This window comes from Corvus hawaiiensis, chromosome 9 (assembly GCF_020740725.1).
Source record: "Corvus hawaiiensis isolate bCorHaw1 chromosome 9, bCorHaw1.pri.cur, whole genome shotgun sequence".
Taxonomy (NCBI): Eukaryota; Metazoa; Chordata; class Aves; order Passeriformes; family Corvidae; genus Corvus; species Corvus hawaiiensis.
In genome coordinates this window covers 15,813,382-15,885,470 of record NC_063221.1, presented here as the reverse complement: position 1 = coordinate 15,885,470, position 72,089 = coordinate 15,813,382, and the positions used below count along the sequence as shown (strand labels likewise).

The 72,089-nt window shown below is 38.2% G+C and overlaps 2 protein-coding genes across 2 annotated transcripts; one reads left to right on the top strand and one right to left on the bottom strand.

Moving 5' to 3' along the window:
- Nucleotides 1–19,177: 19,177 nt before the first annotated feature.
- On the top strand, nt 19,178–47,748 carry ABCD3 (ATP binding cassette subfamily D member 3). Its single transcript, XM_048312748.1, has 23 exons — nt 19,178–19,348; nt 29,276–29,312; nt 31,322–31,423; nt 32,876–32,964; nt 33,836–33,905; nt 34,648–34,745; nt 35,367–35,490; nt 36,436–36,492; nt 37,614–37,756; nt 38,080–38,149; nt 38,577–38,646; nt 38,767–38,864; nt 38,943–39,034; nt 39,498–39,586; nt 39,659–39,731; nt 40,751–40,814; nt 41,175–41,252; nt 41,343–41,408; nt 41,511–41,600; nt 41,818–41,937; nt 42,376–42,480; nt 43,824–43,880; nt 44,657–47,748. The coding sequence occupies exons 1-23, from the start codon at nt 19,236–19,238 to the stop codon at nt 44,732–44,734; spliced, it is 1,983 nt and encodes a 660-aa protein (XP_048168705.1). The 5' UTR covers nt 19,178–19,235; the 3' UTR covers nt 44,735–47,748.
- Nucleotides 47,749–56,318: 8,570 nt separating this feature from the next.
- On the bottom strand, nt 56,319–62,709 carry F3 (coagulation factor III, tissue factor). Its single transcript, XM_048313215.1, has 6 exons — nt 62,151–62,709; nt 61,062–61,176; nt 58,855–59,039; nt 58,285–58,466; nt 58,016–58,175; nt 56,319–56,763 (listed from the first exon to the last, which is right to left on the bottom strand). The coding sequence occupies exons 1-6, from the start codon at nt 62,692–62,694 to the stop codon at nt 56,615–56,617; spliced, it is 1,335 nt and encodes a 444-aa protein (XP_048169172.1). The 5' UTR covers nt 62,695–62,709; the 3' UTR covers nt 56,319–56,614.
- Nucleotides 62,710–72,089: the final 9,380 nt, after the last annotated feature.

The window sequence follows — 72,089 nt, the reverse complement described above, 5'->3', positions numbered from 1 at the left end:
ACTGGATCTCAAGCTTTACTGAATTTCATATGCTGGTCACATTACCTGAGGAAGTATTTTTTTGTACAAGGAGCTCATTCAGTAGTTTTCATCCTGGACTTTGTAACCTGAATATCTCGGTCAAGTTCTTTCTAACATCTTCTTACCAAATTAAGTATTACAGTCAGCTTTGTGATACAGTAGTTTCAATCACCTGTATTAATGGAGGTCTTTAAAATGATATTACACTTTATTGAACACTGGTGCATGTATAGATGCTAGAGGGTATAATATTGTTCAATGAGGTTGCTAAAGTGATTATGATGTGTGCATAGGCTTTCAAAGTACAGCGCTATTGCCGGTGTCTTCTGTGCCAGTGCATGCAGATCCTGTGGCAATACTGTCATGAGAATTCTGTGGCATGTCTCTAGACCAGCATCAGGAGAGGGCTCTACTCCTAGTCCTGCATAACAATTTGCTTCATTTGTGGGTGGTATTTCTCATGTACAAACACCTGGTCACCTCTGTCAATGGCAATTATGAATGCTTCTCGATCATGAATATGAGTTTCAGACAGGGCTTCTGGGAGAAGATTTTCGACTCTAACTGAGCTTTTCCACCCATCAGTATTTCCTTTCTTTCAAAATATTGGATCTTCACCCAAGTGATATAATTACAGAGGAAAGAAACATCTGCTATGCAGTTGTGAGACTTGTCCATATGAACAGATCTCATATAAATAAATGCAAGTCGAAAAGGCACGGGCCCTTTAAAGACAAGTTACTAAGTGTCTCTGACTTATCTTTGAGTTTGCTGATCCCTGAATTACTGTACAAAAGCTTCAGTAAAAATAGTGAACTCTATCCAGTTTCTGATGGAACAATTGTAGATGCCTGGTCCCAAGGGACAATTCCTGAGTGGCTCCCAGCCTTGGTGCAGCATCTGAAATCCTGAGGGGGATTTCCTACTGAAATTAACCGCTCTTTGCTCAGGGCACAGGTTGTTTAGCCTATAATGAGGCTCCTAAATCTTCCCATTCACAATGCAGGGAATGTAGGTGCCTAATGCAGAATTCCCTGCAGGCCATAGGCTGAGATAGACACCAAGTGCCATCAGTCTCTCACTGGACTTGTCTCAAAAATTCCTAATCCAACACCAACAGTGGTCTGTCTGTTTTGTTTTGTTTCCTGTTTTCACTTTAAATAGTAATGATGAATCTGATTAGCTGCAAGACAGCAGATGCTATGGCAATATAATATTAGAATAACAGATGTGAGAACAGACTCTGGCCTTGTTTTATATGACATGTTATTTAATGTTATTTAACATTTTCTTGTGCAATGGAAGCCATGCTTTCTGTTCTTTCAGAAACTCTCTACTGAATAATATGAATCAGGACCATTATTATTTTAAGTATATATGTGTGTATATATATATATATGTATGTATATACACCTGAGAAAATAACATAGTATCTAAAAAAGCAGCATATATTTTGAAATATGATACTAATCACAGAAGGTTTAGAGTAATAGAACTGATCTATTTCTGTCATCTTGCCTAGGTAAAATAATCCAATGCGATACTTACGGATATAGGTTAACAAATTGTACAAAGATCTGTTACTTTTGATTATGTATATGGCATAAAAATATAGAATACAATTCACTGCATTGAAAATCACAGTATTTTAACATTTTATTCTGAGAAAAGCCATAAATGGCTTGCACTTACTGATAGATATTCAAAAGTTTATTTTTAGCAAATATTATTTACAAGTCTGTAGTTCTAATGAGAAATCTGAATTATATATAACTAGAAGACTGCAGTATTAAATATAAATTAACCCAAGCCATACCAATCCATGTCCAAGTTATGACTGGTTCATTGGCATGGTAGCAGCATGATACTGTGTTTGATAACAGCAAGAATGAGAAATCAAAGTTGGTAAGTTTGCAAATCTAGTGAATGGAAAGGCCACTGATACTGCCTGAGTTATGGCAGAATGCACTCTGACTAGAGACCCTCCTCAGCTTTCTCCTGAATAAATTGTCTTGGTAGGAATGCTTGGGGATGCCCTGTGAGTTCCCCAGCTTGCCCCATGATTCACAAAGATGGGGGACCCACTTAAGATGGGATGCCTCTGTGAGGAGACTTAGCCTCGTGCCAGGTCAGGATGACTGCAGATGGAGTCCTTTTGCTTTGGCAGACACCGCTGGTAGCTGCTCTGGGAAGAGCAGTCCCAGTAGGTATAAGTCTACAGAGATGAAAATTCTGTTCATCTAAAACCTGAAGACTTTACCAAAGGCAGGCCACAAACCTGGGCTGGTTCCTTCCTTGTCACCCTGACCCTATTCTGTGAAACAGCTTTGGAGACTATCCTCTTCAGACAGAGAGCCTCCAGTGCCAGATGCAGCCATGAAGCAGCATATAATCAACAAAGCCACACTGGCAATCTTCTTTAGCGTAGGAATGTGACTCCAGTGTTGCTGGAACATTTGCCATCTAATTTCAGTAAGTTCTCCCAACCAATAGAAAAATTCCCGAGACAGGCTTGGCTGCCAAACATTACAGGCTTTGAAGTCTGATGGCAGGTAAAAGCTGTATGTCAGTGACCTACTAAAACTTCAAAAGGTATGTCAGAGAATGGTCTTGCAGGGCTCAAGCAGGAAAGCTAAAAGAAAATCCTCAGAGATAATATTAAGGGAGTTCAAAGGTAGGAGATACGCAGAAGGTCAACAAGAATGGTCAAAATCAGACAAAGAAACAAAAATTTTCTCTGATGAATTGAAGTTGGAAAGGAAATAAAAGGGAGAAATATGTATTGCTTTTTACGGTCACATGGTACATGTACTGTACAAGCAACAGTTATCTTGTCTTCACAGTTTATGTATCACTATGCTCAGAATATAGACATATACAGTTACTGCCTCAAAAGGAGACTAGTAACAGATACCTCTATTTTTCTTTTATACTCCCATATCTAAAGGTACTGTGTAATAGGATTTTTTTTTTTATAACATAGTTTATCACAGTGTAGTGAGTATGTAACAGCGAAAAGACACAAACATTCAAGATCAGGTTCTAATCTGACAGACTCCATGTGTGGTACCTAACATACTCAAAACTAAAGGCATCAATGTAAGAAAATATTAAGTTATGGATTAATCTCAATACTACAAGGGATTTGCTATAATCTCTGGTACTTTACCTCTCAAGCAAGGATTTTTCAGCAATAAAAACTTGAGAACATAGAATTTAGGTAGAAGGACCTCTGGAACTAGAAATAGGTAAGGCTTCAAAATAAGATTGACCAGGCTGGGTAAGACCAAGAGTCTAGTAGAACCAGTATCTTGCTTCTCATAATATCCATGAATGGATGCTTAAGAAAGATACAAAACACTGGACAAGAATATTTTCCTGAGCTTCCAGCCATTTGCAGCCGAGAAACTTCCTGAGCCAAGCATGACTTCTGTATCTAGTAGTTCTCAGTGAATTCCTCTCCCATGAACTTCTGTAATCCTCTCCTGAGACTTAATTTTTAGCAAACACATTCTGTAGCGGGGGGGTTCCCAGCTTTACAAACAGATGCTGGAAAGAATGACTTTTTTTTTTTTTTTTTTTTGCTAGTTTTGATATCTGAGAGTCAAATCTACTGTACTGAGATTCAGTCTGGGTTTCTGAATCTGGCTCCTGCTACAAAACCTGTTCTGTGAAGACAGGCTCTATCAAAACAAGCTGCAGGAACAGATCTTCCATCAATGCCACTGTGCAACAACAGAAATGAATTGGAGAAGAGAAGGAAAGAGCAGCACTATAACATCTTGAACATCAAAATGACCACAGGAAGACATACTCAAAATGCATTAGAGCACACTTGTGTGTACTTTTTGTGGTTTACCACGGTGCCAGAGTGCACAGGGCTGTAGTTAAAATTCCACTGATATTTTTTTTCCCTCTTTGTGAAGTTCTGTTTTCAATTTTCAGTGTGCAGCAGTGGTGTTACCAAATATGGGAGAATCTGTGACCATTCTGGACCTATATCTCTGCACTGGGAATGCATGACATAAATGCATTTCTTTTAAAATTACTTTTTCTTTGTTATTCCAATGGTAAAGCGCTGATTTCCTGTAGCCTCCAACATGGACAGAGAAACTTATAGGCAAATGATAAGGTAGATCAGATTGTTCCTGCTTTGCATCCATACAACTAAAAAAAGAGAAAGAAGCTGTGAAAAGGAATGTTTTTGAATGTATACTATACAGTAAGTGGGTTAATCTGTTCAGATCACCTGCTTCACCTGCAACATAAAACTTTTTTTTTTTTTTCCCACCCCTTCAGGAGGAAAATAAACAGTCCCCTTATCCCTAGGGTGGTAGCAAGTCCCAACAAGGAAAAGCAGGACACATTCTTTTCTTCCTTCCTTTATAACCAATCACTGAATTCCTCCCAACACATTCCAGATCTGGTAGGATAGCTTAATTGCCTTCACCTGGAGGCCATTGCCTGAATTCCTGTCAGTTAATATAGCACCTATGGAGTGAGGCACTGCGATTTCTTTCTGATGAAAGTGGGTTAAGCACCCAGCCCCATGGTTATGAGCAGTTTCATAGGTTCATTTGCATATGAAAATGTATGAGTTTCTTGGGTGTAACTGTTCCAATAAAAGTTTGAGTTTGTAAGTGTCATCAAACATAATTCCTCCCTGAAGACTTAGAACAGATATGAGAAAGAAGAGGAACTGTTTATTGTAATAAGTTGTGGTTATGAGTGAAATCTTTAATTGCTTCCTTACAATGAAAGATCTGCATGGGGAAGGGAATGTTGCTGGTTTGCTTTCATTGGTGGTGAAATAGGGAAATTTTCGTAACGATTCATGATCAGGTGGGCAGTGTTATTCCACAAGGCAGCCTAAATTTTGCAAAGCTATTCAGACAATAATTCTTGTCATGAAATGTTGTCAACCATTACTCTGGGTCATAATTTCTCATTTCCGTAGTTACTATTCACACAGAATGTCAAGAGGGGTCTCAAGATTCAAATCCTAAATCAGTAGTAAAACAGCAAGTTTATACCTTTTTCCAAATGAGTAGCTAGGCAATTAGACTAGAAAAATAAAAATACTTAAATGTATGGACTCAAACCACAGTTTGCCATTGTTATGCACTTGTTATATTTCTACCATATTTTATCAAGTATTTTGTAATAAGCTTTAAAACCTCACTTGTGTTGCCTGATTCTGTTCCAAGTGAAATGAAACCTTAACATTCTGGAATAGAATTGAAACCAGTTTTTTACTGACAACATTTTGACAGTTTGATGAAATACCAGGGAGTTTGACAAGAGCATCTTTATCACAATATTGCCTAGATAGAATAAATTTCAACAGACTATAATCAAAGTCAGAATAAACCATTGATAGCTCATTATTCATATGTCCACTGCAGAAAGGAAAACAGCTTAAGCAAGACCAGGCCTCTAAGGCTTGAAAATCATGATAAACAAAGTAAGTAAAAATTTGCAACACCACAACCAGGATGATAAGCAACAGTTATTAACAATTCTATCTTCACCTGAGAGACAGAGGGGTCTTAATAATATACAGGGCTCCTACTAGAGTGAAGTTAATGATATAATTTTATTCTTAAGCTCAAAAGATAAATTTCTGTGATAAACAACAAAAAGTACCTGACAATGTTAGCTCACTTTGATTTTATTCCATACATCACTCTCCAGATACATCAGCTACTTAGTTACATAGGCATTCTTGGGAACTTCTTTTTTCTTCATGTAAAGAACCTTATCATACCACAGGAAAGGAATGGAATATCTGTTTCTCAGGTGTCTTGTACAAATACACTTTTCCGTTGCTCCCATAACTACTGAAACATTACCCAAAGTAGACCAACAGTGACTTAGACTGGTTTAACTACTATGACAGCAGAAGGAATATGCTCATTTAATACACATTTAGTAAATTAAATGAAAAGAGACTGTAAATTATTTGCTCAATAGTTGGGCTACTAAAGTTATTTCTGCACAATGTGTTTTACAGATATTCCACAAAATCGAAGTTATGAAGGCAAAGAGTGCTCTGCTGTTTTACCAGCAAAAAGCCTGTCCTTAGTGCACAGTCTCCCCTAACACATACATGAGATTTGGGAATGAAGGTCAGATGTGTACAGATAAAGAGAATACCCCACGTGTAGAATTTAAATTATCTGTCCAGAGCACAGCAAATGCAGACACTGCTGTCCATTAAGTGTATATCACAATTTCCTTTAGCATTTGGGTTTTTATAGCACTGTAGCCGGCAGCTGAGTCCCGGACAAAGCTAACCCTGTGGCACCATCCTGTGGCACACCTGGCACTTGCATGACTCCGGCTGCTCTTCCAGCGGCTGTCACCTGCCTGTGACTGTTCCACTGAGTGCTGGAGCAGAGCACGCTTTGGAGCTTTCGTTTCACGTCACCTTCTGGGACTAGGTATCACATTGGCTACTCTAGCAAAGCTTCACCTTGTTCTTGGGAAAACGGTTTGAAGGGAAGGGAGTTTTCCCTACTATTCTAAAACCAATCCCAAAATACTCCTCAACCTACGGCTAGTATGATATAAACAAATACAATATAGAATTGGGAGATGGGTATTTGAAGAAGGAATACTGAGATAGGCTGAAAATATTAATTCCAAAATTCGGAAACAAACTAGAATAAGACTGTAGGATTAGTTTGGTGGGAAATGTTTCCAACAAAGTCAGGGTGGTATATAACTAGGGAACAGGCAATACAGTATCTCACTGTAAAAGGGAGGGAGAGAACAGAAATTATTCATGTCTGAAAAGTCCCTGAATTTGAATTGACTGCAATAATTTAAACCAAATAGTGAAGTGTTCAATAATGAGAGTAGACAAGATTATATTTGATTAGCTGGGCTTTCCTCAAAAATAACTTGATTTTCTAGGAAGACACAATGTATCACACAATGTGACTGAACTGAACATTAATAAAGCACGTTATATGGTGCTACTCAGAAATTTATTAATTAAGCTGGGAAAGTTGGTATTTTTAAAAAGAATTATAGTACAGGCAAAGAACTGGGTAAAAGTGGTAGGGTACTGAATGATTTTTAATGGTGAATCCAATGTAGTCATTAATGGCCTGACACAAATGTTACCACTGCTCTATTGACAAAAAAAAATTAGAAGATATCATTAATATAATGCAGAAAAAATGGTTGATTCCAAGAAATTGAGGCATGAAATGGAATGAAATTCTACAAGACAAACTATAACATCATACTTCTGAAGAATAAAAACTACATAGCTTTAAAGCAAACTTAGAGCACTTTAGTCCTTATTCTAACATTTGCTCCACTCTTCTAATAGCTCACTTGCAACTTGTTATTTTACTGAAATGCAGCAAATTCAAAGAGCACAAGTGAAAATATCCTCAAAATATTCGCACTATGTTCACTGTGACATTGCATTTTGTGTTCAAAAGGCTGATGATGAATCTAGAATTTTTGGAGAACCTTAAGGTTAGTTTGGATTATTATGCAAAAGTTTGGAAGATGAGTTAATTTTTTTTGAATCAGTGAGGTACTGCTTATGTGACCACAACTGAATCAAATAAACTGCAGTCTAAGACTTGCTGCTGTGAGTGAGAGGTTCCAATACTCACTTCTAGAACTTCCAAAGAAAAACTATTATTAATTTAAATTACATTTGTAGACCTCCCCCCTTTTCTCTTTCCTCCTTCTCCAGACTTTTGTTGCTCATTTTAACCTTCTTTTCTGAGATTTCTGTTACTACTTTGCTTGCCTCCTTCACCCAGTGTAGGAGTCAGTGCTCTGCTTTCCCTAAGGTCCTACATAATTCAGGCATGTGATCTTTTCCTCACAGATATTCTCTTCCCAGAGAAGAGAGAGCAAAGGCTATGGTTGTGCTACATTTCTACACAAGTCTTATTTCCATTATGAACAAAAGCTTCAGTTTTTCTTACCAAGAAGATCTTGGAAAAAGTAGAAACACATGTTTCCTAAAATGTGAAGGTCGGTCCCCCTGTAACTGGAACAATTCCTTTAAGCTGTGAGATGGCACAGAAGATGAGCCTGTTGAGCACCCATTTGAGAAACAGCAATTTCAGTGATGCCTGAAGTAAACTTTGCAAAATGTGCCTGTGAGAGCTACTCAGTACTTGCATGTCTTGATCTCTTGCCTGCTATTAGCAATTTTATTTACCCTCCTTTCCTGCCTGACTGCAGGGGTTCTTGGGCTGGAAGGTATTTGAACAATACAGTCCAGACAACACAACTGCTCTGCTTCTCATTTACCCTGGTAGTCATGTGAGTCAAGCCCTATGATTTACAATTCCAGATTACAAAAGGAAATATATAACAAGCTTAAAAATTAGGGCACAGGTGTTTCTGAAGGTCAAATGTTTGGCATGACTAAGTTTAGGAAAATAATTAGGAGGATTAAGTTTATATTTATATTTGCTTAGTTACACACAGCTATTACAGGTTTGGTCCATAGAGTATTTGGTTACTTCTGCTACCTGTTTATGCTATTCCCACCAAGTTAGTGTGAAATAAACTAGTGTGTGAACATTCAGTACATTAACTAAGCTTTGATAATAACAAGGAAACATGTCTTTACTTGTGGCAAAAACTCACTCTCATTTCAGATAACAGGGCAATTGGCAGCTGCATTTTGACTTGGAATGATGTAATTTGGATGATTATTTACTTAATATTTAAACGTGTATCTTCTATTTATATGTTCTGCATTAAGATGGATTGTGTGGGTTCATTCTTGCTGAGCTGGAGTGAAGAATCCTGCTCTACCTTATAAACTGTGCCTTAGCTGGCAGGCAGAGAGGATGAGCTTTCAGCTGTGGCTTAGGGTGTAGCTCTATGTAGGAAGGAACAGAGAATTTTCTCACGTTGTTTAGAGACATGCAACTTAATCCCTTAAGGCTGAAGAGTAATATATTTCTTTCTTCTGCTAGAATGAGATAAAACTTCACTATTTATGTTTTCCTATAAAAGTAAAAAATAATATTTTTTCTGTACAAAAAAAGAAAAAAGTTTTTCTGTGAATCTCTGTATTTATAGATATATATCTACACATGCACACATATGTATATTTATATACCTACAGAAACTTTCACCATTTTTTTCTAAAACTTGTAAAACTCTGGCCTGTACAGCATTAAGGCAGCTATCCTGATGGGTATCACATTTTTACAGTTATATCCATCAGATCTCCCAATAAATTCAGTTTAAAATTTTAAATTCCAGTGGACATGAGTTAGACTAAAAAGTCCTGTAAGCAGTAAGACATAATATTAGTACATTAGTAGCAAAAATTATTATTAGCATATCTTAGTAGCAGTTATGTAATATTTGTAAGTAGCAGTGTTAGTAATAACATGTAGTAGTAACATCCTTCCTTTAAAAAAAAAAAGTACAACACCAGCAACTGCTTTCTACATATATTCATGAAGAGGAGCTTCATATTTCTTTAAAACTTTACTATATTCTTAAGATTCTTCAGGGGTCTGTTCTTTTCCTCTACTATTATTGATCCTATTCTTATCTAACAAAAGCCCACTTCTTCACATTTCTGAATTTTACTCCTTAAATTACACATTTTGTTACCTATTTTACAATATAATAGGAACTTATCTCTTCCTGCTTGTTCCATGCAACCAAGAGGTTCACTGTGTTAATAACCTTGTTTCCCTGGCCTTTGTTGTTCCTCTCATTCTATACCATCTTTGCTAAAGACCATCTGGATGATCCCAAAGGTATCCTCCAGTCTTTTTTTTTCTATGATTCTATAACCTTTAATCAACACTGAGAACTAAAGTATCTCTTGATTTCCTCAATGAAATCTAAAGGTCCACCATTTCTGTACCTTCTGTTCATTTCCGCTGCATTCTCTATTTCTTATCACTATACAAGCATCAGCTTTTCACAACTCACATATTTCTTTGTTGCTTCCTACTCTCCTTCCAGCACGTTTTCTTTCTGTGATGCTTTGAGAGAGGAAGAAGGCAACTAGATCCAATCTCTTGGAAGATTTTCTGCATTCAAAGATTATGGATCTAAACCAACATCTCAATTACAACAGCTATTGGTGATGCCTTGAGAGGCCTCCTAGAAACAGAGACTAGACAGGAGTAAAGGATTAAAAGAGGTATTTATTTGAAAGGCCTTCAAAGGTACACCCTGGGGAGCCTGAAGCTATTCTCAAAATGGACCCCAAGATGGACCAAAGGTCACGAGTTCTTCACCCTTTTATAGGTTTGGTTCATTTGCATAGCAGGATTAATTCTCCAATTAAAGCTTCAGTTTTGCCCTCAGCTTACCCCCCCTTTAGAGGCTCTTTGGTTTATACTTTTGGCCTAGGACAGTCTTGGTGTCCTTGGAAAGCAGGGCTGGAGAGGCTTTGTTACATCTACCTAGCATGAGAGAGTAGAAATTAACAGTCTACAAGAAACTTTCAGAGTTACACACTAAGCAGTACAGAATTTGAAAAATATAAAAGTTAAAACCTAAGGCATCACTGGAAGCCAGTGCTTGCACTAGTAAAACACCCTTTCACAGAAAATGTTGCTAGGTAAAGCAGATGGATTCTGCACGTGTCTTCTGGAACAGTCCAGAATAAGTTTGCCCCAAAAGTGGTCTAAAATTGCCCAAGGAACTTGAATTGAGGCTGAATCAGGATGCAACCTTTATTTATATGGCTTCATATGGTTTTTATCACAGTATTGCTGCCTCATTCAGTGAGTAGACAGCTATTTAATATTCATTTGTAATACTGAATTCACTTGTAATCAGTGTCTAGCAACAGACCTAATGAATACCATCAAAATATGAGGCAAAATCTAAAAATATATTACAATGCTAGTTATTTTTAAAAACACTATGTTTAAAAAAATCTCCACCAAGCTGCAACCACTTAGCAGCATAGCACTTCTGTAAATACTTCTGCTTCTCAGTAGCACACACTTCTGCAAATACCTTTCTGGTACACTTCATGATAAACATTCCAGAAACAGGGAAAAATGCAATTATAGGCCAACTTTGAATGTGTTAGATAACTTGCACTGGGGCAGCATCAGACAATGATTCTGTGACAGAAATAAAGTAGTAGTTCAGATCATCTTATTAGTGTTTATCTGCCTTAGCCATTGAACTGTCATTCTTTCCATCATCTCCTGCCTCATATGCTCTGTCTCAAAATTTTTGTAATATGTGACAGAGCAAGCCTGTAGGCAACAGCCAACTTACCTATTCCATCAGAATCCAGCACAGGTTCATGCCAGGAGGGAACTGGGGTTGTTTAGTCTGGAGAAAAGAAGGCTGAGAAGAGACCTTACTACTCCCTACTACTGCCTGAAAGGAGGTTGTAGCAAGGTGCATGTTGGTCTCTCCTCCCAAATAACAAGTGATAGGATGAGAGGAAATGGCCTCAAATTTCATCAGGTGACGTTTAGATTGGATATTATAAAAAACTTCTTGACTGAAAGGGTTGTCAAGCATCAGAACAGGCTGCCCAGATAAGTGGTTAAGTTACCATTTCTGCAGGTATATAAAAGATTATAAAATACGTATGTGTATATATATATATATATATATACTATGTATAAAATATTACAAAATGTGGAACTTAGGGACACAGTTTGGTGGTGGACTTTGCAGTGCTGGGTTAATGATTGGACTTGATCTTAAAGGTCTTTTCCAATCTAAATGGTTCTATGATTCTAAGAACTGAACTTGAACTCCCTGCCAAATCATTCTCCTACCACGTTTCTCCCATTTCCTCTACCAAAAATTGGTAGCTCAGGTACCACAGGCTTCTGGTCCAGCCCATTCATCTCACACCTCATGAGATTTAAGTTGCCTTCTTTCAGCCCTTTTCTTCTCCAGTCAATTAGCTCTAAATCCCTCCTTTCAGTTTTGCTCAGTAGCTCTAAATGTCACCCTCTTGTTTTGCAACACATATCCACTCTGCTTTTCTTGGCTAATCATTTAATTCCTTCCCAATACCAGAATCATTGTCCAACCCATGTAATCTCCTTGTTCAACTGGTCTCTAGGTCCTCTTTCCACTGCCTTCCTAACCCAACATGGCTCAGATTCCTTTCCTAAATATCCTCTTGCTAAGCCACTCCAGTTTCTGTACCCCTTCTTCACTGATTTCTTGTCAAGCCATTTCTCTTCTACTCTCAGTCTTGCCTCCTCCTAATGCATTCCTTTCATTCCTAATGTGATTTTACCTCCTTGCATTCAGATCAGGAGAATAATTCTGAAAGTCAAAAATGGCTACCTATGCTCAGTCACCATTTCCAGCTGCATTTTGGCATAAAACACCCATTGCAGGAAAAGCCTTGGAGCCTGCACAGAGCTTGATCAACAACAGACTGCACAGTCTGTATGGAAAAAGGTTGCAGAGACTTGGATAACACGACCTGTAAGGTTGGGCAATATGATCTGGGAGGAAACAGATGCTGCATGGTTGCTTTAGAGTGTGGTGCAGTTTGATTAGCTGCAGGAGCTGTGAGGGGCATGAACAAAACAAATGATGCCATCTCCAGCCCTGTTGGTAGCCTAAAGCCAAGAATTGTTACAGAAGGCATACAAATCTATTTCTGAAAAGCCATTAATTGTCAGCGTGAAGGAACAAATGAAAAACTCAATAATGCTACACGAATATCATATGTGACCTGTTATTAGCGTGTAAGAGCAGATCATTAGGCTCCTACAGTGTTCAGTGTCTCTGACATGGTTAATCAAAAGGGCTGCTATAATAATCACCGACTTCTGAAACAATGGGTGGAGACAAGACTTCTGTTGTAGAAATCAATTTCAAGTTATGACATTGCTCCTTCATCATCTACCTTTCTTCAGCTGGTGAGTGTGCAGCAAAATAGTAATTGAGTCTGAGTGTTACTAAATGCAAAGTATTACATACAGAGGAAAAATTCTAATTCTACTTTAATTCTCAAAAAAAAATCTGAACTATATTGATACAAAACAATGATTAAGAAATACTGTGTTTGCCAAGGACAGAACTTTAATGTGTAACATGCACTTAATACTAAATAGTTTGAAAGGTCCTGTAATGAGATGAAGTAGGAGACAAGTTTCCAGGAATATGCCCAAAGGGAGAAGAGTTCTGTGGAGTGTAAAACTGGACCCTCACTACTGATACTAAGCAAATAGATCTGCACATAGAATGTATTAAAATGGTTGTTCTGTTATATTGGCATCCTTTCTACATTACTAATGTTAAAACCAAATTATATTTGTTCAAAGAACAAATACATCAATACATCATGATATGTATTGGTCATAACTCCTGGAAAACAGAAAGATGGGTCTGATGAAGTTATTATGGTTTAAACCTAATGTCTGATACCTTATGACCAAATACAAGGGAGGGATATGATTCCCTTTTTGAACAATTTTAACAATTTAAGCTCCATCACCTGAAATAAGAAGGAACCACAACATAAACAGTGATGATTACAGAGCTTTCCAAAAGATATGTCTTTCATATAAGTTACTGCCAAATTCAATTCTGTTGCAAACCATGGTGATAGAATACAATGATCTAAAAGCTTGTTAAATTCTCTTAATATATTGAAAAAAAATTTATTTTCCCATTGCTTCCTTCTGGGAAATAATTGGACCACATTGGCATATCATCTTGTATTAAATAAATTGATATTTAAGCTGAGACAGAAAATTAATGCCAACTTTCAGTTTGCATCATTATAAATCAGCAAATACATTAATCAACAAAGATATAACCAGCTGAGAAGCACAATTTATAAGGGAATTATGAGGCAATCTCAATAAAAGAATTAGAACTCTACCTAGGAAACAGATACTAGTTGTAAACATATTTTAAATACCTTTCTTTAAATTACTGAATTCAGATACCAAACTTGACAGGTTGACTTTGCAAAGATCCATGATACTGTTCATGAACGCCTTTTCCATAAAATGTTCCTTTATTTGAGATAAGCTAGAAATAAATATTTAGCAGTGAAATACCTTGGCTTGCAGATCACTAAAATCTATCAAGATCAAACTGAGCTCTGATCCACTTCAGAACAAGCTAAACAGGAACATCTAGTTTCAATTACCATTTTTCTACCCAGTCACCTAGTCCTAACAAGGTAGGCAAGTGAAGCTCAAAATCATAACTGAAACTGACTGTTCATAAATGCAGAGTACTGTATTTCAGAGGAAAATCTAATTCTGTATTTTACACAGACTGTCCAATTAAACCGACTAACAAAAGGAATATCAGCATTCTAAGCATCAATGCGAACATCTCACTAGAGACATCTTTCTGTAAATGTCAAACTCAGAAGCCAATTAACAACAAAAGCAAATAAAAACAGTAAGGAAAATAAAACTGAGTTCTTAGTACAAATCAGGTGTTTTCTCTCACCTTAAATACCAGCGTGTTTTCTGGACCAGCAGAATATAAGTGATTATGCCTACTGACATGAAAAATTAGAATGGATGTCAAACACCTTACTTTAGAAGGAAATCAGTGTGTATTTGAAATAAGAGTAAAATCCACTAAGAAAGCAGATATGTGGAGTCTATACTGTCTCTAAGAGTATCTGATACTATCCACATACAGAGAGAAGACCATACAATTTCTGAGTCTGGTATAATAACAGTAATTCCAGTGTATTTTCACATTTTCATCCAGACGTATAAATTTATGAGCTCTGCTTATAAAAAGCAATCTGTTGTCTTGTATATTGGAAAGGCAGGAGGTATTAGGTAGAGGCAAGAGTTGCTTGTACAGAGGCTAGATCACAGTCACATAAAAAACCCCATGTATATAAAGCAAAAATACAGACAGAAATCAAGAAATTGCACAAAGTAGACTTGTGTGTAGCAATTAAGCACTTGTGGGTTATGGTGTCAGTTAACAAAGATTAGGAAAAGTACCTCTGTCAGTGGGAAAGTGAAGCAGTAATGGCACAGAAAGTCTGCAAGCATCAATACATTTAAAAGCCAATGCTTTGTACATCTAAGCATTTTTTTTCTATACACCCCTTATCTTCTTCTGCCCATGCTACTCCCAAATTTGCTTACTGCTCAGAAAGACTAACTTCTCACTTCTAAAGTTCCTGTAACACCCCAATCATCTGATGGGCATGTAGGAAGTGGGTAAAAAAAGGCCAAGAACTAGAAGAGAAAACAGGAGGAACAAAGAAATGGAAGCTTGTTCGGTAGATCAAAGAAAGGTTTATGTCCATTTCAATTTCATCCTGTGGGCCCCACTCTGAAGATCAAATCTACATTATAATCAGCATATGGAGGTGGAGGCTTATGGGTTTTGAGTGGTTGATACCAGATCTACACTGCTTCACCTGCACTGGAGTTGGAACTTCTGTGAAGTGACTAAACATATAATGATACCGTTTGGCAGACATAAGTTGTATTCATAAGGTTTAATAAGATAATTGAGAATAATCTGTATCATTATTCATATACACACATTTGCACATATGTGAACTGATACATGATATAATGTAGCTCAACTTCATATGTAGAACTTCCTTCTGTGAAAAATAAAGCAACAAAATTAATACTCTAATGTAGCACTCCAGCAGAAGGAATCACTTAATGCTGATGACTGCATTAGCAGAACAGTTCATTAATTTCCCTGCAAACCATGCCAGATTCTACAACTAAGAGATATATCTAGGAGATAACACAGACTTCACAAAAGACACCACATCAATACTTGGAACTTTCCTTCTTGCTTCACTAGTTATTAAGTTTTCAATACCATATTACTTTACTTAAAATTAAACAAATGAACAATCTACTGAATTTATATAGAAAATTAAGCAAAGGTAAGTTTGCAGAATGGAGTCCAGCACTACACAAATCACCTTCAAACTTAACTAACATACATGATACAGTTTGCATCTTACAGCTTACCTCAACTTACATAAATTAAACATAAAATAAATTCTTCTGCCACCTTTCACAACATTTGTAAATTGCACTCCATGATATTTATATAAGTTACACTGGACCTACAATAAACAACATGATTTTTCATTTAATTATTTGATGACATGTTGTTCTCAGAATATACCTGGGTGTTGTATGCCAAGTGCCAACAGCAAATAATACAGGTTCTTCCTGTTCTGGGAGACACCAAATAGGAGGATCTTCTTACTTGTTAACCTAGACTCCATTAAAAAAATGTATTCACACAACTATTAGTGGGACAAATACTCACTCTGTAACAATTTCTTTTATTTCTGACTTTGACTCCTTAAAACTCAAGTGTCTAAAATCAAGAGTGGCTGAGGACACGAACTGAAAGTCTGAACAGTCTAGCAATTTTATTACTGCTTATTATTTATTAAGCTTTGTTTTTTAAATTGGGAAATGGAAGAACTGCTTAGGCAGACACCATTGCCAAACACCTCAGACACAGGAGCCCAGCCTCACATTTGCTGTTATGAGGTCTCCTGATGTCCATCATAGGGATTTAAGGCTTTAATAGTAAATGCGCATTTTTCTTCCCACAGGCTTCAGTCTTCCAGAGTGCACTTTCTCATTTAAATTGGTTGCTTGCTATAGATGTTCCTACTTACCTAGTAAGAAGTTTGAACCATACCATGGACTGTATTAAAAGGATGGTCGTTAATTCAACCTTGCTTTATCAGAGAACCTACACACAGTACTACTAATACAGGTAACAGAACTGCTACTCTTTGCTTCTTCCAAGCTACCTTTCCCCCTCTAGCTTTTACATTTGAGATACATTTGAATTAATGTTGCTCTTATTTGTTACCTTGGAAAACCCTCACAGTTGACTTGTACCAAGAATACCAAGAAAGCAATATGGCCACAATGTATAAAATATTGAAATGCAGCAAATCTCAAACTGAAGAGAAAAAAAAGAGCTTTTGTCACAAAAGCATTTAATCAGTGGGGGTGATTTTATCAGGGATATGCTTAGACATGAGTGGTGCTGGAAACTGATGAAATAATGGATCGATAAAAATCTCATGTTTTGGACTAAATGCCCATTTATCAATCATACTCACAAAGTTATTCTGAAAAAACAGCAACTTTCAGGAGTTGAGGCAGTAGAAGACAAAGTGGAGGACTGGATGCATGAGATAAGTTTCTCAGAAGATGACAGGCTTGTGTGAAATTATTTAAGGAAAATATAGAAGAGAAATAAGATATGTACTAGGTCATGGTACTGGCTAGAGTCAGAAAGTGGGGTAAGGACACTGAGCAGACAAACAGCAGAACACAAGTCATGCAGACATGCAAACAACAAAGGTCAGCACGGCCCAAACTGATGGACAGTTCATGGAAACAAAGTTAGGCTATACTAGATAGCAACTTCTGTGGAAGGGTGTACCCAACCTAAGCTTAAAGAGGGAAGAGGACTTGTAAAGAAAAGTGTGCAGTATCATAACACTCTTGATCTCTGTGCTGATATTGAGATTAAAAATATCAGCAAAACTGCACTACAAAGATTCATAAACTTGAAAATTTGCAAAAATTTTCCTTTTTGCAATGATTTTAATATAAGAATTTTACTTTGATAACAAAAGTACTTCTTTTTTAGGCTCTCTTACTCACCTACTCTCAAAGCATCTTCGATTTTAAAAACCAAGATATTATCACAAACATTCATCTTATAAAACAAAATGAATTTATTAATGCTGTGTGATTCTGCTATGTATTTTTCTGACGATCTGAAACACTTCAAATAGTTTACAATTCCTCCCACCCACATCAAAACCACCAATGTACAGCAGATATTTTAAAGTGGGGAGATTATTGATTTGTCTAAGGTCACAGAACTAGTTTCAACAGTCCTGACTCTAATGCTCTAGAAAATGCAAACAGTTTGATAGTTTGAGACCCCAGCTTTTACACCAAAACATAAACTTGCTTTAAAATGCCTGATAATACCAAGGATAGGGAAAGAGAGCAAGAAAGAAGAGTATATGTGGTGATTCAGAATGAATAAACAGGGATTACCTCTCAAACTGCAGCTTCAGACCTGCTATTCCAGGCAGACATACTTGGAAGAAACAGGAACACCTGATAAATGGACTGAACTATGCACACACTCTTGTGCTACAGTAAGAAAAGCACAACATTCACAGAAATTCAAATGTTTTAAAAAGCCTGTATGAAAACACTTTTCAAGACTAAAAATATATACATTGATTCCACCTGCATTTTGATTTAAGTTTGATCAGAGAAATTGTTTTGTCATTTCAGTGTTAACCATGGCACCAATATAGGCTTTCAGTCTATGACCGACCAGTTCCTACAGAAAGTACAGACACTTTATATACATTATCAGGTGTCTTTCTGAGGGATATGACCTCAGGGGAAGATCCAATATAAATACAGTTATGCTGGCATGGGTGTTTTCGCTGGTATAGCTCAACATGCCAATCTGTTATTAACTCTGCTGGAAAAAGCATCTGTGCGAGTATAACTGGTTTTTATGGGACAAGGCTGGCTGGTATCGCCTGCTGTACCTGGTGTGGCACTACCCTTTAAAGGGATTCTTTTCTTGTACTTACACGGGTGACAGCTCGTTCCACCCTCTATCTGACAGCCAGTCTTGGCAGCTCCTCTCATGGCACTAAACGAAAAAAATAAAAAAAGAGACAGCCTAGCAAAACCTACATAAAAGTTTCTCTGAAATTTTAAAATGTTTTAAAACTCATTAATTTTTTTAAATTTTATTTTTACTTCGTCTTGTTACCACATTTACAAGCCATTCCTAGCACACACTCAGGAATCACACCCTCATACAAAGAGCCCCGGGAGAGTGGATGACCGGAGCCCGCTGGGCAGGAGGCGCCAAGCCGAGGCTGCCTGGGAAAATTAACCCGTGGGCCGCCGGGGCGGCCCGGCCTCAGCTGCTCAGCCCGACCTCCGGGCGAGGGCAGCCGGTGACAGGCCTGGCCCCGCCGGCGCGGGAGGAAACGCCCCTTGCCTCCCCTCTCCTTCGGGGCGGCGGGTCTGCCCTATGGCAGGGACTGGCAGGGAGCGGTAATTACCGGCCCGGCGTTGCGCAACCCGCTCCCGGCGCGGCGCGGCCCGTCCTGCCGGCGGCGCGGGGCCGGGCGGTACCGCCCCCTCCCGGCATCCCTCGCTCGGCTGCTCGGCTCGGCTGCGCTCGGTCGGCGGCTCCGCGCTGCTCTCGCCATGGCCGCCTACAGCAAGTTCCTCACCGCGCGGCACTCCGCCATCGCCGGGGCCGCCGCCGCCTGCGCGCTGCTCTGCCTGCTCGGCAAGCGGCGGGCGGCAGCGCAGCACGGGTGAGCGGGGAGCCGGGCCGGGCCGCGGGGCGCGAGGGGCCGGGCGGGCCGCGGGGTCGGTGCCGGGGGGCTGGATCAGCGGGAGCTGTGCTCGCCCTCACGGCTCTGGGCCCGGCGGAGGGGCAGCCGCGTCCCTGTGCCACACACAGGGCGCTGCCACCGCCGCCCTCTGCCCGGGACGCGGCTCCTGGGCGCAGGGGTCAGGCTGCTTCCCCCTCCGCCTTTCCCGGCGTGAGGTCGGTGCCTCTCTTGCGGGAATCCAACCACCGCCGCCTTGTTACCCAAATTATATTAGCTTTTTAAATTTTCCTGACTGCGAACAAGTATTAACAGCTGACTTCTAGGGATGACCGTGTCTGCATAGGCAGTTAATAGACTCAGCTGTTGTTTGAATGCTGCCGTGTGACAATAAGATACATGGACAACAATTTCAAAGTGGCCAGATCCGATGATGTTCCCTGTGAGGTTGCCTTACAGGTATAAGGTGCTCGGGTGTGGATTCGTTAATACCTTGCAAAACACTGGTACCACAAAGTGTGGCCGATGAAAAATATATCGCAGACTCAGTCCTTTCACAGTTTTATTGTATTTGTGATTGTCGGTTGTTGACCATATGCTGAAGACCTGGTATGTTGAGATATTACATCTTGTAATATCTTGTAGGCCCTACAAAATTATACTGAAATGGACTTACTCAACAGACTTAAGTAATAACATACCTGAGATTAAGCAACGATCCAATTTTATTTTACCTAATTCCTTTCATACATGATATCTGTAAGAGTTTCATGAAGTTAGGTAACTGTCACACAACATGGCAGACATTGATATGCTGCTGAAAAGTCATGAATTTGCTACCTTACATTGTTTATTGCATGAGAGGTAAAACAAGATCCTGAGCTATGGCTGAGGGTTACTCTTCTATCAAACTCAGAGGGAGGGGTGATTTTTTTCAAGTATCTCTGCCTAGTTTAGTGAAACATCACTTTTGAAAAGCAGAAAAGCTGTATGGAAGGGCACAAAAATGATGAGCTCAGATTTTCACACCTAATATAGTGGTATTTGTAAGAAATACTGGGCCATGCAGATGTTCTAGGAGCACCTATGTGTTAAGTCAGACCAAGACTATTCTCTTAAAGTGGATCTCAATTGTCCGCACTTACCTTGCTCTGCCTTCATTGAGGAATGATCTTGGTGCACACAAAGCAGGTTACTTTCAGAGCGGAGCACATCTTCAAACACAGATACAGGCCCAATGTAGTTTTGAAGTGCATTTAATATATTCCCACTGTTGGTAGCATTCATTTGATAGAAGCAGGCTAGAACTTGTCCAGAGTAATCTCCCTATACCTGAAATAGTTATTATGTGGGTCCTGGGTTGTCCCCATTAAACTATTTTGCTTTCATGGCTTCTGATGTTGATCTGCAGGACTTGACAATGGCAAGGCATGCATTAGCTTGAGAGTCAGTGTATGGAAAGTAAGTGTTAGCCTTAATGCTGAAGACTGTTTGGAAAATGTCTTTTCTGTGTGGATCTTCAATTTTGCTAGGTACAGTGTTAAAAATCTGAGGCATTTATATGTATTAGATGGACCAAACATTATTACAAGATTAGTGAGAATTGGAAAGGGGAGATAACTTACAAATTACATTCTAGCTCATTCAGCAGATGAATGGGCTTGTGAGAGCCTGACCTGTTCTGTCCCTTTTCCTCTCTCTGTACTAGAATCTTTCCGATACCTTGTCCTTTACTTCTGTAATCTTCTCTCTAGTCAGTTTTCATTCTTGAATTTGTTAGAAATGCAGTTGCTAAAGTAAGTACCATGCTTGCAAACTTTATTTTTCTCTTGTGTGTACGTGTTGCTTTACACTTTTGAGTTCTTCCACAACTTAGGTCTTATTTACTACTGGTACTGTATTGTGGCCATGGATTCCAAACTCTAACATCCAACATTCGGTTGTTTCAATAATAGCTGTGCTGCTGCTTGAATGCTATTTTGAGGATGATTTTTGCCCACTGGTCTTCGTTCTTTTCTCCATGTTTCCCTGTGAGGCAAACCTTGCCAGGAGCCTTACAGAATGCTACCTATCAAGACTAGGCAGTAGGTAAGCTACATTGCCTATATCACCAGCCTAGACAAAAGCATCTGGTTATTACCATTGCCTCATCCTCCTTTAGTCTCATTAGTTCATGTATCATTCATTTTTTCATGCTTTGTTGCTAATGTAAATTATAGCATACTTTGAAAAGGATTGTCATCGTGCCAAATCTTTAAATTTTCAGCATTCTTGTGCTCGTATATGATGCTGACATATAGTAACAAGTGCACAACCTTTGAAATCTGCAGGGACAGTGTATCCTTTACCTTCTGTGTTGTATATCTCTGTCTCTTTGGGAAGAGGAAGAAGTTGGGAGGGCATGGCTGTCCTAAATTTTTGTACTTATTCCTAGGGAGAAGAATTTCACTTGGCAATCTAGATAGTCTGGAAGAGGACTGGTAGCATATCTGCTGCTTGAGGTTAACTGACTAAAATACGTGAGGTGATTTAGTTTTGTATGTGTGAATTCCTTTGTTAACCTTGGTGTATAATGCCTGAAAAGGTTGTGTCATGTTAGTGTGAAGTGAATTTCAGCTTCTTGAATTCTGGAGGGTGAAGTTCTAGTTTTGAGCTTTGTAAGGGCAACGGTAAATGTTGCAGACCTGAATATAAACAGCAAAACACTGGGCTTAACATTCAAGTGAATCATTGAAGTGTTCTAGCGCAGCTGTAAACTTTACCTGCAGAACTTCTTCCTTCCTCGCATAGTTTCAGAATACACACTTACTTATATATACTTTATATTCAAAATAACATTTCATGTTTTCCTACTCTTTCTTGTGTTTCTGGAGTAACTGTCATTTTTCTGTTTGATTTTGTGTGCTTTTTGCTGGAATGTCAGCAATAGGTCTGCTGCTGGTTGAACTTGAAAAGTAAAATAACATACAAATTGAACAAAAGAAGGAAAATCTTTTAGCAAATCAAATGTGTTTGAATGTGTGACAAGAAAGCTATGTGATGGGCTGTTCATGTTGTATGTGTTTGTTTTATATAGAATAACCAGTTGTAGGAATGATACCAGGAAGGAGAGGTAGCAACTTTTACCTACCTTTCTGCTGTCAAACAATAGGGGCAAGGTCCAGTGCAACTCATATCAAGTAGTGATGTATGAATAATTAAGATGTACGTGTTATGCCAACCTGCCTTTGTAGGTCAAAGATCAGTTAATTAGTACTGCCTGGATTAGTCATGGATGTTGTTCTCTAAGAGGTATTACACTGCTCATTGATTTTACAGAACTGATAGGTGGTGTCACTTGCAATTTACAATGCATTTTTACCACAATTTTCTGAAATCTTCCAAAGTAGAGTGATACAGAACTGTTTGCCTATAGTAACTTGCTAGTTTTCCGTCTTACTTCCTTGGTGTAGAGCACAGAGAAAAATATATTGGTTCTTTCTCCAAGTTGCTCTCAAGAAGTCTGTTTCCTTACAAAAGCTTCATGTCTTCTTGGGAGGGGGGAAGTTGTTATATTTAAATGCAAATATGACTTCGGTTGTAGTATTTGGGTTTTTTAGTGTCATAAAAAGTTCTTTGAGAAACTATGTTATCCTAGGTATATAATGCAGAAAAAAAGCCTGTTTATTCTCTTTCCCTAAGACTGCCTCAAGCAAGAAGCAACAGAATATTTGCTTAAGATTTGATTGCTTCAGAATTAAAACCTTAAGGGGTGTTACATAAAGGAGCTGGATATTTTTCATTATCCCTCTAATAAGAATTTTTCCTGAGTATCCATGTAGTTTATAATAAAGTACTTACACAAGTAGAGAATGAGCTTGGCTTACTTTCAAAAAGAAGGTGTTTAACTCATACAACTTTCTGCTGGAAGGAGGGACTGAAAGAAGTAATAGAAGGTAATTAGGGTTAGAGTTCGGAACTACAAGATTAGGGAAAGGGAATAAACAGTTTGGAGTAATAGGAAGGCATTTGTAATGTATGGGAAGGTGACAAAATAAAATTTTTTGGAATATGCTCCTAGACGCACTGGCCTTTCCTATCACCTAGCTGTGTTCATTAGAATCCAAGAAGATGCTAGGATGTGGACACAATTTAGTATAAATTGAACTTCTAAAACCTATGTGGTGGCATCCCTCCTGTGAGCAAAAAGAAGAATAAAGCAAGAATAGTGCATGCTTGGGGCCTTAGAGGTTAGGCAAGCCTAAAGCGAGGGGGAAGGCTCATTGAGGGGAGAGAGGTTGTGTTGTAGACGGTGTGTATCAAATAGGGCTTTGCACGGTTGATCTTGGGTGATGCATAACCTGTGCTCCTGCCTGTCACTGGGCTTCTCAGCCATTGTCTGCTGGCACAGTGGCAGCGCATGTCACTCACTCCGTAGATGTCACTGCTTATGGCCCCACAGCCTGTGAATGTGCAGTTTGACAGTGATTGACGTAAGTGCAATCAGAGGTGACAGACACATGTCCAAATGTTTGGAGGCACTCTCAAACATAACACAGGAGTTTAAATATAGCAAGTGGTAGTTATAACTTGAAACAGATGGTGCATTTTTATTCTGTTTGTGTATATTTAGGATGTTCTTCTGTCATGTTAGTTTGCATAATTTCTTTAGATTCTGAAGATATTTGGATGGGCTTTGCCAGTGTACTTCACATGGAGGGACCTGTTCTAGTTGAGTCATGGCTGTTTGACAGGAAGGGTGAAATTATATTGCTGCAGATGAATAGACTGCTTTCATATATGTAAAAGCCTTAAAGGGAACCTGTGTTACTTGGAGAAAAGGTGGCAGATGTCAAAACCAACTTCATGCTAACTACATTAAAGTAAGTTTATCCAGGATGTGGATGTGACTGTCCAGTCTGCTGCTTGCAGTAAGTGCTCTAGCAGTGAGGGGGAAAAAAAAAAGGACAAAATATACAGATACAATTACTAGAATACATCGAAAATCCAATCTTGTGCAAAAACCTGCCTGGGGCTTAGAAAACCTGTCTTCAGCTGGAGGGTATGGAGGCAGGAGAAACCAGATGACTCAGCCCTAATCCTAGCATTTAGACTGCCTTTGTTTGGGGCCTGGCTAGCTAATTAGTGGTTTCTCTCTTAATTAAGTTGCGTAAAATGCCTGCAGTCTAAGACAAGATCCTGTAAGTGTGTGCAACAGTGTAAAACTATTTTTTTTTCTCATTTTTTAGGAAACTAGCTAGAAATCTTTTTCCACTGCTATCCGTGAGGAAGATCTGCAGCCACAGCTCAGCCCGAGCACAGCTTATGAAAAAATTAATAGCACTAAGGTTTTTCTTATATGTAAGCTATGTTATTGAGATGCATTCTTCTACTGAAACTTAGAATTTCCTCTCCAACAGTTCTGCTTTGTTATCTTCTTCTCAAAGGTTTGTAGAAACTTTTGAGCTTTAGCAATGCAGAGCTCCTGCTTGCAGTGACGTAGCTCACTGTGACCTTCTCAGAGTCCCCTTCTTGCTTGCCTGAATACATTCCACTCACATTATTTTTGGTTATGCTGCAACTAGCCACCAATCTAGAGCCAAGAAAGTTGTGTTCTTGGTTTCTGTATGTGCTTGGAGTGTACTGTGTAAATGGGCATGCTTTTGGACTCTGCCCAGGCTTCTGAGTAAGGTTGCTGCCCTTGACCTGAAATAACTGTGCTGTTGCTCTCTGCCCCTCTGTGTGGGGTATGCACTATGAAACTCTGCCTGCCAGTGAGCTACAACAGACTTTTCTCACTACAGCTGTTATTTCTTCACACTGTTGCATTGCATCTTTAGTCATTTGAATTTTATTGTCTTTACAATGTCTCAGTAGTATCTCCAAAACTAACCTGAAAACTGCACAAATAATCGTGAACTATTGCAAAATTGTTTATCTTGTGTGATTTTTTTTTAAGCTGTAGTTGAAAACTGCACAGTGCCATTCCAGCTTGTAAGGTCTGCAGGATACAAAGGTTGCCTAGAGGTAACAACTCTTTGAAATACTACACTTAATCCTAAACCAGATATTCTTTCTTTGCGCTGTGTTAAGCAGAAGCAAGTCATCCTAGCTCTGCAGAAGGAAGGTAGCATGACCTGAAATTTGTAGGGGTTTTTTTTTTTTCAGTTAAGGACAATGTAACATTTTAAAGCCCTTATCTCCTCATCACGTCATTAAACAGCAAGTCTTGCTTATCACTCTTTTCATCTGCAATTCCCTGTTATGATTAGCTCAGTGTAGATTGCTTCCTCTGAACTTTGTTCTGGATGGAGACTGGTATTTATAAAGACAGTAATCCTTTAACTTTTTCCTACCTGCTAGTAAATACCACAGAACTAATACTAATACCACTCAGTAAGCCTGAGTTGACTCAGGCCTCTTGAAGGCTTTTCACAGTTTCTCAAATCACTTTCCTCTTCAGTAGAGTTGAGAATGATTCTGATTGAGTAACCAGTTTGTTGCATGTTTCTTTAGAGAGAACAGCCTCACTAGTATGTAAATAGAGTCAAAAGACCGAGTGGTCTGACCACTACTTATTTGGAGACCGGAATTTTATGTTTTCTCCCTCTCCACGGCGCTACATTTCAAGTTGGATCAGCTGTCAAATGCCTGTACGGAGTCCTGAAACTCTTTATTAGTTTCTTTAAAACATCTTGCTGGTTTGGGCTAATCGTGTTTCTCATGTTTCTCCTTTCAGTGCAGGAGAAAGGTGTTTTGTTGTATTGCCTGCTGTCTACTGGGTAATTACTTGCCTATTTACTTCTCTTCAGAGAGTTGCTATTCTGTTACCATGCATGTATGAAGGGCAAGTTTGGTATAGTTGTGTCATTCCAGGTACTGCTGATATCTTTCTCTGCTTTTTATATCTATGTTTGCTGTAAAAGCCCTGTGCAGTTAAATAATGGGTAGCAGGCTACATCTGAGATGCTGCTTTTCCTGAAACTTCCTTAGGTGATGTATCTTGTTATACCTCTAGACTCTATATGTTCTTAAAAAATTTTTACACCTTGAACTCAGACTGGTTTGTTGAGGGCTTTGTGCAGTTAGATCTTGAAAATATATGGTGACAAATTCCACAGTTTTTGATTCACTATTAGGAATGTTTTACAACTGTATTTTTTCTTATATTATTTCTGTATATTGTCTGGATAACCCTTTTCAAAAACCTTTTCATAGCCACCCCTCCTTGTCTGTGAGAGCACAAAGGAACAATGGCCTCTATACCAGGGGCGTTATTTTCAGTAGAGAATTTGGCCAGCATGTAGCACTTACCTCCCTCCACCACTAAGGCCTGTGATGCTCCAGCATTAAGTAAATGAGAGGTCTGGAATAATGGAGAGCTTGAATCTATTCCAAGTGTTAGAGCTCTCTGCTGTAACCAGATAGTCTTGCTGTATTCTTGCTGACTAATTGAGGATATTATTTAGTCTTTAAATTCATTGACGATGAAACCACCATTCTCACAAAAAAAGTTGTGAATAGTACAGTGGAGTCTGGAGTAATGCCAGTAGGTATTAGACTGAAAAGGTTTTATTCCAGGCAGAACTATGGCACAGTCTTTATTTGCAAATAAAATGAGAGCTATGTAGGCACATTTGATTGTTGGTTTTTTGTTTGTTTTTTTTTTTTTTTTTTTCTTCTAGACTTCATATCTGATTGTATCCATTCTTTTTAAAGTATTAGTCTTGTTTTGAGCTTGCACAAATTTTTTTAGTAAAAAGAGAACAAAACACTGTTAAAGCTCTTTTCATTAGATTTTAAGTTTACAAATGCTTAATTTTTGTTTAATTTAAACTTTATAAATATAAATTCTAATTGAGTGTGAATTCCTAATTAAATGTAAAATCTTGATTTCCAAGCAATCCTCCTTTCTCTCTAATGGATAAACAGTTTCAGCTCAGTCAGTAATTTCAGCTGCTCAATTTCTCTCAACAGCTACTGTAGGAAAAATGTATCAATAAATACATGAAACATACTCAACTAACTGCCAGAATAATTCCAGTCCTTATCTTCCTAATAGATTACTCTATTAATATATTCACTTCAGATCCTTTTAAAGCTGAAGTAGTTGTGTTTTATGAGTGTTGTGACTTCAAACATTGGCAGAACTTGAAGCAGCAAAGCTTATAGGAATTATTACAGCATGTCTGGAAGAGCAGCATGCTTTCATCTTGCATTATGACAAGTCATGAATCATCTAGAGAAATAACCACGTAGTTTGATAAGTACTTATTCATGCTTAAGAATACTACTTTTCTCCTATTGCCAAACCAAATGTGATTGGACTGATCCATATTCAAGTTTTAAAAATATAGGTCAATGTTTTCGACTTTGAAAAATTACAAGATGTATTGAGAAGTTTCTTGTACCAGAAATACATTGCTCTTGCATCACCAGGATGTAGTCTCCAAGTAGATTGTTTCTTAGACTTTGCACCCTGTTAGGATTTCCACAGATGTACTTCCATCACAGCCTGATTAAATGCTATATCTCTTCTGAACTTTCATTAAGTTATTTCTCTTCCAATCTGGCCTCTGCTGCCCATCATGTTCTTTGTTTTGTCTTTTGCACAAGTAGTCTTACAGGATTTTATCTTCTCTCAGGCTTCCGTCTCTCTTACCTTTAATTAAGTTCTTGCTAAACTGGTGGATCTCCCTTCTTGCTTTCATGGTCTCCTCCTTCCCTTCTTCTCTCATATTCCTCTGCTACCTTGCCTCTTCCTTTCATAGTAATTAGCTTATTTCTTTTCATTGGTTAGTGACATTCATAGATCTTTCTGATCATCATAAATTAAAATAGGCATGGTTTCATTCTACATATTTTCTTTGCAGAGCTTTAAAGCACAAGTGCGAAATGATGCTGTTGCTGAAGTTGTGGGATAGCTGCTTGTGTGCCAGTCTGCTCCTGTTTTGGTGCTGTAGGCCGAAGGAGCAGTGCCTGTCATAGCTGCTGCTTCCTTGTAGTGTCCTAGGTTCTGCCTTCAAAGTGTATGAATGTTGTAGTTTTAAGGCAGCCTGCTCTCAGTGTTTTAATGTCATGTCTAAGAAAGTTGCAGTTTAATATTAGTGGCCACTTTTAAACTACATAAATTCTCCCAATAGCTTCATGTGGGAGACTTCTGATGATTGAGTGTTCCAAAAGGAAGAAAGACAAATAATAACTGTCTTAAAAGTAGAGGTGAAAGAATAGCATTGCGCTTTCAAATGCTTGTTTAGCACCAGTTGATAAATATTTTTCTACTAACTGTTCTGTTAAATGCAGGGGAAGAAAAATAGATTAAAAACTAACTCCCCTTTCAATGGACATCTTTGCAGGAACTTGATTTCACAGGAGCTGGCTTTTTTTCCCCTGCAGCACATGTTTATAAACAAATAATCTCTCTGTGTAGTAAAATGTGTTATTTTGAAGTAAAATGTAATGCAAAACAAATCTGGTTGATTTATGTAGATAGTGTGAAACATCAAAGTTGGGTTGCTTGGATTGCTGAATCTGCATTCCTGTAGTTTTCATTTGTGGTCAGTGGAACCATGTAGCCATGCTTGTAAAGTACGTGTGAGAAACAGAAAAACACTTGGAGCTTCATGATACAGAGTTCATGGAGTTCATGATACAGAGCCAAGGTAAAGCAGAACTTGGAGATGAAAAAGTGAGACTTGGTTTCCCTATGTGAAACTGGTTGCTGTAATGAGTGGGGTTTCACTGAAATTGTATAAAAGCAGTACATAGGTTTGACATAAAAGGCAGTCCTGCTGAAAAAAGTGTATTGCTTTGAAAGAAATAGATAGAAATATAATCCCAAGATTTCCTTTCTGTCTTTTGTGTGTAGAGATCAAGACAAAGCAAAATGTGTTAATAACAAATAAAATACATTTTTTCTTCCCTTTGCAGTAAAAGAAGTGGAAAACAAGTATTGCAGAATAATGAGGTAATTATTTCTTCATGTCAAATATTCTTTAATAATTTTAAATAAATCTGATATTTTAAAACTTAGAAGTCATATCACTGTAGTTTAATTTTGGCTATGGTGCAAATATGGTTTGAATGATACTTTCAGACTTGTATTGGTGAAACAAATGGAAGAATCAGGTTAATCACAAGAGGCTGAAGTTTGATGCCTGATGTACACAATGTCCTTTTTTATCTCTTAGTGCCCTATGAATTTGTAAGGACTAGTGTTGTAAGTTTTTCTGTATGCATCGAAACAAACAGCTGTCTTGGTATAACTTGTATTTGTTTTTTATTCAAAAGAAAAAAGTATGGAACAAGATGTTGAGTCTGACAGTTTCTAAAAACTACTTCAAACATCTGGTAGGAGGTTTGGCATTTCCCTGATCTGTGTCTGTTAATTCATTTGTTTGAAAGTGATATACTAAATCCCTTCAAGCCAAGGTTTTTGTTTCATATTCAAATAAAGTATGACAGACCAAGAGGCAGAGTCTGTGATTCTGGTGTTACAGTGGTATGAATAGATTCCGTGTACTTTCATCTTTGCTGCAAACTTTAAAAAAAGGCTTGCACTGGATAAATAGAAAGGTGTATGCAAGCATCATGTTAGCTTCTAACCACACCTTGACTGTATTATTTACCATAAACACTGATCTTTGGCATAGCTATACCTATTTGTAAAAACCTTAACTAGCTTTCTCTTTTTCTTACCCATCTTGGATACAGTTTTGCTGAATGGGATTAACAGTCTAAAGGAAAAAAACTGATGGGCAAGAAGATACTGGAATGAATATAAGTGCAACACAACTATAGAAATGGGGAAAGGCTGAATAGAGGGGAAGAATAGGTTCAACTCATATCATATATATTTAGTCATTTAGAAATGTAGCCATCAGACATTGTGTTAGTAATTTCTATTACAGGAAAGCAATAATATATGCAGGATCATGCTTCATTAGGACTGGACAGTAGTCTTAGTTGTTTGGATTGCTTGGATTTTTGTGTAAATAATTTTTAATGAAGTGTTGTAATCACCTACTGCATAGCATCCTGTTAGGCTAGAATTTTTATTTGTAGATTGTGTTCACATACATTTTTGAAAAGGATGGGAGTATTGTTGACTTTGTGCTATGAAAAACAGGTGTAGGCTTCTTCACAGAGCATTCAGAGTGGATCTTTTCTCTTTTAGGTTTACTGTCTACCTTGTAATATTGATATAGGCATTGATAGCGTGCTTCACATGAGCCTTGGGTAGCAAAGTTAGCAGGATTATGTTGAATAGACAAGACTTGTTCAAAGTACATGTGCCCTTTTGGTCTGTTTTCAGGACTGAATTCTTCTGTCACATCCTTATGTGAAAGAAAAGAAACGTGGACCATTAATGCTTAAAAAGTAATCAGGTTAGTCAGGACAGAAAATAGGATTACATGGAGTGAACAAATGAAACTGACCCAAATAAAAGGTGTTTGGGTACAGGAGGAGTTTTAAGTCTGGTAGATACAGCTAAGTAGGAGTGTGTTGCACCATTTTGTAGAAGTAAAGGAATAAAAAATTGTGGTTTCACTTGAAGCAAGTTTGGGCTGTACAAAGAGTTTAAACCATTGATTGTCTAGACAAATAATGGAAGGCATCTTTAAAAATACTGGCTGATGGTGTCTTTTAGAGACAAGCAATGTTAAGAGATGTTTGCATTACAAGTTGCACTTGGATGTACTTTAGTGCTGTGATCTGCATTGTTTGTGTATCATCTTTAACACAGATTTTAAATAAAAAGAATTTTATATCATAGCAGCTACTTCCTATTGCAGTTTGTTTTGATAGCTCTCAATTCTTTATTTAAGTTGTCTGAACAAGTCTTAAGTTGGAGGGAAATATTGTAAATTCTGCAGAAGGAAGGTAGCTGTAAATAACTTGGGTAGGGAAAATATCACATCAATAGTTCAATAATACAAAAAAATTCTCACTTTTCTTGTTTTGTTCTGTGTGCAGCAGAAAGAGGGCAAGAAGGAGCGAGCAATGGTGGACAGAGTGTTTATTGCACGAATATGTCGAATCCTGAAAATAATGGTCCCTAGACCACTTTGCAAAGAGGTAAGCATTGCCTGCAGTAATAAATAAATAAAGCTAGAGTCAAGTTTCTTTTGAAATTATATCAGAATTTAAGCAACTGCATATGCATTACTTAAGTAGGAATAAATTGTGCTATGTATTTTAAAATAGCAACACGTTAATATAAAAGTCTACATTATTTTCAGTTGTTATATCACTAAAAGTTCTGGTTTCAATTACAAGATAAGCCATTTACTGTCAGCTGATAACTACTGTTGTAGAATAACTTTTAAAAGGGCATCTGGGTTTGTCTTGTTTGATGCAAGTCAGTACAGTTCTGTGTGCAAATGCTTCCTCTCTTTAATTAACATGCAGTTCATTCATTATTTTGATTTAGTAATTAATATCTAGGCCAAGCCTTATTAAAAAATGTATTTGTCAAAAATACAGCATCATTTCAGGAAAGCTATGCAGTGTAGAAATCAAAAAAAAACCAAACCCAAAGCATTAGTTGAACTCAGAAACTTAAGCAATGAACTGTAATAACTTCAACACACATCAGGCACAAGAGCAGTGAATTCCAGTGTACAGAGTGTAGACCAAGCATGGCAGCCAACTCAGCCTGCATGAGCAGCCCAACAACAAAAAAGGAGGTACACGGAAGGTAGAAGCATGGTTGGAAATGCCTGTGAGAGTGCTCACAGAGCTGGTCTTCAACTTCAAAAGGTCATGGCCATTAGAAGAGGTTACTCATAATCCCAAAAAACCCCAAACATTGCTCCCATATTTGAAAACAAGTTTACTGGAAGCTGCAGGATGGTCAGCCTCACCATATTCCTGGCAAGACAGTGAGCAAAACTTCTTGTAAGCTAACTGGCCACACAAGGGACAAAAAAGTGATTGCAAACAGCCTGGATTTACCAATGGCAGATCATGCCTTACTAACCTGATTGTTTTCAGTGGTGAGAGAACTGTCTCTGTGGATAAGGGAAGAACAGAGGATGTTGAATACACTGGTATCAGGTCTCCCTTAATACCGTGATAGCCAAACTGAATTGGCTGGGCGAGTGGACAGTGAAGTGAATGGAAAACTGGCTGGACTGTTGGTCTGACTGGTGACTGGTTCCTGGTGGCCCTGTTTTGAGTGGGGAGTTGAAGTAGATGATGTTCAGAGGTCTCTTGCGACCTTATGGCAGAAAGGCGTCTCAGAAAAGCAGTAACTTTATTCCTGCAATCCTCCATCTTAAAATGTGTGTCCACTGTATGTATCAACCAAATACAGCTTTTTAAAAGGCACACTTTCACCATAAAAATGTAGTAAATACTTTATTAAAAGTATTGTATGCTAATGTGTTTCCAGCAAAGTAGGCAAATACTACATTAGCTAGGACAGCAGGGTAATACTTTCCTGTTAGATACAGTTGGATGACTTACTAGAAAAAAATGGTGAATTTTATCCATTATTTAACTGTTGCACTTCTGTGGTTGTACTAGACAGGTTATTTGCTGCTTATTGCTGTGATGCTGGTAGTCCGCACTTACTGTGATATTTGGATGATTCAAAATGGAACAGTCATTGAAAGGTACCTGCACATATGTTATTTTTAAACATTCTCTCTTGTATATAACAGGGAAAGTCCTCTTATCAGAATACATACTCAGACATTTTATAGCTTGCTTTTTTAAAACAATTAGGAAACTGGTGTAGTTGCAATTTGGGGAGGCACCACTATATTTTGGTAAATAAAAATAAAAATTTATTTATTATTTTTGTTCATCAGTAAAATTATTTTATTAAATTAATATTTTTAAACTGTTTAATAAGTATTAATTTGGTAACATTTTTACATTGAAGACTCTGAGTGTCCAAGAAGGTACTTCAGAACAGTGGTTTTATGTCTTAGACATAGACATGTTGTGTGGATATTAGGGCTTTTATTTCTTCCCACTGAGCTGTTTGCTCTTTAGATCGATAAAAACAATGCTTTCAGTCTTACTAAGTTAGAAAGTGGTTTTTAGGCCTCCAATTATTCTTGCTGGTCTTGTTGCTAATTGAAGCAAGTCAGAATGTGTCTAGAACTGTGAATTCAAAGTGATACTGTGTTTGAGGAGGGACATTTAGTGCTTTGTAGAATGGAAGGACTGCTTTGTTTCTCTTGTGAGAATCTGTGAAAGCAGAGAAGGGGAAGAACTGGTATTCTGTGCCTGTGAATTGCTGAGCCCTTAGTGTGGGCAGTTAGAGAGGAGCAGACAGGAGGTAACTGCTCAGTCTGCCACTTGCAACTTAGCTTACGTGAGGGTGTCAGAGTGGATCCTACAGCTGATGCTACGGGTTTCCATGATGATTTTTTTTTTCCTCAGTGTGGTCCCCTGAGAATTTATCCACTTAAGACATGCAAGTTTATACTTTGCTGTTTCTCTTGTAACTGACTCTTAGCTGGTGGTCATTTGCAGTGCCATCATTGGCCGCAGCAGAAAAGATTTCAAGAAATACTTGTTCAACTTCATTGCTGCAATGCCCGCTGTAAGTGCTCTTCTTGTGCTCACCTTTTAGTAGAACATATTTTGAATGTAAATTAGGAATTGGAGGAAAGGATCTCAAAGGAGTGCCTTAAAACCTATGGAAATTAGTTGTTTTACATGCATGTCTGTATTAAAACACTTTTAATTTTCTGGCGCCAGTGTGTGGGAGACTTTATCACCATATTTCCTAATTGGTTGGAACTATTTTTTAGACAGATATGTTTAGGTTTTCAGGTTAGTTTTGACTATAGGTTTGGGATTCTTTCGGCACCATTGATGATGAAGATTTTTTTTTAGACCTTAATTTTTGTATTTCTTACATTTTTGACAGATTTGTTATGACTTCTTCCATGCTTTAACTTTCCTTCAGCTTGTTGACATTTCTGATCTGCACCAGATAGAAATAATTGTTGCTACCTGATTTGCAATAAATTTTAAAACTAGTTGATACATTTAAGGGAATGGTTGTCAAATGGTGGCTCTTTTCTAGAGTTTATCAGAAGAGCTGAAAATATGCAATATGAACATAATTTTATCTTAAATGGTGAGTTCTACTGGGAACTGGAGACAGAAACCTAAGCAGTGGTCCTGTAGACATTGTATGATTGGTCTTAGGTGTATTTATGGCATTAATGATTTTTAGGGGGAATTAATCTGTTTTAAAGTGTTTACACGATTTATGCTACAAACTGATGTAAATATATTTAATCTTGTTAGCTAAATATTACTGTCTCTTACCTTAGATCTCTTTAGTGAATAACTTCTTGAAGTATGGTCTAAATGAACTGAAACTTTGCTTCCGAGTAAGACTTACCAGATACCTCTATGAGGAATATCTTAAGTAAGTAACACCTTGTCTACAGGTTTTAGAAGTTGATTCAAATCATTTTAAGTACATAGTAAGAAGGTTGCAGGGGGGTTAATAGGTTAAGTATGCTGCTCAGAAAAGGCTTTTGGTTGCAATTAACTTGCACTTGAGGATGAGTGGCTTATCTAGGTTGTATGTGGCATAGATACAAAGACAGCAAAGTTGGCTCATTTGGGGAGAAAAATGCATTGTACTGCTTCTGTGATTGGGTCAGATTCCAAAGTACTTCAGTTGCCTTCATGTGGTGAAGGCTGAATTGGATGCATCAGCTTGAGTAGCTCCTTGTGTCCTTCTGCACTAAATTTTCATTGTCAGATGTGCTGAAGCAGAGTTTGTGAGGGTTTTCTAACTAAGTTCAATAGCAGTGTGAGCCTGAGCTTCAGCTAAGACATCCTGGAGCCTAAATACCTAAACAATCCCGCAGGATTTAAGGTGGATTTAGTCAGGCAGAAGCACAAGCTATGTTGATTCCATACAGTAATTTAATGTTTGCACTACTTCGCCCCTCAGTTGTATGAAGCAAGGGCCTTCCAGTTATTCCAGATCCCAGGTAATGATTTTTTTTTCTGCCACTTAGCTATTGTTTTGTTTCAGAGCTTATACATACTACAAAATGGGAAATCTGGACAACAGAATAGCTAATCCAGATCAACTCCTTACGCAGGATGTGGAAAAATTCTGCAACAGTGTAGTGGACCTGTACTCAAACCTTAGCAAGGTACGTTTTTTAAGAGAGAACTTGGAGTAGTAGCTGTAGACATTTAGGATGGGGGTGTCAGCTCAAATCAAGTATGTGCATTTGTATGTGGATTGCTTGGAGTATGGTAATAAAAAAACTTTTATGATGTTGTATTGTTTCACGCTCTTTGTGGCTTTCATAACCAAAGCACTGTTGTGAGTTGTTACATTTTGTATTAAATTTTCTCTTAAAGAACTTACTGCAATCCTCTGCAGATGAACAGTGATAACTTTGCTCTCTCAGTAGATAGTTTTCAGAAGAAAAGCAATGGCTAGCTCTTAGTTACATACGAATATTATTTTGTGTAGAGAGGGTAGTTGAATAAGCTTTTCCCTATTTCTGGTGTGAATTTTAAGGGGATTGGGTAGTGAATGAGATTACTGTTGACATTTTCAGACTAAATTTTTGATGCTATGGGTTTCATACAAGCTGAGTGTAAGTAAACTACAAGTTACTTTGTTCAAAAACTTCTGACTACAAAACCTGTAGTTCAGCTGTTTTAGCTTTGAGAGGGAGGTTATAGAACATTGGGATATTCCTTCTATCAGGTACATAGCCAAATATGGCATTATCTTTTCATTCAGTATTTCTCATAATTACTTCAGTTAAATTATCATGGGTTCTAGTCCACCTTTGATAAGTGAGCAGAGTGTCATTACAGACCTAAAATAGCAAAGTACTCTTTTTATATGGTATGTATTTATATGAAGATCATGATGTTTTTATGTTCAATCCTTGAGCGAGTGTTTTCAGGAAAGTCATGTGGCTGAGATTCCTTGTCTTAGCTTTTAGTTTGTACAATAGGCTAGCCAGTATTTTAACACAGAGCTGTAACTGTTCTTGGGGTGGTACATGGCTTCTGGACCTTTTAAAATTAGTTTTGTGTTTGTGTTCTAAGCCTTTTTTTCTATGCTTCTCTTACAGCCCTTTTTGGATATAGTTTTGTACATCTTCAAGCTAACAAGTGCAATAGGAGCACAGGTAAATTGAGTGGGTTTTTTAGAATTATAAGCACATTTTCCCTTTGTTGGTTATAGCCTTGTACCTGTTTGGAATCTGAGTAAAACTCTAGGTGGTAATTGTAGATTCATATGTTATTTGAAGTGATATACTGAAAATATGCATTCACACTTAATGTTCCATGTGCTTTAGCGCCCTCTATTTTGAGGCAAGCAAAATAAAACCCAGTATTTTTAGGCATTTGATCAACAATTTGAAGAACCAAGAAGTTCTTTATTTTCTTCTAGCATTTCTTTGGGAATCCCATTTAGTACATTACCTTTTGACTGCTTAAGTCTTGCATGAATTCCATTTAAGGGTGAAAATAAGTTTTGTTTCTGTGCAGCCTCTATAAAGGGGAACCATTTCTTGCATTGAGCTGTAAGACTCAATAAGCTGAATAATTTCAGAAATAATTCTTCAACTTAGTGAAATGATGCATTATCAAGACTGTTCAGGAGTTGAAAAAGAGTAGCTGTGGGTGACATGGTGCAAATTTTGTTGAGACAGACTTGCAGTAAGGCTTAACTAAACCTTGGTAACTTTTCCAGTCTCAGATGTCTTTGTGCTGCTTTCTGTAATAGTTATTATGTGCAGTTTATGCCATTCCACACTTCAGTGGTATTTAATCACCTGTCATTTGTCTATGGAAGCTTAGGATCCAAGACTGCTTGAGAGAACAAGGAAATATATATAGATAAAAGCTGACAATGGGATTGAAATATTGACTGCTGTGTGACAGTTTAGCAAATGTAAAGAAAAATAAGTAGGCAGAAAGGAGGGAGAAGAAATGAGAGGGGACCAGTAACTTATTAATGAAATAAGCTGGGACAGTAGGGGACAGGTCACACTGGGTGGTGATAAAAACCTGAATAGAAGGCTGGGATGGGAGGAACATCTGGGAACAGAGAATTAGTAAAATTAGTAAAGCAGTATCTACAACACAAAAGAAGGTGACATGATGGGAATTGCAAATGTAATTGAATTGGCAATGTAGGCACACAGGAGGTGAGAATTAAGGGATTCATGCTTTCTGGGCATTTTGGATACAGATACTATCATTTGAGACCATCTAAGCTTTTATTCTTTTTTGATATTCACAGGGTCCAGCTAGCATGATGGCATACTTGATTGTTTCAGGGTTTTTCCTTACACGTTTAAGGAGACCAATTGGCAAGATGACCATTATAGAACAAAAGTATGAAGGGGAGTACAGATACGTCAACTCACGGCTCATTACAAACAGGTACACACTTGAATGCTAAGTGACAATACTGTGGGGTAAATGGAATTTGTGTGTTAAAATGTACTTGGGAATTGTGATGCTATCAGGTCTGAGCCAAGTGTTTGCATCTTTATGTATTGTAAAGTAGTTTGTATATGCATTATATTCCATAATCAAGACTAAGTGGGGTATTATAAGCCTGTGTTCTACTGTTGTGAAAAAGTACAAACCCTTATTCCATAAGGTAACTGAAAGTGCTGTATTCCCATATTTTATGGCTGATTTTTTTCAAAGACTTTCTTTAAGAAAATGAAATTGCATTATTTTCGTTTGTTTCTTTTTAGTGAGGAAATTGCTTTTTATAATGGAAACTTGAGAGAAAAACAGACTATTCACAAGACTTTCCGCAAGCTGGTAAGCTTCTTTTATCTCTTAAAACATTTTAGCAAAACTTAATTCTGTTGTGGTGATTCTTGACGTGTTCATATAAATTGACTTATAGTGGCTTGGTGTTTGTGTTGCTACATTCATTAGATTAAAAAATCAGGTGGTAGGCTATAAGCAGAACAGAAGTTTCTGACAGAATGGCCTTTGTCTTGCCACTTACCTCCTTGTCACCCACCACAATTATTGTTCTCACTATTTAGTTTCATGTGTAGGTTGTTTTGATCTCGAATGCAAGTCCTTGCCAGCAGGACCCTTGTGCAGTGCTTGCCACACTTAGAGGCATAGTAAAGTATCTGAGATACTGAAAAATAACTGTTTGGAACCAAATGTCTAATAAAAGATAATAAAACAGGTACTGATAGAGTTTGAACTTCTTTCTTCTGTAACTTACCAGGTGGAACACTTGCATAATTTCATCCTGTTCCGGTTCTCTATGGGTTTCATTGATACTATCATTGCCAAATGTAAGTGTGTGTGTCTAGTGCTAATGGATTTCTATAAATAACAAACTTTTTGCATAAGAAATGTCTTTTTTCTTACTGTTTCAATGAATGTGTAGCTTAATATTTATTCTTAAACTGCAGACCTTGCCACTGTGGTTGGTTACCTGGTTGTTAGTCGTCCGTTTTTGAACCTGTCTGATCCTCGCCATCAGAACAGCACTCATGCAGAACTTTTGGAGGTAAGTAGACCAGAATTGAAACAACCTGTAGATTTTAAATTTTGTTAGTCCACGTAAAGAAACTTTCTTCTACTCTAGGATTACTACCAAAGTGGAAGAATGCTGCTGAGAATGTCTCAAGCTCTGGGCAGAATAGTCCTAGCAGGCCGTGAAATGACAAGATTGGCTGGGTAAGCTTAATAGTAAGAATCTTTCTCATCTCAATTTAAGAAACTGGTTGTAGAATTAAAATAAGCTTATGTGCTTTGTTCCTTGCAGCATGCTAAAAATTCAGCAATTAAAAACATTTTATGCTGAAATTGTATTTGAAGATATGCTGATTATGTCCACTAGAAATTTCACATCTAAATACTACCAGCATGCAGTTTGAATGTTTAATTGAAACCCTGTCAAATGGTCTTAAATCAATTATGTATTATTTACCAAACCTTTTTTTTTTTACATTGTAAGAAGAAAAATTTGGCAATTACAGAAAAAGGAAAAGGGCCTTGTAAATATGATGCATATTAGACAACCTAGTGCAACTCTAAAATGTAAACATTCTGTTTCTATTCTGGGTTGAATAACTTTGTCATTTTAGCAGTTTGACAGAGTGCGCATTAGAGCTTCTATGGATTTCTTTTTTTTTTTTAGTTTCACAGCTCGAATCACGGAATTAATGCAGGTTCTGAAGGACTTGAACAGTGGCAAATATCAGCGTACTATGATATCAGTAGAAAAAGGTAGATGTGATACACTATGCAATATGTGCATCTCAGTGTAGCATTCCAGTCACTAATACTTGTTTCTTTAAGATGCAGATAAAAAGCAGACTTTGTCTTTGATACCTGGAACTGGAGAAATTATCAACGCTGATAACCTTATCAAGTATGTTTGCAAAGTTTCCACAAGTTCAATATTTTTAATGTAGACTTTTTTGAAGTCCTTCTCTCTACGACCATTAATAGAGGTTTGAATACCCATTATTATAATTCGCAGTTCTGTTGTACTATAGTTTATTTACTCGTAATTCCACCTCACACCCACTCAGCATTTCTGTTCTGTAAGACAGTCCTTATGCTCTCATATTAGCAGAAGGTATAATCTGTTCTCTGGACTTGGGCTTTTTGGTAACGTTCCTACTGTCCTTTGGAATATGACTTCTCAGGCCATCTTGTTTCCTTTTAGAGATAAGTTAGTTATGGATTTTATTCCATTATATAATTCAGCTGTAAAAATCAGGGGCAAGTCTGTGTTCAAAGTACTTGCTTGTAATTCTGCATGCTTAGAGATTTCATTGATGTACTTGTGTAGGGCTCAATTCCTTTATTCTTCGCAGTCTGAGGAATGTAGCACTGACATAGTATTACTACTTAAAGGCATAACATACAGCCAGTTAAGAGATCAAATAATCTCAGTCTGGACAGTGTGAAAAGCAGATAGGGAAGTAGAGGGGAAAGAGAGGAAGGAAGGGGGAGAAGAGATGATACAGCTATTTTTATTTTCATCTTAAAAAGAGACAAGGGGGAGGTGAGCAGAGATGTCATTTCATTGCGTGTCCTAGAACTAATGAGATACACTTCACTACTGGGTTTAAAATGACATGCATCCTTAAATGTAGGTTTATGTCCGCAAGATGTTTTGGAGACCAAAGGCTTAGAAGGATTCAAAAAACAAATATAGAGGATGAAACCAAACCTGTAGATGTAGATGTTTGAAAGCTAGAGTACCTTTTTGATTCAAGAACTTCCTTAGCTATTAATAGCTGGAAACTGGGGGAGTGAGTGAAGTACTGCTGAAGTCTTTCCCTGTGCCTTAAATCTCTCAAGTAAACACACAGTATCAGCTTCTTTTAGGCAACTGGTGGTTTTTTGTTTTTTTCTTTTTTAACTTTGCAATACGTACAGGTTTGATCATGTTCCGTTGGTGACACCTAATGGAGATGTTTTGATTCAAGACCTTAACTTTGAGGTAAGCTTTTTAGTATCATGGGAAACAATATTAATGTAAAGTTTTCAAGGAAAGATGGTAACTTCAAAGGTCATCTGATTTATAAGAAAAGTGCAAACAAATCATCATATTGGTTTAAAAAAAAAGGCAATAAGGTATTTTCCCAAAAAAAGTTTTTATTGTTACAAGTGCAGTTTCTTCCAGCTGCAGTTGGTGCTAAACCAGTTGGGGGAAAAAAAATAATTATTGCTGGAAGTTGCTCATCGTAATGTCAGAAAGTTGTATACAAGCATATGATGATACCAGATTGTCCTATTGTTTGCAGAAGCTTTCAACAATACTTCCTCATTACCATTTTATGCATTGGCTTTGTGATTCTAGGTTCGATCTGGTGCAAATGTACTGATTTGTGGGCCAAATGGGTGTGGGAAGAGCTCCCTGTTTCGTGTTCTTGGTGAGGTAAGGGAACTTTTTAAAACAAACGGGAGAATGCAAAGCATGGTTGTTATTGGACTTTTTTGTCAAGTTTTAATCTTTTTCCTTTTGCAGTTGTGGCCTTTGTTTGGTGGGCGTTTAACAAAACCTGTAAGAGGAAAGTTGTTCTATGTTCCTCAGGTGAGACCAAGTACTTTACTTGACAATAGTGTTTTCTTTCTTTCTACTTCGACCATGTTTAGAAGTATTTGACATATCTTTTTGGTTCTGACTGTATCTCAGAGACCATACATGACTCTTGGAACGCTCAGAGATCAAGTTATATATCCGGATACTTTGGAAGATCAAAAAAGGAAAGGGATTTCTGACCAGGTAATGATGATTAGTTCATTAATGCTTTGTCTTGCTCAGGATGAGTAATGCTTCCAATTCAGAAATACTGAAACTGCTATGAAAAGCACTGCATTTAATAGGATTTTAATATTTACCAGGGTTGATAACGTTATAGTATAATCCTTTATAGCTTTTTTCAACTACTTGTTTTTTAAGTTCACGTAAGTTTTATTTGTCATTTCTGTTTCCATAAAAGGTGCTGAAGGAGTACTTGGATAATGTCCAGCTGGGTCAAATCTTGGAACGTGAAGGAGGCTGGGATAGTGTTCAGGACTGGATGGATGTACTCAGCGGGGGAGAAAAACAGAGGATGGCAGTATGTCTCAAAAGCATAAATGCTTAACAAATGCAGAACATAAGTAAAAAGTATAACAGAACTGTAAGCTATTTTTGTTTATTAAATATAAATATTTGACTAAGAAGAAACCCCCATGTGAAAAACCTAAATACTGAGAAAACAACTGAAAACAGTGGGGATTGTACTCAAAATTTAAAAGCAAATACTGGCTTTTAAACATTCTTTCACCATGTCTTGTTCTTTCATTGTATAAACAGAATTTCTAAAATAACTCTCTAGAATAAAAAAAGTATAAGATAATGTACAACTTTTGGATTTTCAGGTTTCAGTGGGTACCAACTTAATTCCTTATCCACAGTAAATTTTTGGACACTAATTCATAATTTAACTTCCAACACTGCACCACTGCTGGTAATTCTGTATCCACAGTATCTTGTTTTTTGGCTTGCATTCCAGATGGCAAGGCTGTTCTATCATAAGCCCCAGTTTGCAATTCTGGATGAGTGCACCAGTGCTGTTAGTGTGGATGTAGAGGGCTACATTTACAGCCATTGCCGAAAGGTGAGCTCTTTGTTTCTGGAATTATCTCTCTGTACATATAACAAGAAGCACAAGAAGCACTAAAATATGGTACAAGGTTCACTCTTCCTTGTGCCTCGTGCAGACTAAAAATTTTAAAAAGTCTGAAAAAAGCTTAGAGGGGCATACAACTTTATGCACACTAGAATCCAGTAATTGTTTTGTAGTCCTAGGATAATTTAGACATTTAGCCTAAATGATATGACGAGAATTCTTACTAACTGCTAAGTAACTTTACTTCTCCAAATAGAGTCTTAGAATGTCAAGTTAAGAGCAAATAATCTAAAATTGTAGAATGTTTTCCTGTTAAAAGGCTTCCTTTGGCCAGGGAAAAGAAGTGAAAGGCTGGAAGTTAACATTTCCATCTGTTTGGAGATATGAAAAGCCAAGCACTCTAGGAAAATATGATATTAAATATAGCTTTGTGTTTCTTTTTCCTCTTAAACTTACCATTTCAGATTCTCTGTAGTGCCATGTGAAATCAATGAGATTCAATTTTGCACCCTAGTCTTGGAAAGAATGGCTTGAAATAATCTTAGTTATTGAGTAGCAGTATTCTAGAATGATAATGGAGCAAAGCTGTGCTGAAATACGTGCTTCAAACTTAAGGAGCCCTCTGTAGTAGTGAATGGACATTAGGTGAGGACTCTGCAGAAGAGGGAGCATTATTTCATGAGCTGATTTTACCACATTGGTTATCAATACCCTGACAGTTTTTAAAGTCTATTTTCCATATACTACTTCTTCTATTAACTTGAATATTCATTTGTACTTGCCAAGTGGCTAATGCATGTTACTGAAAAATGGAATTCCTGGTTAGGCTGTCCTTGCAGAAAGAAAAAATGTTACCTTGCTTTATCATCAGAGTGATTTTGTACTTGCTGCTACTGTTGGGGATGAATAGTTGACTGAGTTGAAAGGAAAGAAAGGATGGTTATTCACTTTAAATTGTCACTCTAAGTTTATAATTCATTACAGCTTTTGTGGGTTTGGGATTTTTTGTTGTTGTTAGAATTCCTTTATTCACCAGCTTTGTTGTTTTACCTGCCTCCTGCCTTGCCTCTTTTACTCAGCTCATTCTATGTTCAACAAACCTTTAGGAGCAAAAGAATGGTGAAATCAGTTAAAAATTATAAATCCCTCCTGATTGCTTTTTCTCCCACCTGCAAAATCTTGTATTAAAAGCTATAAATATGTATAGTTAATAATAATGTGGAAGTTTGTGGTTATGAATTTAAGATCTTCATCTGATATAATACTGAAAAATAAATGACACCTAACCCATGAGAAGAATTAACTGTTTTGTGGGTATTTTCATCTTACAGGTTGGCATCACTCTCTTCACGGTTTCCCACAGGAAGTCACTTTGGAAACATCATGATGTATGTAGTCTTTGCTTCATTAAGAATATTTGTGGGTTTTGTTGACTGACTTGATGAAATTGTCTTTGTGATTCAAGGTGTTGTCATTTTACATCCTAATAAGTCATGTTCTGTTTGGTTTTTTTTAAGGTTTTACTTTTCATAATCCTGTTTCACTATTTGATATATTCTAATGCTTTTAGTTATGAAGGAATGCTATCCAAAGCTTTTATATGTATCTATAAAATATGAGAGGCTTGCTAGAGGCTTACGTCTTCTTTCTTAGACTCAAAGAAATCCTTAAACTAGAATCCAGTAAACAGCATGGAGGTTTTTGCTTTCATTATATCTAATACATTTATGCTTTAAAAAAAAGGTCTCTGATACATGGACTTTTTTTATGGCAAACGAAGATTTTACTGTTCTTTTTATGCAGACAGGCTGTACATGTGGGTAAAAATACTGAATTAATACACAGGGATGAATGTGTACCCTAAGTATATTGTCACAAAATATTGTCACATAACCCAAGAGAACAGTGTTAAGTCTAGATGTAGCTGTTAGCAGACTGATGTATGATATGCAAAAATACAGTTTAACATTTTTACAGAGGCAGTTGAATTTAATAAAGTGTGAGGTGGGAGCAGCTTACCCTCTGGATAGCTGAGTTTAAAGATTTTGCTAAAACTTTATAAATTATTTTAAAAGATTTTTAAAAGTACTTAAAAATATAATTTACTTAGGTCTTTATAGACCTGGTAATTTTTAGGTGGTTAATAACTATTGGTTTTTTTCAGTTCTACTTGCATATGGATGGCAGAGGAAACTATGAGTTCAAGAAAATAACTGAAGACACAGTTGAATTTGGATCTTAAAGTCATGAACTGAACTGCTACAGAGACTGATGATTACAGGAAGTGTGTAGAATGTCAGACAATGTACCATAAAATTACTCAGCTTGTTAAGCATTTACTATTAGGTAGGATATTGCTAATTGTGTATATGTTGGTTTAATTATTGATACGTACTAAGAATGTCCTTATTCTTGTGGTTTAAATACCTGCCTAAATTAAATTGGGCTTAAATTAGTGTAACCTGATTCATCCTGGGATGCAAATCATTTGAAATCGGCTGATTTGACTTTTGTAGACCTTCTTTCCCTTCAGTGAAAAGCCCTGTTAAAATTAGGGTTGCTACCTCTCTTGTTCCTGCAAAGCAGTCTTGGATTTTTGCTCTGTTCTACGCATGTTTCAGAGAGATCTCACATGGTGCAGGACATTGTCCCCTCTTCAGATCTGTGCCCTGTTAAATGAAAGAGCCTTTTCCTTGTCCAAGCCTTGTGATGTAGCCAATGTGCCCTTGCTCAAAAAGGATGAACTGAAACTAAAAGACAAAACTAATTCCTTCTGGTGTTTAAAAAAAAAAAAAAGGTTGTTCTTTGCTGGGATTTGGATTCTCTTTAACATCTGTCTGTCGTTGCAGTTCTCTCTGCAGCTCAGCTGCCATTCTCTCACAATTTAGCAAAAGCTTCATCCATCCTCCACCCCAAGTGTCCTTTTTCTGTCAGAGAAATATTGTGGTAATGAGGAGTTGTGAGGAGATTGAGGGAGGAAAGGACCGACCCACCAAAAAAAAAGGGAGGGAAAGAAAAGTGATGATCCTTGTATCAAACAAGCTTGTGAATGTTTTTAGCTCTGAAGAAATATTGACTCCCACAAGAAGAAACAGAGAAAAGAATGTGGGTCCAGTCATTCCTCAAATCAGTAGAGGTTATAACAGGCTTGAAAATGTTAATCTGTGAAATAGCAGACTGTTGTCCTGTGTTCAGTTCTGTAATACAGCAGTTACTTTTTCCGAGTCCCTCCTTTTCTCCCTAAAAGTCTGATGATCTCACAGTTTTAGCTACCCTTCAGGTCTGAACTTGAAAGCAAGTGATAATGGTACTCTCTGTTTGGTCTTCTAGGCTGTGAAGCCTGAAACAATGCTTTTATTCTTCATGTTTGTTCTCTTATTGTCATGATGTTTCTTGATTTCTGATATATATTATTTGCCAGTGATTCTCTGTGTTTTTTAAGGATCTCCAGTCCTTGCTGGTTTTCTTGTTCCAGCTTCCAAATCCCCTCAAAGGAAACAAAGTTTTACAACAGTTTACTGTAATTGTTTTTTCCATACAAATGATTACTGTGGTTGTCATTTGACTTTGACAAATGTAAATGTAGCAAGGTGTTTTTTGTGATCAGGGAATAGGAAGGTATAGTTCAAACTGAATTGCTGTTTAGGCTTTAAAACAAAAAAAGTTCCAATACCTGTTGTACAGTGAAGGTCTAGTAGTTTTTTAGTGTTCCATGTAAGATATAATATAGGAATGCACTACATGAAGGCATGCATAAAATATGCAATACATCTGTACTTTTTGCATCTTTTATCAAGGGTTTAGATTTATAAAGCCCCTACTTTTTATAAAATGGATATGTAATTGGATGTGCTGCTGTTTGTTAATTTTTACCCAGTTTGATTAGTCATTTTCTTTCATGTTGAAATTGCTACCTGTTAATATTTTTTTCCTTTTACCATAGTTCTTGCCCCTACCTGTCAGTATTCTTTTGAAGTACTCAAATGCAAACAGCAATCCTGGTACAAGAATCTAGTGACCACAGTAGAATCAGAATATAACACATCAATGAAAATCATAAAAGCTTCTCTCTGAAGTATAGCATATTCAAGAGAATAAGGTACCAGAATAATTTTTGTGCTTGTTTTACAGGAAGGCAGATAGATGCCTGATTTCACTAATCTCTTGTTTCTGTTCATTTAGATTCTCACATCAGCCATACCATAGCAGGTAGCAGCATGCTATGTGTGAGGTTGTAGTCTTTTTTGAATTCTAACCACAAAAGTAGGGATGCCAGATAGGTTGTTATGTGGGGAGGTTTTTTGGTTTGGGGGTTTTTTTTTTTGTGAAAGTTCTCAGCACAAATGCAACTTCTTTGGAAGGGATGTTTTAGTAGCCTTTTAGAGAGATAAAGAAAAAAATAATCTCTAAACTGAGGAAGTTGCTATGATCTTTGTGATTAGGTCAGACTTTTGCAGTAGAATAGTGAACTTGGAATACTTTAATGTATTTTTAATGCTAACAAACAAAACCATACACAGCACACTTACATCACCCCCAGCAGCCAATCCCAATTGTACTTTACAATTTTACTGGTTGTAACAGAATTTTGTGTAAACTTGTATTTATTTTTAAAACTAACAACAAGCAAACAAAAAGTCCATCTCCAAAACCAAGGAGGAATAGGTTTGCCTTCAGATGCCATGAAGTTTGTTGAAACTGAGGATGCTGGTATCTCCTTAGGGCCAGGACTTGATGTTTCTAAATATACTGGAAGGAAAGAAAAATATTCTTCTGTGCTTGATTGTAAGGGAGGCTTATAAAGAAAATATAAAAAAGAATGTTATTTTAGAATTATATTCTTAAAAGGCCTTACATTAAAGTGTTCGAGATAGACTTGATCTACTGAGAGATTGTAAAAAAATCTAATGAAAATGATCAAAGTCTCAGTTCTGTTGCAGAATTGCACTGTGATACTGTATTTTAGTTATGTTTCTTTAATAGCACAAGTTGGAAGTTCATGACATGGAATTCTGAACTATCTTAGTAGACAACATACTGATGAATACTTTCAGTCTCGAATTGTTGGTGCTTTGAAGATGGTACTGGAAATAGTCAGATGGCTGCATTTCAACGGTGGTGGGAAACATTCCTGTGTGTAAATACTGTAAAGTGTTTTGGAGGGGGAAATGGCGCTTTATAAATGTAAGACATTAAGTGCCTCTGAAATAATAATAATAATAATAATAATAATAATAAATCTAAAGATAAAATATATCTATGCTTTTCATGTTTCTTAATGATGTGATGGGAATTCTGTAATAATACAGTGAATGCATATGCAACAAATGTCGAGTTGCTCAATGAGCTGATTGTCTTGTGTTCAGCTTTAAAAACCTGCAGTGCTCTCTGCAATTTGCCCTGGAATCAGCCAGGTGATGCCATCCAGTTTAGGCTTAACCAAGTACATGAGCTCAGTACTTGAAGGACACATAATTACAGCAGTGGGATAATAGATGCATTAATCAGCTTTAAATCTACACTGAGATTGGCTCAGTTGGCTATAGCGTGGTGCTAATAAGGTATGAGCCATTTACCTGAGAGCTGGACTCGATGATCCTTGTGGGTCCCTTCCAGCTCAGAATATTCTTTGATTCTCTCTGCTTTGTCTGCTGGCCTCTTCTTTTCCCTTTGTTGATTTTAGAAGGGCCTGAATAAGATTACCTCAATACTAGTATGTAATTCTTTTGAATGCTCTTTAATCTTTGTAGTTTGAGGATAATAAGTTAATCACTTTCCACCTTTATTGTGTTTGTAATTTTTAATTGTTTTCCTTTATTGTGGTAGACATACCAGCTATCAGGATACTTGAAACATAGTAGTGTAAAAGTGCAGCCAAGATATGCTTGAATTAACTGGTTTTTAAGTGATCACCGGTTTCTAATGCTAACCACTATGGATTTTTCCTTTTCTTAACTGAGATTAGTTGTGCAACAAATGTATTGTATAGCATTCTTAAAGGGTAGAGCTCCCTTTGAAGGAAAATGTCTCAACCAAGGATGCAATCTTAGAAATCAAAGTGTCGTTCAGTTAGGTTGATGAGTTAGAGAAGAGGAAAGAAAGGAGCTTCTGTGTTGTCAACGGGATGTTTAATACTTAAATTTATTTTTTAGATACAATAAGTCAAGGTAGAAGTTAAAAATCCATTACTAAAATTTAAATTTAACTGTCGTCAGTACCGTGAGGTGTCCATCGAAACATCCGTGATAATGATCATCTGAAATCCCACTGCAAAAAATAGTGGGGTGAAAAGGTTGCCTAGGTTTTATAGAGAAAATAAACCACAACTTTTATCTGTCAAGAAAATCAACAGTGTACAAGTTCAAATTTCTGCTTACAAAGCTGCTGTTCGAAGCAGTTATTTCTATGTATAATCTGTTTGCTTCTTTATTAGGTGTACATAGCCAGATGGTTTGTGCCAGTCCCTTTCCTGAGCATGGAAAGAGGTTTCTTGGTTTTACTGATTAGGGATGTGCAGCTGTGTCAGGAAGAGGTAGGTTGGTTGGTTTTCCCTTCACATGTTTTGGTTTGAGGCTCTTGCCAGTGCTCTGAACACAGTCAGTTTTTTATATGATGCCTGAAACTTCACTGGGAAGTTTAGAGTGGCTGTGCACATTACATGTTCCTATAATATGTTTATTTATATGTTCTGAGGAAACCCATCCTGTCACGTGCATTCAAAGAGAGGATGAAACTGGTTTTATTCAACCCAAACTATTCTATCGTTCATCTTGAAACAGAAATATAGCCAAGTTAGATTATTATGAAAGCAACTTGTCTTTCATGTTTAAAACCTTAGAAAAATGTCATCTTCAAAGCCTTCTTTGAACTTCCACGTCATTTTCTTTCCTTGTATTCAAAAGCAGAGTGTGGTGACAAGCAGCCTGGAACTTCACAGACAGAAGCTGTTTTAAGGGAATAATTTGGAAAGTACAATAAATTCAGGGATTAAATAGGAATAATATGCCTAGGCAAATTCCATGGGGATTGACTTGGGAAACTGAAGATGTTTTGCCAGTAATCCTGCAATGAATGCAATAGTGCAAGAATAATCATCCAGTTGGCATTTTAAAATGGGAGAGAAGGGAAACTTGGTTGCTCCACTCATGTGGAATGTATCTTTCACAAACTAATATCCTTATTCCCCACCCATCCCTCATTTTGGGAAACAAGTGGCATCTACACATGATACTGAACCAAAATAGAACAGAACTGGAAAAATGAGGTCAATTCTTTCTAGACAGAACAAAAATGCTGAGACTGGTTTACTTGGGTAGAAATAGGGAACTCCACCTACATGACTAAGCAAATTTTCTCCATTAAAATGACTTAGGAGTTTGGCAAAAATCAAAGCTAATTTTTAAAGCTTGATTATTGGAAGTTTGGGGGATGCTGCTCTGAAAAAGAAGCTCCATGTGTGCAATTGAAGAGACATTCTATGTAACCAAATATACCCTCAGTCTCCTTATCCTGCGCAGTTTAGTGCAAGTAGGTCCTAAAAAACAATTGACTACTTTTAATCGTGAATCATGACAAGTGTAAAGATGCTCCCCCAAATAAGCTAACCTTTATTTATTTACTTAATTGTAGTATATTACTGCAGGAATATGTTGACACAAAAGCAACAGCTAAACACAGCTATGTCAGAAGCAACTGATGTGACAGACCTGGTAACACACTGGAAGAGGAAGCATCTGTAGAGGGGTTAATAAGCTGCTGTGTTGGGAAAAAATAATGGTTAAAAAGCAAGGCAAATGTGCTGGAGGCTTCTTAAAACTTGGACGCAGTATTACATATTGCAACAAGACTTCTCTGAAAAGCCAGGAACCATTTGCAAAAACTTGGAGCTTAGTAGGGAATTAAGGGCCAAGGTCAAATCTACTCAGTTCTCCAGTGCTAACTAAGAGTTAAAAGGGCAGTAAGAGGGCTCTATTTTCTGTTTGAAGGATACTGAGGAAAGAAAATCTGGTAAGAAGCTTAACAGTCAGCATGAAAATTTAATTCTGAGCTGCTCCTGAGTTTCTGAGACTAAAGAAGTTTGTCAGGTGAAGGGAGTATGGTTTTGTGCAGGGTTTAATACCGACATGCAAACAATAGGTAAATTCTGATGGATTGTTAACTGGGGCCTTGTTTCCAGCAGTGCTTGAATGTTGGACAGCACAGGGTATGTTACAACTGAAGATTCCTGGAGAAGCTGTCAGAGGGAAGCACTGAATAGAACGTGGGAGGTGTTCAAGAGCAGAGAGCTGCTCCTACCCTTAATATCAGATCTTATTGAGCTGTTCAGACTCTCTGTTCCTTTTCATTATTAGAAAAGAGAGGATCTAAAAAATTTCTTGTGCCCTTTTCCTCCAAATTTTGGTGAAATCTGGATTCAAACTGGATCTCAGTGTGTTAGTCATTTAGGAACATTCGGATTGCTAATGTACTGATTATGCCTTTTTTTACCACTTGGTGTCACCTTTTCTAGGCACAAGAAGCATAAAAGCCAGACACGGGTTGCAGAATTCCCGTTGAGGAGGTGGCTCACAGTCCAAGTTGTACATGCAGGGCCGCTGCTCCGATAGATCACAGTGAGGGGAGCAACGGGGGTGTGGTGTCCACAGTCCCCCTGGAGTGACTCCTGCAGCACTGACATACAGGGCTGTGGTGGCACCCTTGGTGCTTTGTGGAAGCAAGTGATCATGTTAGGAATAAAGTGAAAAGTTGGGACATCAGACTGAGTTTTATGTCTCTGGAGACATACATATTTGGGGTGAATGGATGGTAAAGTATGAAGGCAACAGAGGGAAAACTTTTTGTGTTAATCCAGAATGTACTCTTTAAATAAAAAAACCCCAACAAACAAACCCACATTTTTCCCTGGAATAATGAGTGCTTCTTATTGGAGTAGGTTTTAAAAATCTCACTTGTCACTCTAACTTTTATTACACTAGCTTTTTACTTGAGTTGTGTAATTACTGAATAGCTAATTTAAAAATTACCATGTGATCTCATTGGGAAATTATTTCTCTGTTCAAAGGAAGGTGGGTTTTCAATTAAACCTCTTTTAATGAAATATTTTTTTTTAATTTAACAATGTCAGTACTTTGCTACTTAAATATTTCTTGAAGTAATAAGGTAGAAAACTTAAAAGTAGAATAAAATGCATCAGGGAGTATAAATGAGATCTGGAACTGTAAAGCTTCTTTGTGTTCATATTAATAACTTCATTGCTATTTTAAACAAGACACAAAAAATACACTTAAATGTAATTAGGGGCAATAACATACTCAGAGTAGTGCTAGTGAATGTTCTGGAAGTTACTGTCTCAATAATAGTGACCAAAGGAAGCTGTAGAGTGTAAAAAAATAATGCTTCCATGCTATTAATGTTTTTGATTTTGATTAGGGATATGGATTTATTGAGGTTCTATATTTTTATTGAAATGAGATCCTGCCTAGCTGTCTGAAGAAATGAGGCAGTAGGTTCATCTCTCTTGAAGAATAAGTAATGGAAATGAGTAGGGGATGGAGGAGAGGAAGGGAAACATCAACAAAGGAGCCAGGGGAAATCAGGAGCAGAAACATTTCAAGCTTCCTACAGGAGCCAGTCACTGAAATATGTCACTAATAGGGTGCAGATTTTGACAAGATGAAAACAGGCACAATCCCTGCAATTGGACATATGAGACAGGGCCTGGCTGTGAAACCCTGGAGGCAGTCAATGTGGCTGCATGTTTATAACCAGCTACTGGCAGGTTTTACTGGAAGAAGCCATCCCTGAGGGAAATCTTGCTATGAACTTGGCTAATTCAGGTACAGTTAGAGGCTGAGGACTTACAGGGAAAGATGTTCTTCCTGGGTCCTTTTGGGGGGATGCTGAAAGAGGCTCTGTGGGTTGAATGAGAGCCTGAGCCGGAAGAAGCAGAAGGATCTCACTGGTGGGAAGATTTCTCATTATATGTTGCAAGGAAGAGATCTGCAGCACATCTTTATGCCCTGAGCTTTGCTAAAAGCTCAGCTGTAGAGCACTGGAGGGCACTCAACATCAAATAAGGGAAGGCAGCTCTCTGTGGCAGTTTGTAAGGGACTGACTGGGTGTAGGCCATAAGGGAGCATATGCCATGGTGAGTAACACCACACCTAAGGGTTGTGGAAAAATTTTCAACTGGCCAGTTCCTGCTTCTGTCCTGTCCAGCAGGTTGTTCTTTTCCTGTCATTCTCAAACATGAACACCCAGATAAACATAAACTATAGAAAGCATGGTTAGTTGTATGTGGATAAATTCTGTGTAATCAGAAGATTATTCAATTGACTCTTGGGTCTGATAATGTGTATTACAAGGTTCTGAAACTGTGTGGCAATGACTACTAACCTGCAAGATAATCAGCTTTACAAAACTGAACCAAGAGGGTAATCTATCACAGCTGTTTATTCTCACTTCATGCAGAAACTCTTTGTCCTGAGTTGCCACATAACTAGTGATCCAAGTTAAGCTTATAATCACATTCTTATCATTACATACCTCTCAGCAGCAGCCTTCTCACACTGGAAAGCTGAGTCTGCTAGAAATAGCTAAGCTGTTTGCTGCCATATCCATCATACATACACTTATGAAGTCCTCTACAGTTGTTCATTATAAGTAATGGCAGTAATTTTATTATCTGTATTGCTGTTAGGGCTGACAGAAAAGTAGGAGAACAGTATCAGCCTTTATTCACTTATGTGAAGAAGAATGTGGTTTTAAAGCAGGCTTATTACAGTGTGCACTATTACACATTCACTTGTACAAGGAGAGGACATAAATACTGTGTGAGGGAACTATGTGAGTGTATTTATCCACTTGAAATCGTTGGATACCTTTTTCAGATGTCAGGGAGCAAAGTGGAACAGGGGAATAGGGAGCATTAGGAGGAACATGCTTGCTTGCAGAAACTTGCTTAGAGGAAGGAGCCAGGGAACTTATGTGCACAGGAAAAGCCTTCCCTTTCTCACATCCATTCCCTGTGTGTCTGTCTCCACAAACAGAAAAAAACCTCTTCGAAACAGGATCTGTGAGCCCCGTGACTCTGGTTACTCAGCATTGTTGGATGATAACATACTGCAGCTAGGAAACAAGTGCTTCAGGCTTCCAGAACTCGTGTAGTCAGGGGTCACTCTTTTGCCATTTAAGGCACTTGTTTGCATTTCTGTGGGTGTCTCTTCTCCCCTCCTTCCCTCCCCCCATATTCAGAACAAACCAAGAATCTCTTTAAGTAATGAAGTATGATTTATAGCATCATTCTGTGGTTTATGACAAGCAACGACATGGTCTAGTTTAATAAATGCTATGCTGTAACTACAGGCTTTCCTTTTCCCATTAGCTCTTCCCTTTTCTGAGCCCAACACTGAATGAAGCTGAGGAAGCAGAGCGCCACGGGGAAGGGAAGTAATGATGACAACTCTGGAATGTTTTTAAATCTACTTCCACGAGCTCTCATGCTTTTGATTGCCGTTGTAAGATTCCTTCTCCATACAAAGCTTATGCATCAGCAGAAAACGCTTTAAGCATTTATTGCTCAATATGAAGTAAACAGGGTTCTGAGGGGGGGGAATTCTGGTATTTTTCTTCCCTCTGTAAAAAGAGGAATTAAAGAACAAAGAAAACCCCCCCAAAACCACACTCACACATTCATGGGAGTCTTAAACCATACACAGATGGTATCTATAGCGCAGCAGGGATGAAAAATACAAAATACAATTGTGTACAGATTGTTAGATTGGGATATTAACTTCGTAAGGTATTTCTTCTCATGAATACAACAGGTATCTTCTTTTAAGGCATGTATGAAGTGTTGAGATCCATAGTCAATTAGTTCCAAGCACAAGATCTTTTCTTTTCTATTCTCTTAATTCTGTGTGTGTTTTGTGTATGCTGATCACTATCACTAGCAGTCTCATCTCTGGGGCAGGCCCTATAATGCCTTGGTGCCACAAGCACAAGTACAGGCAGCACTGTGGAATGGAAGGAGAAGCTGTGAATGCAAACCCTGACTAACTGCTCGTGTAAGTGGCCAGCAGAAATGTGACTCAGGACTCTTCAAAACCTCCAGTTTGTGAACTGTGGCTTCTCCTAGTTTTATCCTTACAGGTGCCCTGCTAGTCTACTTTACACACTTGTTAGATTGTGGCAGCTTGCCCACACTGCTGTCACAAAATAAGTTTCCTAAATATGTATTTAAGTTAGTTCTGGAATGAATACTGTACATTGTTTTGAAAAGGAAAAGAAAGACTTATGTTTCTAGTCACCTTTATTTCACTAGAAAAGTATAAATTACCATCATAAATACAGGTATCACCAGTATAAAAATTAGATTCTCATTTATAAAATAAATACTAAAAGTCAAAGCAACAGATATCTCCAAATCCCATCACCAAGATGATTTGAATCTATACCACAGAAAACATTCATCAACTGTCTAAATGATGCTCAAAATGCAGTAAATACTGCTACCTATTTAGTGCTTGCTGAAGTGAGTTACTACTGACTCAAATCCTGCCAAGCATTTGTTCTAACACCTACTTGGAACTATCAGGTTCCCCTGTCTGTATAACTCTAGGTGTAGTGTAATTGGATATACATTCCAGATAAATAGCAAATACCTGCTTCAATAGTGTTTCTTACAAGTTGCCAGTGTAGTAGTTTCAGTTTGTTTACCTTTATCTACATCCAAAGATAAACAGACTAAGTTAATTTTATCCAGGAAATGCAGAAGTAATAGTAGCAATTTTGTCACATCTGACCTAACAGATTATTTCACCAGTTAATATTGTTAAAAGACAGATAAATACAGGGTTTGTTTCATAGAAACAGAAAAATGTTCCTTTTAGTTAGGTCAAGGACACCTATTTTTCAAAAGTAGTGTTTTTTCCCCTCACAAGTACCGTAAATCTTCTGGCTCAATATGGCCATACCGATCAAGTCAAACATACCTCTAGTTCAGAATCCTGTTTCAGACAGGACAATAAAAGGGGCTTGGGAACAGTCCAGGAGCAATCTCTCTGCAAAGAGACCTTGACAGTTTAGAGACGGGCAATCACCACTTGTGTGAAGTTCTGCAAGGGAGTGTTGGATTCGGCACCTGGGATGGGACATCCCTGGGCGTACGGGCGGACTGGGGAATGAGAGGCTGGAGAGCAGTGCCACATAAAGGGACCTGGGGGTCCTGGTCAATGGCACATTTAACATGAGTCAGCTGTGCCCTGGCAGCCATGAGGGACATCCCTGTCCTGGGGGGCAGCAGGCACAGCATGGCAAAGGAGGGGATTGTCCCGCTCTGCTCTGCACTTGGGCGGCCTCACCTCCAGTGCTGGGGACAGTTTTGCGTGCCACAATATAAGAAAGACATTGAGCTATTAGAGAGGGTCCAAAGGAGGGCAACAAGGATGGTGAAGGGCCTTAAGTGGAGGCTGCATGAGGAGTGGCTGAGGTCACTTGGTCTGTTCAGCCTGGAGAAGAGGAGACTGAGGGGAGACATTGTGGTCTTCAACTACCAAAGGAAGCAGAGGGTCAGGTACCAATCTCTTCACTCTCATGACCAGTGACAGGACTCAAAAAACCAGTATGACGCTGAGTCAGGGGAGGTTTCGGTTGGGTATCAGGAAAAAGGTTTTCACCCAGAGGGTGGTTGGGCAGTGGAACAGGCTCCTCAGGGAAGTGCTCACAGCACCAGCCTGGCAGAGGTCAAGAAGAGTTTGGACAACACTCTCAGGCACATGGTGTGACTGTTGGGGATGGTGCTGTGCAGGGCCAGGATGATCTTGATGATCTTGATTGAGTCGAGTTGGGCCCCTTCCAATTCAGCATATTCTATGATTCTGTGATTGTAACAGGTCACCAGAATGCTCTTCCAGCCTCTGGCCACTAATGACACAGAGCTTCCTGATATGTGGATTTTTCTTCTGGACTGTCTAGTGGAGTTTGTAATCCACGTAAAGTTTGGGCTTCAGAATTCCTGTTTCAGAGAGCCTAAAAGGCTCCACCCAATTACCCAATTTAGTTTTTTTTGTTGCTGGGTTTTTTTTGCTTTGGTACTGCCACTAGTGTCTGCAATACTTTTTCCTTAGACACCATTAAGCAGCTCCTTTTCTCTCACAGCTCTTGCTTTCTTTGCTTTCTTGCGTTTACACAGAACCACTGATAGGACAATGGCAAGAGTGATAACAGCAACTGCTATCACTGCTATGATGATAAAGACTTCTGTTCCATATTCTGTAGGGGAAAAAAAAATCCAAGATTCAGCTATAAGAACCCACAATGCCACAGTGCCACAAACTCTTAGCAGTCATTCCTCTGAATGAAAAAATGCTTTCAGTGTTTTACAGTCTCACAGAAGTGGAATCACCACTTCATTGTGAACTGAATACATTTTAACATGAATTAATTGAACTGAGGTAAAGCTTTATTTCACCTGGTTCATTCTAGGTTTTATCTACTTTAGTTAGTGTGCTAAAGTACCATGCTAATACCATAAGAATAAGTCAAACCATTCCCCTGCCTGTACATTATTTCTGTCCAAGTGAAAATCTATTCTAGGTTATAAGCTAGAAAACACCAAGAGAAGAGTTTTATATTTAAATTGTAATAAAATTGTAATTTATCACTTTTGTGTAAATTTTCTGGATAAGAAAGTATCATGGGTCTTTTTCCTTATTTTAGGTCTATTAACAAACTTCTTTATATTCTTTCAAGTTTGGTGCCTGCTTTGCTTTTCTCCTAATTCTTATCTCACAGAAGGTAAACAGTAATGAGCATTTTGGACCAAACCACTACAGAAAGCTAATTTGAGTTCATTTGCCATTTTATAAGAGCTTTTCTAGAGTGCAAATATTCTTACCCGTGGAGAAGAAAGATACAGTACAGCAGTGTGATATTATTTAAATAATATTGATGACTTTATATTGAAGAAAGTGTTATCCGGCTAATCTGAAATGGCTGGCTGATTGACCTATACTTGCTAACTTATTTACCAGTAAAGAAGTCAATCTGCCAACCTCTGACTTTGTAACAGGAAAGAAAGTCTTACTCTCATCATCTGCTTTTGGCATAACTAAAAGTCAGTTCATACTGTAAGTAAATGGATATGCAGGTTTCCAGCACTTCTATGTTTTAGAGCTAATCCTTCAAGCACTTACTAGCACCTGCTATTGGAAGGATCTGAGAAAAACAATGGGAAAGCAAAATGAAGCTGAAGGCTAGTGATGAGATCTGAAACCTCAGACACCAGTCATCAACTCAGACAATTTAACCAAAACAGCTGGGCAAAACCCAAAAACCAGCTCCAACTAACTATGGATGGTGGACTCTTACTTAGTGTGAGTTCCTCCCATGCGTTTCCATGTTCCAACTGTGTATTCTAAGTTACATAGCAAACAGTTTATTTCATAGCAGGCATCACAATGAGAAGATGTGGGGTTTTTATGAGAGCATTAAAGACTGGTGACAAACGCCACCCGATGCTTACCGTCCAGGATGCTCGTTCCTACACTGGTACAGAGCACCGTGCTCTCCTGGCCGTTCTGGTTTTCTCTGCGGGAGGGAATGACTCCCTGCACAGAGAAGCAATAGTTCTTTCCGCTGTCAACGCTTACTTCAAACGTACGGCTTTTTGTTGTTACATCTTTCTGCAAAGGAAAAACGTATTTCAAGTGTCAGCTCTTAAGGTAGCGCAGAAATTGTGTAACTGTACAGAACATAACAATTATTACAGAATAAAAACTAGTTACACCTTACCTTTCCAGAACTTTGATCTTTCCAGTAATAGAGTTTGTATTCCAGGTCATGCTGGAAGATATCCTGAATACTTTGAAAGCTTCCATTAGGAAATAGATATGGTGTAAGTGGATCTTTGAACACGACATTCAGTTTGGAACCTTTTTGTGAATAATCCTTTATCTCTGGTTTTCCAATAACAGCTAAACAAAGATTTTTAGAATTAAAAAACTGATATCATCTTTTATACATGACTCTTTTTCCTTCCTCCCTCCATTACCTTCCCTCCTCAAAACTATGGTAAGTATGCAAAGCCAAAGTAATACAGTGAAGACAAGTATCTTCACCCAGAACATAATGTTAACGAAATGGTCTACTCACTGCAGACAGAAACAAATGGTAACTAAAACCTTACACCCTCCCCTACAACAGGGAAAGCTTTATACCTGAATATCTTCTCTCCAGTATCAGCATGGCTACTGTAAAAATCTACAGAAAAACCCTTTAAGCTCAATCTAAACCTTGTCTAAATCAACAGAAGTAATACTGAAAATAAATTTATAGTAAGATTTAATTGGCAATCCTACTTACTCTGACTATAAGGTGTAAATTTTTCAGAGACTGCAAAAGGTGGCTCTTCAAAGTTATCCATCTCCATGGGCATTACAGACAATATGTGTGCTGTATAGGTCTCCTTTACATTCCTGAGCACATCAGTAACATCACACTCTGTTTCTGACGTCAGTATGCATTTTCTCTTTACGTCAGATGTCCGTCTGAAAAGAGCAAGAAAGAAGTGTCAATACTTTCAAACCAGATACTTATATGTTTAGATATGCTGAAAAACATTTTTCTCCTCAAACTGTATAGATTTCCCTCATCCAGTAGAATAGTCTTACAGGTATTAGGCTGAAAAGGAGAAGAGAAAACCTCAAAAGCCACTGTCCTGTACAGCTGTATTTCACAATTCAAAGCAGAATCAAGTAAATCAAGTATGATCTATATTAACTACAGATATATGCTATAGGACACATATATGAATCCAAAATTCAGTCTTTTACATGAACTGAATAGAAACCTTAACTCATTCTGATTTTGCATTTTTCCGCAGTTGCAGAATGTATTTTAAAAAATATAAGATGCATAAATCACTTTGAAGGTGCTATGCTTGATGCATTTGAAAACTACTGCCTTAAGAAACATCAGTTGTTACGGGAAGCTCTATTGACACTGATTGTTTAATGTGACAACAAAGCCTCCATATATATGTCATTTGGTTTGGCATCTATGCAAATGCCACTAAGCACCAGACAGTAATAGCAAATTTCAATGCAGAATCACAATTTTAAAAATATTGACCCGACTCATGCAGTTCTCTTGATTTTTAAGTGATAGAAAGCAGGTCCATTTACTTGTGAAATAGCAATGAGACTATGAAAAAAGTGTTAATTTCTCATTTTACTCCCTCACAAGAAGGAATGAAAAAAGATTAGCTATTACTCCTTCAATTCTTTTCCCTCTTTTTGCTGGTGAATTAAGGAGAAGAAAAAATGGGTGATCTCAGCTGGAAGAGCGAGTGCTGACTGTTTGAATATTAACAAATAGGTTTTCCTCAAAGTAGATCAAGTTTCATTTTTCAGAGTCACCTGAACTCCCTTCTCACTTCACCAGATTTCTTATGTCACAGATAGTTGGGGACAGTGCCACAAGAGATGCACTGAAAAGGGACAGAGGTCTGATCTTTGCGATGGAACAAATGTGCTCTGTAAATGTACAAGAAAGCAAACATTTAAGCGCAATTCCTCTGGAACAGCAACTTCAGTCAAAAGAGGTGCCTCTGCTGCAGAGCTACACCTGATTCTATACTGAATCTTGGGCAAACAGATTTCAATTTTTTGCAAGCAAAATGTCTGGAAAGAAACTCCAAATTCAAAAATTTAATAAAATTTGTTCTGCTAAGCGTGTGCTTTTAAGTCCATTAATCTAATCACTCTCTTAAAGAATGAAAGAGCGCATTAAGCCATTACACTGGTATTTCACCTGTTAGTCATGAGAGAACACTCATTTTTATGCCACGTTTAGAGACAGTAGAGACTACAGTACCACTTTTCCATTAATATGTAGGAAGTTTGATGATGCATTTTCCCTTTAGGGCATGTTTAATAATGCTCTATGTATTAAAATGGGAGCTAAAACCAGCACAGATTTATTACTGAACTTCATAGAAGGTTTAGTGCAGTTCTGAAAGAGGCATTAGACACTTTACATAAGTTGGCTGCGTTTTATGTCCACAATATCTTACAGGTTACATAAAACATGATGACAGAGGAAGTCTTAACAGAGGTAGACGAAGAAAGCCCAACAAGACAGAATTATTAATTACTGTGATTCACCGACCAGAATAAAATGCAGACTCATTTATTAGGCACCTCCCAAGACTGAAGACACAAGTCCAGACACCTTGAAAGACATAAAAAGGTGCAGTTCTGTCTAATACGTGGTATGTCAGATTGAGCATCAACTCTTTCAAAGTATTCTGGCTGGGTCTCTCCAGTAGCACCAAACCCCAGAACTGAAATTCTGATCTAAAGTTTAACTCTCCATTTCTGAAGTGGGCAAAACCAGAAGTCTAAACCAGATATTTTTATAGTTGGACACTTAAGAAGTATTAACAGCTGGGTTGGCAATTTTCCTAAATCCTAACATTTGGGCACTTTTCCTCAGAAATATTCCAACATGCTCTCTTTTAATTTTCTTCAATTGCCATTAATGAACATATCTTGGTGTTATCTACTTACCCGTGTATTTCTACAGTATAGAAGTAGCCTGATGGTTTTGGTTGCCACTGTAGTATAGTTTTAAAATTAATTGAAGACCAAGTTATATTGACTGCTGTTGGCAGTTCTTCATAGCCTTTAAATACAGAAAAGGGTGTCATCAGTCATGTTACATATAAATCCTGTTTCCCTGCAGTCAGTGTTTAGTTAAATGAAGCAGTTGCCATTTATTGAAACTTGGAAACGTTTTTTCTGGGGAAAAGGCTCAGTCCTGCCCTTACTAAAGGACTGCTTGTCTTAGTAAAGGAATCTCTTCTGCCAGAAGTGAAAAAAAAGAAGAAAATTGTTTTCTGTCTTGTAACTCCGAAATTGATGAGTTAATTTGGAGTTCTGTTTAATACTTTCTTTTTGATCCAAGACGTCTGCAGAAGATACAAAAGCTTGAAGATACACATGAGAATGTGCAAGCACTGAACAAATGCGGTGCAGTTCAAAATCATCCCTAGCTGTATCTGCTGCAGAAAGCGTTAGCGCCTACATTCCCATTTACATATTTTAGAAAGATAAAGTCTTTTTAAAAATCAGTGGTTACCCTACACACCTACTACATCTGAGCGGGGCCACCCCAGGATGAGCTCGTGTCTACCTCAAGCAGACGGGAAGCCAGCGACAGCTGCTTCGGGGAAATGCCTGGGACGAAGCCGGATGGGAAAACCCCTCGCACCCTTGCAACCTCTGGAAAACCCTCACCCGCTTGCCTTCTCTACCTCTTCGACAAGCTCGGAGCTGGGAACAAGGGGAGGAAATCTTGCGGCTTCACTGCAACTGCAGCCCCGAAGCCGCCCCCGCTCCCCAGCGCGGCCGCAGCCAGTGGGGAACCCACAGCAGCACCCAGCCCCGGGCGGCGGAGCGCTGCAGGAGCAGGGTCGGCTCGGAGCCGGGACCCGCCATGGCCCGAGGGCGAGTGTCGCTGTCCCCTTCCCGCCAGCGCGGGGCAGCTCTCCTCAGGCTCCCTCAAAGACAGCCTGTCCGGAGGCTCCGAGGGGCCGATCCCCGGCGCCGATCCCTGCCATCCCGCCCCGTCCGCCCGTCCCGCGGGCCGTCACTCACCGGCGGCGGCCAGGCGCCACAGCAGCGCGCTGAGCAGCAGCGCCCGTGGCGGGGCGGGGGCGCGCAGCATCCTGGGCGGCGTGAGGGAGCTGCGGCAGGCGGCCGCCGCCGGGCTATAAGGAGCGCGGCAGCGAGAGGCGGGACTGAGGCCTCGCCCGCGGGGCCGCCCAGCGGGGGCGAGGGCACGGAGCGCGGCGGAAGCGGTCGGGCACCGCCGGGTTGAGCAAGCACAGCGGGGGATCTTCGAGGAAAGTGAGGGGAGGGGCGGCGAGGGCCCGGCGTGTCCTGCGGGCTCCGGGCGCGGCACCGCGTCACCTGGCAGAGGCCCACCTGGACGTGAGGGCACACCTGGACGTGCCTGCGGTCCGTGTCCCCCTGCCTGTTTGGTGTCACCAGGCACTTGTTCCACCCCTCCCTTCTCCTCTTGAAGTACCGGTGAAACTAGACACCGCTGGGTAACCAGCTTCATCCACTGCAAACCTTTAGCTGGCTGTCGAGGGGCACCGCAGCTCGGATGTGGCTGCTCTGTGAGGCAGCCGGTCATGCAGAAGTGATGTTGGATTCATCAACTTTGATCTTGTACATTCTGAAGGGCTAAATATGCCAGTCCTTGCCTCACCACACAGGACACTGGACACAGCTGCTCAGCCAGATCACATCCTCTGTTCCCTCACTCCGTGCGTACATGAACCCTGTCAAGGTTCACCGGTCCCACTAGACAGTAAATTTCAGGTGTTCAGGGCTCAGTACCTCACCTCTCCTATAAACCAGGGACTGTTAACCCTTTTCCTATAAGGTCACATTGGAAAGGTATGCCATTTTCAGAGGAACGGGGAATCTGTTTCTGACAGAAGGTTTTCCGCATCTCAACCTCTGTGCCAGGCTCCTGGGCTGTGTGGGGCTGTCACGGTGACCCCTTAAACCTTTACCCAGGGGTTGCATGTTGTGGTTCTGTGTAATATTTAAGCTCTAGAGGGAGCTGTGTTCGCAGGAGTTCAGGACTGCCACAGGAAGGTAGGAAACAGACCATGCAGTAGAACCTGTGTCATAATTCAAGGGGACCCACACATTTACAGTCTTAGGCTGATCCTTCTTTTTATTTTGATGCTGATTTGGTACAATTTACGTGGGACATATAGGTAAGAGAAGAAGACTAATGGGGAAGTTTCATATTTAATTACCTTTAATTTTCATGATTGATGCATACTTGTCTGCAAGCAATCCGTTTTCTCTCATAATGCAAAATAAATGCATATGGAACAAACTACAATGTCCATGTCAACCACAGTCTGCATCGGAATTCATACAGTATGCTCTAAAGTGCACCTAAACCCATGATTCTTAAGTTACTGTCATACCTTCATTAAAATCCAGCCATACACCTTCTCATTTTCCTGCTTTGTTTTTGATCAAATTTCAGTACTGTCTCTGTGTAGCTGTATGCCAACATTACATCAGCCAAAACCATTGCAAGCTTTTATCTTGGTGTAGAATACAGATCTTGTGTGTCTAGCTTTTCAAGATGGTGACCTTAGAAGATCACAGTTGATTTTCAAAGGACTTTAAAAAGAAAAACAGTGCTCACATGTTTAAAGAAATAGATGCTTATATAAAACTTTAAAATCACCTTTAGGCTTTAATTCCACTTAATTTCATGTAGTTCAGTCACAGAAGATGAAAAGTGGGTCAGAGGTGGTTTCCAGTTTTTATGCAGGTAATCTCAGGATCCCCTTCTCCTGCCCATTCCTTCGTACTCACATGTCTTCTGTCAAGAGCTCCTACACTTGAGATAGGTGAGGAACCATCCAGACCTTGTCCAGACTAACCAGTGTGATCACAGCTACCTTATTCCAGTTTCCAGCAAGATATTTCCGTGTTCGCTAACACTGGGCTTTTAGATGTCCTTCTTGCTGCAGCGTGAGAGAAGGAGGCCACTGGTTTGCCAGAGTAAACTCTTTAAACCAGCTTGCCTACCAGCTGAGGGGAGCTGTGTGGTTGGAGGAAGTAGGATAACTTTACCAAGCTAGCCATTCTGAGGGAAGGACGTTGAGGGGAAAATTTGAAAGATGGGGGAAAAGACAGAATGCAAGGGGTCAGTGCAGCTAGATCAGGTTGGCGCGATGGAAAAGGGAGAAGCACTGAGGCGAGGAGCTGCTGCTGCCACCTCTGCTCTTCTTTCTCTTCTTTGACCAAGAGCGGATTTGACTACAGAATGAGAACTGCTCAGCACTGCCTGGCTCCAGGCATCAACCAGCATGGGAGAGGAGAGGAACTTCACACAGCCTGACATGGGCTGATGCCTCTGAAGTCTGCTCAGCAGCCAGAGACTTAACTGTGACATTCTGGTCACATTTCCTGCCCACTTCATGGTATTTCAACAGCTCATTTAACACAGAAAAATTGTGCCCTATTTCAAACATATGTTGCTACATGCAGGAGAGCCTTCTGCTGACGTAGAGCTCTGGCAATTTGTCTAGAAACTTAGTATTTGGCTCCCATGGTGGAATGCCAAAACGTAGTCATCATCTCTCTACATGTCTCTAACCGATTTAGTCATCCTGTGCTCATTTTACAATCAGCTGAGAAAAATTTCATTCCTAAGGTGAAGTACATATTTTCCTAGTATAGGCATCTAAAGCAAGTCAAATGAATCTATTTCAGTGTTGAAATAAATGGAACATTTCTATTGATGGAGACCAGGATCTCGCTGTGACTTTTTAGAATACATGGGAGACATGCAAGAGCATGAACCCAGCTGCAAACTTCAGTTTAAACGACCTCTTCCACTCTGTGACATCTTAACTCTAGTGAACTGGATGGAATCACAGTTGTTCCCCATTTGGAAGGTTTGCCAGAATGCAAGCAGATTCTGCAGATTTTCTTTCCTTGATATGTATGATATGGGACCAATTGAGAAAAGTGAGGAGAAAATCAAAACTAAATCTGTGAAACTCTTTTTTTTTTTTTAAGGAGGTGCGTGTATTTATTTTTACTGTATAACCTGCCAAGTCTCTAAACTGGTTTGCTTAGAGAGAGCTACAAATAATTCTTTGCTTAGCAAAGCAATTGCCACATCGTGTTTTCTGTACAGTCATATATAATTGTTGAAGGGGAATGCCTCAGGTGACATCAGTGACAGATTGGTTTCTTTACGCTGATGGTTTTGCAAGACTGTAAGTAAAATTTTGTAATAGTTATTAATGTTTTGAAAGTTTGTAGTGCTATAAGCCTTCATCACTCCGTGCTAGCATAAAAGTCAGCAATATTGTCATGCCCAATAGTGTAAAATTCATGTGTGAGCAAGATTTGAAATCACTGAGAGCTTTATCTACAATGAAATTCCTCCTGATATTTATCTTGAACTTAAATCTTTGTTTAATTTGTCTAAGTGACCCATATGATTGGGTAAATAATGTAATTATACAATTAATTATATTTCATTAGAAACCCCAGAAATTTAGGTAACAACCTCTGACTTAGTACCTGCTTCCATAAATACCTTAGAATTTCTCTTGCAGAGCTGCTTTATCAAATCCTGTGTTATAAATGCATCCACAGACTCACAAATACCACTGAGAAACAATATTTGTAATTAAGAGGACTTGTATAATGTTGTAAAATTAGTTACTAAGTTCCCTTTTTGATGCACAGAAACTTAATTAGTACAGTTTCCCTGTGGTAAGCAAAGTCATTAAACTAGTGTAATGGAGTGAGGAATCAACTTTTATATCTAAAAGTAGCTGTGTTTATTCCTGAAATCTCCATACCAGTGAAAGTCCCAGTATCATGAATTCCTTGTGAATCGCTGATTTTCTTATTATCTAAACTATCATACATTATTCTGTGATTCTAAAGCTACCATGTGATTTTATAAAATCACATGTAGCTTAACAGAAAATAATAAAGTTTCACTGGGATAGAACCAGTTTAAAATTGAAATCCAGTTCTGACATTAATGGATCTTCCTTTCACTTGATGAAAACAACTACTGAGAAAACAAAATAGATATAAAAATTGAAATTAGCAGAAGAGATTTCTTACAGGGGAGTCAGAGGTAAAATACTTATTTCTTGTTGATAGTAGAAATCCTGAAGCAAATACTTGTATGTTTTTCTGAAATTCTGCTTTAAAAATTTGTGTTGTTTCCACATTGGTCATACACATATCTCCTCATTTATTGTATGAATACTTTAAAAAGAGACACTAGCACAGGAACAAATCTTGGAGGAGTTTTTGAGTCTGGAGGGGCTCTGGGATCCTGTGTGGAAATGATGCCTGCTTGGGAGGCAGGGCAGGCATCCCAGGGAGGGAGGCTTTGAGCCTTTTCCACTCTGAAAATTCTTGTCAACATTGTTTTGGCGTTACCTCCAAGTTCCTGTTTCTTACTTGCAGAATGATGTGTGATGTGTTTACTACCCTTTTCAAAATCTTGTTTTGCAGCACTATTTCATGAAAAATAATTTGACCAACATATTTGTGTGCATTTTATTTCTGTGATCTTCAGTGATGTCTTGGGGTAAATAAGATTGTGTAAATGAAAATCTAAACTACGCTTTGGTTGATTTGGTGCGTGGAAGACTTCAGAAAGCGAGTGACTACAGCAGTAGCACAGCTGTGTTGTGAGGAGTGCCCGGGTGCTGCTGTAGTGCTTGAACAGCTGTGTGTGTTTACTAGTGACGCTCTCCTGCTAGAGGACAAGCAATTACAAAAGTAGTGATAAATGTCTCTGGAGCACAACAGAAACTATGGAGATAGAGACACTAAATTGTATCAGTTTCTTCTGTTTGGCTTTTGTTTGGCCAAACCAAAGTGTTCCAAGGTTGAATCTGTTGACACCGTGATGCTGTCTGTTTTCCCTTTATTCCAGGTGTTCTGTCCCAGTTGTGAAGTTGCCTCTTGGAGTATTTAGTTCACCCTGTTATATCTTAATGACATAAATTAATCCTGTGGTTCCTATGCATCTCCCTCAGAAGATTTATTTTTCCCAAGTGTTGTTAGGCACAAGCGCAACTACTAGACCTTATTTATTCAGGTTTTCTTCTCATGCCTGAGTTTGTGAGGAAGAGACCAAACTGAAAAAAACCCCTAAAAGCAACATAAATATTAAGTGACAATAAAACTTGTTTAAAAGGAGGAAATACATTAAGAGTAGCCTCTTTTTTTTTCATATTGAATTCAGTCTCAGCTCATAACTCTTTAAATTTCAGGACTGAAATAAATCCATTTTACTAGACAGTTATTTACAACTGTTAGTAAATCTTATTCCCCTCTCTCACAGATTGTTAAAAAATACTGACTTATTAATATTAGATGAGGCATAAATAACTTCTCAGTGAAGGTAGTGCTAGTCAATTTCAGTGTTCTTTAAAAATATTTGATATCAGCATGCTTTGAAGGTTAGGCAATTACGTGAGTAAGGTAAACAAAGCTTCAATTTGAACAAATGTGGTCCCTAGACTGTCATTAAACCTATTCTTAGGCACTCTGACAGGTAAACAGCACTCCGTTTGACTTTGCTATTGAAATGTTTAATCTTCTCGTAAAATGACTTTCTCTTTTGGAGTAATTTGATACAACAAAAACCCCATTCTATACTAACCAGCAAAATTAAATTGAGTTTCTTTAATATCCTGCGTCTTTGTTCTTTGACATTACATTACTTTTCTGATGCTGCCTTTTTTGCTGGGGTGGGAGTGAGTACAGTAAAGATAATTTAAAAATGGATCAGATTAGCTATAGGAGAATAATTCTGGATTTGATAATCAGACAAACAGCCTGTTATGCCAGTAGAACACTATTCGAATGCTACATTAATTATCTATTTAACTTGACATAATTGCTCACAGCTTACTGAATAATTAAATATCACTGTAAAGTGACATTTTAAAAAAATGATAAAACAATGTAGAAAAGACATAATATCTTCTCAAATTAGTATACTTGTGCCCCTAGTGTCAGACTTGAAATTTTATTTTCAAGGAACAAAGCAAATATCAAAATACATAAAAGGCTAATGCAGAGTGATTTGAGCTGAGTTCATCATCATGACAAGAAAGAGTGAATTTTACTTCACTAAAATGTGAAGTATTTTACTGTGAGATGAAGGGGGATTTGATTCTTACTGTTCTTTGATGCCAGCTAGTATTGATAAAATACTGGCAGAGACCATATCACTTACTAGATATTTTCTGCTGCTTTGGGTTTTAAAAGGAATTTTTTTCTAGGGACCTAAATGAACTCTTCAAGTTTGCTACAACACATGAAAGATTGTGGGGAAAAGAGCAAATCTTGTCAACTCAAATTGTAGAAGTCAGTGTAAACACCTTAAAATTTTAGCCCTGACAAAAAAATATATGCAAAGGGAGGGATATTACTGCTACGAATTAGGTTTTTTTCTGTCTGGTATAAAGGGAAAGAAACATCTTAGATCTGATTTAAGGACAAGGTCTGAAGGAGTTTTCTTAAGTATCTCTACACTATTCTTTACAGACATACTCATTCTCTGTCTTTGAATGCAAGAACAATTTTAACTCAGCCAGTTTAAGGACAAGATGATTACAGCATAAACTGGTGCTAACTAAGGCATTACACCCCTGCTTATGGAGCAGTCCTGTAGCAGCCAGCACCCAAATGCATTCTTTCACCATATCGGGGCTCACGGAGTGCGCTTCTAGTGACTGTGTGAATTGATTTAGGAGTTAGTAAAGACGGGCTGGGGAGAAATGTCCAGTAACCAGTACTGAGCTAGAAAAGCTGTGTGGTTTGCAGCAAAGGGCTGAATGTTGAACCCTGAAAGCCTCAAGGATTTTAAAACAACTGTGTCATTATATTTTGTGTTTTAATGTGTTAAGAGTCAAGTTAGGGTCTCCAGTAAAGCCTGAATGCTGGCATTCCAAACCGTTGACTTTGAACATGTAGCTGTTTGATTAGCAGTGCTTAGAGCTTTGGGAGGGTAATTGAAAATAATGTAAAGTTCATAGAGGAAATATGTTCTTATGTTGAGTGTTTTCCCTAGAACAAAGAAAAAAATATAAACATTTTTAATTAAATTAATTAAAAATTAATAACATTGATCAGTTATGATCAGAATGTGTACTTTCAGCTTATTTTATTAACAGCTATATAGTCTAGGATTTTAAGCTTGAAAAACTGATTTTATTTTAGTCCAGTTATCTTGTTCTTTCCCCATGATATTTAACTTCAAAATAACATCAGACCAGTTTTTGTTTCCTGGTATCAGCCTCCATCATCTAAACTACTCTGACTCCTGCTGATACCCACAGGAACGTCTTGGTCCATGTGTCTCTTCCCCCCATCTCCTCATTTGGTTCCTTCTGATTTAAACGGTGTGGTTGGTATCTGATTGGTACAACAGTTATTGGAATAGAAGGAAAAGTACCTTTCAAATGAAGAGTAAATACTCCTCAGCAATCTAAGACATCCAGAAAGTCCAAGTCATCCTCCTGTAAGATTCCAGTTACAAACTTAGGCTCCTCAGTGCTTTGGTGAAGCAGTAGTAAGGAGTTTGGTTGCTGGTGGCAGGTACCCAGGTTAGTGTAAACTCTGAAGCACTATTGCTTTTCCAAATGCTGCATACTTTAGTGCTTTAAAGGGTCTTATAAACTCAGAGCTAACTTGCATTTAGACAAAAATTAGAACTATGCACTTTTAAAATAGGATAATGTAGCACAAGACATAAGAAAAATGAAAGTTCTTATTAAATAAAGTTCTCTACTCATTCTTTCCTACAAAACACAGTCCTGTCCTCTAGGTTTGCACTTTTCCCCGCAATCTTTCATGGGTTGCATTAAACTTGAAGGGTTCATTTAGGTCCCTAGAAAAAATTATTTTTAAAATCAGTTGGGAAATTGGCTTTATATTAATTTCCTGATCTTCTCAGCAGTTTTCAATTCTCTTTTTTTACTGCAGGCTCCTCCTTGTTATGCCTCTCATTCATTCTTTTTCTTCTTCTCTTTTTAGCAGAACATAACGTACAAGACACAAAAAGGACTGGTAGACTTGTATGTCTCCTTTTCTAATTTCTCTGGAAACCAATAAGGTTAGTGTTCAAAAAGTATGCAAAGCAAGTATAGTCTTTGCCTGTTAATCAGTGCAATTGTTATCACTTTGTCTTTTGCCAAAGGGACACAAGAAGGAGAAATAAATAGAACAAGGCTGAGCCTGATAATAATGCAGAAGCATATTTACATTCACTCAGGTATATAGATACAGTGCAGTGTGCCTCGTGCTGAATCACATACCTGTATGTCCAGAAGTTAATCTTGTTGGAGGTAGTTCCACTTTTCTAGTGCAAGTCCTAGATGCAGGAGAAAAAATTGACTGTAAAACTTGCATAGTTTCTGCATAGAAGATGCCTTTGTGCCGATAAAGGTCAGGGTGTGCACTGAGTATCAATTCAATAACAACTCCCTGTGCTAGCAGCACATCGGTTTTTGAAAGATACAGAAAGATTTGGAAAGATTTAGCTAGATATATGTAGCTTTGCCCTTCTTTGTCAATAATCTGTAGCATCTGTGCTGATCCTTTCCTTTATCAAACACAATATTGCACAGTATTGCAAGATACTGGAGGCAGATAACAGTGTACTGATTAACTAGCAGTCCCAAGAAGACTAAAAAATTTGTGGAGCTGATGCTTCAGTCATTGTTAATGTTTCTATTTTCCTGCCTTTTTTTTTTTCATGATCAGCCCTGATAACTTTTCCTGAAATGCTTTAGAATAAAGGAGCCTATATTATCATCTAGATTACCCAATTCCAACCTTAAATATTATTTTATTTTGTTAATAACTTTGCTGGAGCTTTAAGATCTTCAAAGTACTTCGATTCAAAATGAAACCTGGCTAGGCAAACAGAATCTTGAACTGCATTTTTCGAATGTTTCACAGGATGTTTTCCTCCCTCTCTCCTCTTATTCTGAGAAGCAGGCTTGACATAAGCACCTCTTGACAAACAGCAGAGGCTTGAGCTGAGATTGTATCACCTTGGAATTTTAAAATCTCAGGAGGAATTTGAACTCGAGGTGTTACCTTTTCAAACATGTTGTACTTCCAGGCAGAGACAGACATTCAATGGGGGAGGTGGAATTCCAGTGTGAGAGGCCAGAATTGGCTGAATTTCAGCTTCCAAACTATTTTAATATAGTATCTAGAGTCTTACTGTACAATTCTGCTTAAATTCAGACTTTTCTCTCTTGTCTTGAGTCCAAAGCTATGTCCCCAGAACCTGAAAGATTGTATCCAATCCTTCTGTTCTTCTGGCTTCAATATTTCTCAATACTTTATAGATTCATGTCCAAACCCCAAACTTGTTTGAAGTTCAGTGTTTATTCCTTGTTACTTGTTTGAAAAGACCGACTGAATTAATTGGGAAGTCGTGTAGTGGTGTGCAAAATACATAACTAACAGTTTTGATTCTTAACAAGGTTTTTGAATTCTGCGTGCACTGAGAATTTTCTTTCATTGTTTGTGCTAATTCCTAAGCCTTCTTACGATAAAGATTATGACACTTCCATTTTCTGGGAAAGAAAGAAGGAAGCACTAACAACTGAAACTCAGACACTTTCAGAATATAAATATGGCCTGCTTTGCCCATGAATTGACTAATGCATTGCTCAGTGATTCACTTGAACCAGGAATCTGAGAAACAAAAAAAACTAGACTTTTAATAAAGAAAAGCCTTCACAAAGGCTTTTATGTGTTACTTGAAAGGAAGAATGGGGTCAGACACTTTTTTGGACTAAGTCTTGATGACACAGAAGAAATTTAAAGTTGAAAGAAGCTAGCAGAAGTATGCAGGGAAACATATTTCCTAGCTGCCAGGAAAGAAACAGGCAAGTTTTGTTCTGCCTCTTTGGATATTTTGCCAGACTCCCGTTTGAGAAAGGCAGGCAGAGTTTCATTAGTCTCTTTTGCTACCCC

What these genes read in the sequence shown, in the direction of transcription:
- F3 (XM_048313215.1), bottom strand. Translation starts at nt 62,694, where the DNA reads ATGACCGGCTGCCTCACAGAGCAGCCACATCCGAGCTGCGGTGCCCCT. An exon ending in TATACTGTAGAAATACACGG is followed by an intron (nt 59,040 to 61,061) that starts GTAAGTAGATAA and finishes TGCTCTTTTCAG; the next exon opens with ACGGACATCTGACGTAAAGA. An exon ending in ATTTACACCTTATAGTCAGA is followed by an intron (nt 58,467 to 58,854) that starts GTAAGTAGGATT and finishes ATCTTTGTTTAG; the next exon opens with CTGTTATTGGAAAACCAGAG.
- ABCD3 (XM_048312748.1), top strand. Translation starts at nt 19,236, where the DNA reads ATGGCCGCCTACAGCAAGTTCCTCACCGCGCGGCACTCCGCCATCGCC. An exon ending in AACGCTGATAACCTTATCAA is followed by an intron (nt 39,732 to 40,750) that starts GTATGTTTGCAA and finishes CAATACGTACAG; the next exon opens with GTTTGATCATGTTCCGTTGG. An exon ending in TTCAAGACCTTAACTTTGAG is followed by an intron (nt 40,815 to 41,174) that starts GTAAGCTTTTTA and finishes TTGTGATTCTAG; the next exon opens with GTTCGATCTGGTGCAAATGT.